Genomic DNA, 63,898 nt, shown 5'->3' on the forward strand with positions numbered 1-63,898 from the left:
TCCTTCGGGGGCCATTTGACTGCGGTGGTTAGTGCTGGGTATGTGTGACCTGCTGTCCAGGAGAAGTGAAGCTCCATCCACAGGAACTCGTGTCTCTGCCTTGGTGGGCTCTGTCGAGAAGCGACTCATCCATACGGCTTTTGTCTTAGAGTCTGGTTACCACACCAGCCTTTCAGAGTCTTCTGTGAAGGGCCAGGCGTGGTGGTGGCGCACACCTTTAATCCCAGGACTTGGGAGGCAGAGGCAGGCGGATCACTGTGAGTTCGAGGCCTGCCTGGTCGACAAAGTGAGGCCAGGACAACCAAGGCTAACACAGAGAGACCCTGTCTCGAAAAAACAAAAAACAAACAACAGCAGAAAAACCAAACCAGAGTCTTCTGTGAGTCCTTCTCAGCCTCTAACATTCCACCCGGGTTAAGCCCTTCCTGGGGTATGTGGCAACTAACAGACCAGGTTAGCAGAGTGGGTGTGATGCTTGATCACAATCCCACATCATGTAGGTGATGTGACAAGTGTCCCAGCATCCCTCAGATCGCTGGGCAGCAGACACACATCCTGTAGTGAAAACATTGTGTTTGCTGCTTTCCTCTGATGAAAGGCTGGGTGACAGAGACCTCGGGTCTTTGGTGTGTAGTAGTCCTAGAAAGGGTCTAGTTACAGAGAAAATGGGTTTTTCCTCCAGATGGTTTTAAGTGCTGAGAGAGACGACCAGGCATCACTGTGTGAGTGCAGAGGACCCTGCAGAGTGGCAGCCCTTACCCTTGCATGTGCACCTGCATGTGTGCACAAGGAAAGCATAGATGTGTGTGTGTAGAAAGTGGTGGTGTCCAGACAAAGCCATTCTTGAGACCCATAGAATAGGCCTGGATTAGAGGTGTCCACTTCCCTGTCATGCTGCGGATACCGTGTGGGGAACAAGAACAGTCATCCTGGGAAGGCTGGCGTGTACTGCTGTGGAAATGATTTAAAGTACACCTAGGACACCCCTCACACCTCCCGTGCCGTGGCCGTCATTCACATAGTGCCGTTTGGTGGTGGTACCTGTCAGCAAAATGTTCAGTTTTTACTAAGTACTGCCTTTTTCTCAGTAACCAACAGCTCCTTGACTTCAGAAGTTGTACCCTGAACTTGGTGGCCCTGTTCTGAGTGCCAGTCACCCCTGCTTCTTGGGAGGACTGCTTGAGACCAAACAGGGTGACGTAACAAGACTGTGTCAAACTTTGTAAGAGTCATCAAAAACCTTTAGCCTGAGTAAGTACATAAACTCAGTTTATCCCTCTGACTTATAAGCACATGAGTGATGTGGCAACTCAGTGGGTGGCTCCCCAGACAAACCCTGCCTCTCCAATTGAAGAAAAGGTCAGGTGCTCCCTCTAAGCCTCTAAGCCTGCCTCCTGCAGTGAGCAGCACGCTGCTGTGGTGGTTGAGCCTGCTGGACAGAGCTGAGTGCACCTTGCCAGCAGAGGAGACCTAAGAGTGGGGGTACAGTAGCCGTGCGGTGTCAGGTGCTCCGTCCAGCCGCTGAGCACTAGCACTGAGTCAGGAGGTGCAGTGGCTGTGCAGCGTGAAGTGCTCCCTCAGCCGCTGAGCGCTGGCACTGAGTCAGGAGGTGCAGTGGCTGTGCAGCGTGAAGTGCTCCGTCCAGCCGCTGAGCGCTGGCACTGAGTCAGGTCTTCCAAGAAGACTGAGGGGAAAGGGTAGGAGTACATGCGTGAGCCAGTTGGGTTTTCCTAAAAGACTGCTACTTGGGGTTTTTCCGTGAGTCGTTTCTAGGGCAGGCGAGGGTACTCTGACCTCTGCAGCCAGCTGTAGAAACAGTGAAACTCTTAAAATGTGTGGTTCATGGCCATCCTTCCAGACATCAGTGATTTTTTTTTTTTTCAGCCCTTGAATCCCAACTTATTTTTACTGCCTTAGCCTCTTCTGCCAACTGTTAAGAGCAAAACCCTGTCTGCACCTTTCTACTAGGGACCTGCCAGAGTTGCCTTTCCCACCAGTTGTGCCTGACCAGGTTTTTCCCCAAACCTCATTAGTAAAAAGCCTCCCTGAGCTAAGTGTGCCGTGTGCCTATAGCTTTGTGGGGCTGCTGGCAAAGGGGGATTGTGTGAGGCCTCGTAGACCCAAATAGGCTTGTCTTCTCAGATGATCTCAGTTTCCAGTCAGCCATCCGTTTTATATTGGGCCTCTTGTTGCTTAGGAACCAGAGTTCATAGTGCTGCTGTCTCTGCCAGTGAGCTACGCAGGGAAGCAACGGGAAGCCAGGCTCATTAGCCTGAACTAACCACTTCCAAACAGCCCCTCTCCAGCTACAGGACCATGGTAGGCCCTGGCCTTGAAGGACAGACGTCTTTACCAAAGCCTAAACGTCCACAGCCTGGGACCTGGCACGTATGCGACTAATTTATACAGCCATAAAAAGTGCTCCAGTTTGTTTTCCCCCCCAATAACTCCGTAGATCACTGGGGACAGAAGAGGAACAGTGGTTTAGACCTCTTTATTGATGCTCCCTGTCTTTGCACTTATATCGTACACGTCATTTAAGGAGCCCACGTTTCATAAATAATGTCTGTTGCATCCCTCTTGGTAGCAGGGCCCAGGTGAGCAGAGATGAGTCCCAGACGTTAACGGCCACATCAGCACATCAGTGTCTAGAGCCGTCTCTGTGCAGAGAAGAGAGCACATCCACTGCATGTTCTCCAGCCGCGCTGGGCTCAGCCCGTGTGGGAGCAGCAAGAGCCTCTCCACAGGTAGCACCAAGTAGGCCCCACCCAGGAGTCTTGAGCCGGACTGGAGGAGTGGCAGCACAGGAGAAGCCAGCTTCCAGCTGAGGGGACTTAGAGTGACAGAAAAACGGGGCCACATTAGCCATATGTCACTTCCGTGGCAGTCTCTACAATGAGGTGAGGCCTTTATCCTGGAGCAGGTGGAGTTGTGCACAGCGGACTAGATCAGTGCTTTCATATTACATGAACAACACATTAAAGCTGTGGAGTTTCTACAACCTAGAGGTGGGAAAGGAAGGATACAAGAACATGCCACTAAAGGTGGAATACATTTCATCAAGTCCGTGTTAAGCCAATCGGCCCCGGTCACCACCACATTGACCCATCTCCTGCCTTCAAGTGCACAATGAGGTGGAAGTCGCCTGGGCCCCCCACAGTATGCACAGCCCCAGAGGATGGTGGTACTCCAGGGACCTCTCCTATACCCGCTGTGTGCAGCTGGGCAACGCTGGCAATTGGAAACAGACAGGACAGCTTCCACGTAGGCATCCGCTGTCAGGGGTGAGGGTGGCTGTGATCAGGTAGCGCCCTCATATGGTGGCCGTGAAGAGCCCTAGGAAGAGGCAAGCGACAGGTGAGCTGATGTGGTGCCTTTACCGCCCATGCCCTGGGCTGTAGACGAACTTGGACCCATCCCACACAAGCCCACTTCAGGGTGCCTTTAATGGCTCCTGGGTTTTAGCGCCCAATGCCCTAGAGAGGTCAGGATGGTCAGAAGGCAGACTGTGCCACCTGCCCCATCTGTTTTTCCAGGGCCTGGTGCATTCTACTACCGCTGTACATGAGCAGTCACACTGTGGCCTTGGTGCTGCAGACTTATTTCATAGCCCCAGCCTGGGCTTGCAACATCCAAAAAGTACCCTAGGACTCTCCAGCTAAGACATCAAGCTAGGAAACAACCCAGACGTGGTGGGACAGGCAGCCAGTTTGACCAACTTCCCAGTTCTGCCATGTGCATGGTGTGTGCGCCCTGCATACAGGGGACAGGACCCAGCCCTGCTATGTTGAAAGCCACCTTCCTAAGTTCCAAATGTCTCTTGGGGTGTTTCTCATTGAGTATACCCAAAAGATAGTCAGTTCCTGAGACAGCTGATAAAAACAAGGCTGACAGTGAGCTATCCACGCTAACACCCCCCCTCATCTAGAAGACTGGGCTCTTGGTGTAGGTGGTAGTCACTTGGGCCAGAAGCCATGCTACCCCTAACCTAACAGCAGTACCCATGTGAGCTGGAGGCAAAGAGTGGGTAGAGATGGACCATTCACAGCTCCGTCCGCAGGAGGGGGAAGGTATCAGGCCTTTACACCTAACCATAAACCAGATGGTGCCATGAAACTAGAAACTAAAACTCTACCTGTCTAAGCGTCTGGCCTTGAAGTCTGCCTGGGTCCACCCTGCCCTCCGGTATGCTTGCTATTTAAATAGTACCTCTGTTTATAGTTCCTGTATTCTTCAAGAGGTCCCTGTTCTGGGCCAAGCTTTCGTTTGCCTGTCTGATAGGGACAAGCTTAGCTCAAGATGCCTTGGAACTTCCTTGATAGTACCAACTGCTCATTGAGACTAAGTTCTAGGAATGAGAAAATAGTGACTGTTGGCTTGTGAAGATCACCGACCTCTGTGAGTAGACAAGTGGTCCCCTGAGGGGAACCGTCACCTCATTCTCAACCAAAATCAACCCCCAGCACTGGCACCAAACCTCTAAGCATAGATTTGGAGCAAAGTTTGGCAGTCTGTCTGGGATACCTGAATTCTTTCTGTAAGGTCTGCCAGGGACTTTGATGGAACTGCCATATCAGAACCAGTGTGACTCAGCCAGACAGTAAGCAGGCAGGAATTGTAGAAAGAATAGCTAAAAATTACCAGGAAGGTCCTCAAGACCCTCCCCCTCCTTGTGGAGGCCATGTTCATAGCCACGTGGAGAACAGTAGCTGCTAACAGCAAGGAGAGCGGCAAGGCTGGAGCTCCACCTGCTTCCGAGGGTTGCCCGGCGGTCCAGACAGGACTGCCCTGAGTGGCCAGTGATGGGCCTAGGAGGAATTGGATGCTTCTGAGTGGTAGGACAGACCATGCCGTACTATCAGGTGATGGCCAAGGGACAGGTATGAGACAGTACAAGCTGGAGAAGGGGAAGATTGCTGTCCTGTCACAGCTCGTAGCAGCTCTCCAGGCTTCCCTGGAACAGACACTCTCCAGGGTCCACTGTTTAAGTTGCCTTTGTGCGAGGCCCCGCACTCCAGGCTCAGTCCCTTTTGGAGAGAACACATCCCCTCACTTTTCGGGGGGGTGCTTATCATAAACACAAGATTGTGAAGGGAGTCTTAGCCTCTGAGGATTCATGGGTAAAGCATGCTTGATGACAACCAGGGGCATGGCTGGAAGAGAGGTGGCTGCGGAGTGCCAGCTCATGGCCATCAAAAATAAGCCCCGTTTTAACAACCACTAAAGTTAGAGCAGCAGTGTGTGGTGCCGCCTGTGCTACCCTCCTGCATGTGAAGCCCAAGAGCTGGCGGCTTGGTGACAAGCCACTGCCAGCTTATGTCCTCCCCAGCCTCTGAGGGCCAGCGTAGCACACGAGCTGGACAAGGCCGAGTTCCATGTGGGTACTCACCAGTGTTGGGGTTGTATATGTCCCCGTCATTCACCAGCACCTTGTTAAAGAGGACGACGCCCCCGTCACTGGGAAAAGGCTTCTGGGTAAGACCAGCTGAAAAGGACACCGGGGCAGGAGGTGGCACCCCTAAGGCAGAAAGAGGCAAGAGCGTGGGCGTGGGCTGGCCTGTCTCCTGGGAGGCTAAGGAACACTGGGGAAGCCACGCCTCCTGCCTAAGGTCCAGAGGCTCTTTGTCAGACCAAGGCTTTGTACAGGGGGGACTGGACACGCACGCTGCATGCGAAAGCTTCAAAGGGGTGATCTAGAGTGTGCTCATGAGTGAAGCTGAGCATGAGGAGGATGAAAGGCGAGATGGGCTGCTGCTGGGTGCGGAAAGAGATCATCGCGGGAGCCGCCTGCGCATCAGGACCACACAGGGCACAGCCCACCCAGTGCTCCCCTCTCAGCCTCCCTAGCGGCTCAGTCCATAGCGGCCAGGACCACGGGGCTGCTGGGTGTGGAAGGGCTGGGCTCCAGGCGTTGGACCCTGCCAGCAGCCCCAGGGGAGGAGGCAGGAAGTGAACAGGAAAGCCCACCAAGGAGAACAGCTGTGAGCAAGGCTCTGAGGAGACGTACCTGGGGTGGCTACAGGAGGCGACCTGGGGTAGCCTGGAAACGAGAGTGGACGTCAAATCCTGAACAGGTATTTTCAGTACTCTTTCTCCCTTCTGCGGTAGCTGTCGGTCCCTGGCTCGGTTCTGTCAGGGTCACTGCTCTCATTCATCACCAGGCATATTGCTCTGATAGCCACATGAACTCTTAACGCCCTTTGGAAGCTACCTTTCTGACCTTTGTCCCCTAAAGGTGGAACTCAGGACCCACATGCCCATGTGTGCATGCACACCCACACGCACATGTACACGTACCAGCAGGCACAGGCTAGGGTGGCCTTGGCCTGCCATCCCGTGCCTTCTGCAGGACTGACCTACCTGGGGCGCCTGCATAACCTTCCGAGCTGGGAACGGGCCCCTGCCCCGTCTGTCCATCCACTCCCTGGGGCAGGCCCCTTCCGGACATGCCCACTCTGCCCGGAGGCCCAGCCTCCCCAGTCTCCATGCTGACCCCACTGGAGCCAGGCAGGAAAGGGAGGCCTGGGCGGCCAGGCCAGGCAGGCAGAGGCGGTGGCTGGAGGGGCCTCTGGGGCAGCACTGGCCGCTGGCCTATCTGTGGTGGTCTGGCAGGGTCTTCTGGCAGTGGGGTCAGTTGGGGTGGCTCAGTGGAGGCCTCCTCTGAGGGTCTGCTGGACTCTAGTGGAGCCTTCCCAGATGGTGCCTGGGTTGCTTCTGAGGGCAGCTCTGCTATCGGTGAGAAAGAAAAAAACAGGGTTAAAATGTCTCTAGGCTTCCAGTGTAAGTCTTCCATGACCTTTGATCAGTGACCTCAATCGATAACCTACAAAAGGCTGTGCCTGTGTAGCTGAGGCCGTGTCCCCAACAGGATGTAAAGAGTACCAGAGCTGCTGGGTGTGGTGGCGCTTGCCTTTGATCCCAGCACTCGGGAGGCAAAGGCAAGCAGTTCGCTGTGAGTTCGAGGCCAGCCTGGTCTACATAGCATGTCTAGGACAGCCAAGGCTTCGGAGGGAAACCCTGTCTCAAAAAACAAACAAGAGTACCAGAGCTTGGAACAGCTTGCCTGGTATCTTCTGAAGGAACTACAGTCAAGCTGCTGCAGATCACCTAGGGAAAGCTGGGAGGACAGCGGGGCTCCTTGGTGTAGATGGTGACACCCCAAAACAGCATGATTCTGGCTTCAGCACCCCATGTCCTTTCAATGCATGCTCACGTCATAGATGAGTCACATTACCACAAGGATCTAATGCCACTGCAGGCTCTGAGGCAAGCTAGCCTCAAGGCCAGGCTGGTGGCCTCGCTGCTGGCGTGTGAAGGGCTGCTGTGAAGACACCTTGGCCACCCCTACAGTTGGCACTGACGCTAAGTGAGCAGCACCCCCGCTTGCCCACACTTCCAGATCACCAGTGGGGGCACTTTGCAAGAGCGGAGGAACCTCCTGCTGCGTGCGTCTTTGCCTGTCTGAGGTGGCCACCACAATGACGCAGCCAAGAACTGCCACTCCCTTCCTTCCTCTTGAGTACATTCCTGGAACCAGCATTCCAGCAAGCCTTCGCTGTGTACTCACAATACATCTGAAAACCTGCCGTAGGCTGATGCCTGGTGTGCCAGGGCTTTAAAATGAGGCACCATCAGCCACTGTATTTTGGCCCACTGTAGAGTTGCTTTCAAGTTCTATAAAATATGTACTGTAGATCAAATATATGCTCCCCTTCCAACCAAGAACAGGTGGCTAGAATACCCCCCAAAATTAATTCTCTGTTCTTTGTGACCAGTTTTCAAGGGAGAACAAGCTCTGCAGAAAACAGTTGTGGTAATCACTGTTTCAGCTCTCTTGGGTAGTCCGATCACAGGTGCGGGCAGTAAGCCGGCGTGATGGTTTGACTGTCCTGCCATTCCTCGGGAGCCTGAGGCAGGAGATCACAAGTTCTGCACCAACCTCCACTATTGAAACCTCCCAGAAAAAAACTAAAAAACTGTCACAAGCATTTTTTTCTTAAAAGCTACAGGGGCATGTGTCCCACGGAAACAAGGAGGAAACCATGAAAAAGCACTGAGGGTCTTAAACAGGACGAAGGTTGAAGGTTGTCCTAGGATAAAAGTGAGGAAGGGAGACATAGATGGAAAGCCTGGACCAGGAAGCAGCAGTTCCAGAAGAAAATCTGGGTATATTTTATAATAAGAGAAATGATGTGCTGAGGGACTGTTGGAAGCACACAGCCCGTTTCCTCACATACATACTCTATTTTCACTTTTCCTACACGTGATGTTCACGGATGGTGTGTTCTGTAGGCGTGAAGGACACTAGGGCCAGAGGTTGATGTCATTGAACTGTCCTTAGTGGCCCCTCGCTATTCACTGAGGCCGGTTCTCAGGTCAGACTTACGGCTCAGTCTCACTGGCTAGCTGGCCCCGGGGAGCGGGAGGATGCCCTGTCTTGAGGCTGAGCCTGTAAGCCACTCCTCCACACCTACCTGCACCTACATGAGTTCCTGGGACTTCTCCCCAACCCCTTATAAATATGGACTTTTTTTTTTTTCCTGAAAGGGCATGAGCCAATCGAGCACTGTGTGTTGTGTGTGTGTGTGTGTGGTGTTGTGTGTGTACGTACACATCACTGACATACATGCAGGTAAACCAACCATTCACACACAAGAACTTTTTTTTAAAGGAAGGTGGAAAGTGACAAGATGTTTGGACTTGACCTCTAACCTCCACACATATGTATAAATCATATACAATTAAACACTGTTACAGCAACGGAGAAGGGGAAGAGGGAATAGAAGGTGCGTGAAATAGTTTCGACAATTCACATACCTAATTAAAAAGCCACTAATTAAAAAGCCACTAGTTTTCTACTGCCATAAAACTAACTGCATCTCCTCTGCTCTCCGGTTCCTGCCTCCATAACTAGTGCCAAGCTCTCACCCAAGCTCCATAAGTTGGTGCCTTTGCTGCACCCACGCCTGCAGTCTAGTCCAAGCACCAGCTCCGCTGTGAAACCTTCCGGGATCTACCCAGTAGGGCTTGGGCAATCTTGTTTCAGAAGCAATTTGGGCCCCTTTTGATTTTTGTCTTCTATCCCACAGCTGGGTGGACATGCACACCTTCACTGGTCCTCACGACTTGGCTTAGGGCCTAGTACGTGACACCAAGACAGAGGCTCTAAAAGTTTGATGTTGCTACCGTCCAGCCAGGTCACTGGGAACCCTAATTCTGCCCTCCAAATATCACTGCCAGTCTGGGGTTTTACTTGGACAGTTTCGGTTACACAGGACCATGGCGACTCTCTTCAATTCAATTCCTTCAACACCAGGCTGACTAAAGAATGTAAAATCTTGTTTGAGTAAAGAAATTTCCAAGGGGAAAAAGGCAGAGCTCAGGGATGAGCAAAGCTGCATGCTGGGAGACTGCCAGCCAGCTCAAAGCAGACAACAGTGAAAAGGCTGGGTCTGATTCAGCTTGGGGCCCACCCAGTGTCACATGTTTTCCACAGATAATTATTACCAAGTCCTAACGAAAGGCCAGGCAGCACTCTGTTCATCCAGACAGAGCGAGCTCCCTGAGTGCACACACATCTCAGTCAGAAAGTGAGGTCTTCCTGCACCTGGGGAAATGAGTGCATAGCTGCCAACAGGCAGCACCAGGAGGGGAGAGGAAGAGGAAGGTCCACTCCCTGGGTGGCTCTGCCCTGCCCTCCAAAGCTCCGATTAAGTTTTATGGGCAGCTCATGCCTATAATCTCTGCACGTGGGAAACTGAGACAGGAGGATTACTATGAATTTGAGGCCAATATGGGGCCATATAGTGAGCTCCACACCAGCCAGGGTTACAGAGCAGGACTATCTCGAAATAAGGGAGGGCTAATTGAAAGGCAGGGTTTGCCTCTACTAAGACAAGGCTTCTGAGGAGGCTGGAGTGCTACGATGGGTGTCTTCAGCTGAGCTGACACCATCTATCCACGGGAGTCTAGGTTTCTGTCTGCTGCCTCGGTACCCTGGGGTGAAGGGGCTGAGCTGGTGGCAAGAGTCATAGGAGGCGTCGGTTAAGTGCCTGGCTGCTGGGGAATGTCTAGTCACAGAAAAGACTACAAGAAGGGAAACCCGCCTGTTACAGTTAGGGTTTGCCTCCCAGGGTCCCAGGTCTCGCTGTGGGGAGCCAGCAAAACCCTCCTTAGTTCCCAGCTCAGACTCTGCAGCGTCCCTCTCCTGTCATCCAGCAGAATTAGACACCTGTCAGCACACGTCATGGATGTCAAGACTGGCGGTAATGTCTGCTGTCCCTGTATCTAGCATTTGCTCAGAACTGAAATTTTAAACAGGACTGAATGGAGGAGATGATGGCCTTCAGTAGTCTTACAGACCTGCTGTGCAAGTCTGATGACCTGAGTTCAGATCTCAGCACCCGCTCTTGCAGAAAGCGAGGTTCAGAGGCACACACACACAGAGGCAGAGACAGCTGGGTCCCTGGAGCTGTTGGCAAGTTGAGGAATTGAGTTCCAGGCTTGGTGAGAGACACTGCCTCAAAAGGGAGAAAGGCTGGAGAGATGCCTTGGTGAAAAGTGTAGGGAGCCCTTGAAGAGACCCAAATCAGTTTCCAGCACCTATGTTAGGTGGCACACAAGCACCTGCAACCGCAGCGCCAGAAGCCTGACGCTTCTAGTGTCTGGGGGCATCTGCGCTCATGTGCACATACCAACTGACATATGATTCTTAAAGATAAATCAGGCGTGGTGGCACGCGCCTTTAATCCCAGCACTCGGGAGGCAGAGGCAGGCCGGTCTACAACAGTCTAGGACAACTAGGGCTGTTACACAGAGAAACTCTGTCTCAAAAAACCTAAAATTAAATAAATAAATAAATAAAAATTAACAATTAAAAAAGTGGAAAGTGACTGAGGAAAACACAAAGCTTGACCTCTGACCTGCATGTGCATGCTGTGGTGTGCACTCTCCCCTCCCTCCCCATCATTTTAATAATTAAAATTTAAATATAAAATGTAAAGTAAGTCCATCAAACTGTGACTCTACAAAAATGCTAAGCGATAAACATGCAATGCTCCCACAAGCAACAGGGCCCGAGGCCTGGGGAAAGCCTCTACCATTACAGCCAGGAGCAAGAGAAGGGTTGGTACTCAGAAACATGGACTCCTGAATTCCAGAGTTACCCCAGTTACTGTCCCTCCTTGCCCGAAGGTGGAGAGGTGACAGCAAGACAGGCCTGGCCATGAGGTGGCAGCTGGTGAGCAAGTGAAAGGCCCCTCAGATCTCACAGGCTACTATCACACGATCTCAACTGTTCTCTTGATAGCATGGGAGGAAGAAAGCCCACTCTGAGCGTGCCACTCTCTTGGGTTTCCTGTTTGTGTTAGATGAAAAGAAATATCCCAAGTTACATCACAGAGGACGGACACTGAAGGGACTCTCAGTGACAGACACCCTGTGGCCACGCCAGTAGAAGAGAAGTCAGACATGAAGACAGTGAAACCCACGGACTAGAACTGAAGGGCAAAACGTGTTCGAGGATCTAATTTCTGCTTGGTCCAAACCAGTGAAAACAGGAATCCCGGAACAGCTGTTTCATGCATGTTACTCTCTGCAGCAACATCAGAATTAAAGCCCTTTGCACTACTCAATCCCACAGCAGCAAGGAGCGGGTGAGGAGGGGAGGGCGGGGCCAGCCTCCCTTGAAGTTTATAAAAGATCAGTTCATGGTTAATCCTAACATTTATATGAAGGAGCTATGAAGGGAGACACATCAGTGACTGACATTGGCTGTGGGTGTGGCTCCATGGCACAGGCTTGCTGGGCACACGCAAGGCTTCAGGTTCTACCCCTGTACAACAAAGAGGCTAAAAATAGTAAAAATCTGGAACACCACAGAGCCCATAAGGGGCCTCACTCACGTGGCTGACCTTGTGTTTAGTGCTGTGGTGTTAAAGTTGGGAGTTTATCTGCCTCACCCGACTCTGGTCGCCCCTTTCCTTGTGTGCCTCTGCTTGCCCAGCCACTGTGAGGTGACTTTTTCTTCCACTTCTAGGACCAATCGGGAAGTGGCTTTTTATTTTGACAAACAGTTCCCAGGGCTCACTTAGCCCCTGCTGAATGGATCCCCAGGTCACCCATGTCTTAGAAACTTACACAGAGCCCACACATGTGCCCATGTGGCAGCTGTTCTAGAATACCTCTGCTCAAATGTGAAATTTGGTTAACATTATTACTGTTTAAATTGTGTATGTGTGTGTGTGTCTACACGTGGTTGTGTTTGTGTGCACGTGTGTGCATATGAATAGAGGGGTCCCTGAAAAAGCCAGAGGTGTAGGAACCCCCTTAGAGCCGAAGTCAAAGCAGGCTATAAGATCCCTGCCCCCCCCACCCCCATGTAGGTTCTGGGAACTGAACTCCATCCTCTGTAAGAGCCAAGCATGCTCTTGATTGCTGAGCCATCGCTCCAGACCCAAAATTCAAAATTTGATGAATAAAAGCTGCTACCTACAGCAACTAGGGTGTAAATAAAACCAGATGCCCCAGGGAAGAGCTGCCTATGCGTTTTGACTGCCTGGCATGCGTAGTCATCTCATTTATGCAAGTTCACAGAATTCTGATAGTCCATTGCTGTACCTTGGACCTAAGCTGCCCCCAAACTCAGTAGGTTTCAAGCTCATGGCCGAAGCCTTTCAGGACACTCCTGGCAGGCCACCAGCCGCAGCCAGACTTTATGGCTCAGCACTTCACCAGTCTGTGCATTTCCACTGCTACAGCTTACCGGCTTACCGTAGGGAACTTGATAAAAATAGGATTCTTAAGTCTGTGGTATAACAGAATTCCAGAGGAGGGATTCCCTGGGGACAAGAGCAGGAGCCACCAACTGAGAACCACACCCACACATCCTCACCGCAGGATGTTGAAAGGCTGTCTGTGCTTGTATCTAGGCAGAGCTGTCTCTTCCTGGAACCATGACAAAAGACGTCTCTGACCACAGCAACATCTCCGTTCCTCAACCCCAGCATCTCCCCTCCGCTGTCATGAGTTAGAGAAGTGCTAGCTCCCGTGAGACTCAGCTCAAGCTCAGGCAGGAGGCGGACCATCCTGCAGCCCAGGCTCGGGCTCTGTGTCCTCAGTGTCTCAGTATCTCAAGTGTCGTCTCCATGGCCCAGCCCTCCCTGACCAGCTAAAACAAACCCTTGCCTCCCATTCTCTGCCTGCCATGTTCCATCTTTCCTCAAGGCACCAAAGTCAGCTCTCCACTAGCACGGTGGTTCTCTGTTTCCTCCAGAGTGCCAGATTCGTGACGGCTGGGACAGGACATAGCTAAGGAGAGATCTGCTAAGTCAACTACTGAATTGGGCGTGGAGGTGCTGTGACCTAGGAACTCAGGAGGTTGAGGTAGGCCGATTATCATGAGCTCAAGGCCAGACTAGGATCCAGGGAAGAGACTGAATGAATGAAGCATGAATTAATGCATGGAAACGTAAGGAGTCAGGAGAGCTGCAGTCAAGAGTAATGAACCCTGCAACCCCAGGGTTAGTGACCCCAGAATCTCAAGACAGAGTCTGGTCTAAATAATAATAGTAATTATTATTATAATTACATAGTTGTTAATCTTTCAGAAATTGTGTATCCATTTATATGTGTGTGTGTGTATTTGTATATGTATATATGTGTATATATGTACACACTTATACACATGTATATGTCCATATATGTGTATGTGTGTATATATGAACATAGTGTTTGCATATAAACCGTACTTAAGCCCCAGGTAAGAGCACATGCCTTGATGGGCTACAGGAAAGACCCCAACTGAGGCCAGCTGGGTAGCTCAGCCCACTCCATGGAGCCTTCCAAGAGCATGACCTGTGAGCAGGGGCATCCCTGGCGTGCAGCTGAGAGGAGAGCATCCCTGGCATGCAGCCGAGAGGAGAGCATCCCTGACATGCAGCCGAGAGGAGAGCATCCCTGACATGCAGCTGAGAGGAGAGCATCCCTGACATGCAGCCGAGAGGAGAGCATCCCTGACATGCAGCCGAGAGGAGAGCATCCCTGACATGCAGCCGAGAGGAGAGCATCCCTGACATGCAGCCAAGAGGAGAGCATCCCTGGCATGCAGCCGGCCTATACTTTAAGCCTGGTCCTCACCCCCTCCCCTGGGCTGCCTTTCACCACTGCAACTCTATGCCTCCCAACACAACAACCAAGTTAACCATTCACAGGCTGGTTTGCTAGGATAGAATAAATACGGCAGAAGTGACTCGGAGCTGACTCTGGTTAGAGACTTCAGCTTTGCTTTCCCTCTGTAAGCTGGCTACCATGTTGTAAGTTAGACCATGGACACACAGGGAGAGGGCAGCGTGGAGGATTGCCAAGACTCCAGGCCTGTGGCCCACATGGACCCAAAGCTTCCTGCTGAGCACAGAACACAGCCAAGTGGGTAAGTGACTCAGGCTGACATTACACAGAGAGCCTAGCCCTGTGCAAGCTCCTGACCCAGGACCACCAACCACCGAGATGAAGGTAGGAGATTACAGAGCAAGAAATAACACCCTCTCACACCAAACTCTTCCCCCAGATGCCTCCTCTTCCTGCATTTTGATTTCCACCCACTTCTCAGTTACCTGTACACATTCTTCTAGAAGTTTCTCTCATCCTCTCACCTCACTACTTACTCTGACATCTTTCTCAACTAGATTCAGTAGTCAATTGCCTATGGTTGGGGCTCAGCCCTACGGCTTCTTCCTTTGAGAAGCCCTCGGGCTGAGGCCAGGGGACAGCCAATTCCTGTGACCTCTTTGTCTGGCTCCCTGACAGGCTTTATTTTATTCATATTTGCCACACGCTAAGCCACCACCTCGTGCAAGGGGCGCACTGAGAGGTCGTGAGTTGAGAGCCAGATCTCTGCACAGCCCACACCCCACTGTACTTTAACACCCCCTCCTTCACTGAGTACAGACTGCACTCTCTCCGTAGACCTGAGGATGCTTTGTGGGGAAGGATGGCACCTGTGATCTCTGCGCCCCTCACAGAGCCTCACACACAGTCAGTGCTCAGCGGATCTTCTGTTGTCTTGGTTGGTTGAGGTGTGACTTCACTCCAAGGTTTCAGGTCCCCTGAGCCTAGGGGCTCTGGAGGTCAGGGGACACTTATTTTTGGCTCCTCTCAGTTACAAGCTCCCAAGCCCACCCAGTCTGCATTCACAGCAAGACCCCAATCTGAAGGGCGGTGCAAGGAAACCACATCGTCTCCAGAGCTACCCTTCTCTAGATCCACATAAAAGAGCCTTAGAATGGACTCAGATTCCCACGTTGTCCGGCACTGCCAATTAACTGGAAATATCTGGCTGCATCTGTTACTGTAATGCAGAGTCCAGACAACATCTCGACCACAAGAGACTATTGCCCTGTGAACGCGGGACTCGTGACTTTAACTCTACATTCCAGAGATACAGGGGCTTGAGAGAGCTGAGGTGGGGGCTGCGTGCTGCAGACAACTAAGCCAGCTCACAGCCCTGCTTGGCCCTGGTGACTCTTTATCTACAAAATGAGCGCCATGCTCCAGGACAGAGTCCAGCGCATATCACATGGCTGCCATGAACTCTCCCCACACCTCAAGAGGTGCCAAGACCTGGCCTTGGCCCTCCAGAGCTCCTCCTCAGTGGGGGCCTAGTCAGAAATTAGCGCAGGCTCTTGGAAGCCAGGAAGGCTCAGCTGTGTAGCACAGCCCTTTGTCACTCAGAGTGAGCGAGGCCTGAGGGGAGGACAAGAGAAGAGAAAGTCAATGAAAGAGGACATTGAGAAATGGCTTTCCTGGACCACACGAGTTTTCAGGGGCCCTGGAAGTCTGCATTCCACTCTGGGAGACACACAAAGCTGAGGGCTGTGTGGCAACACAGTGACTTTTGCATAGGCCCCATCCCATCTCCACCTGCCAGCTATGGAACAGCGCACATTTCCCTCTCTAAACTTTGCCATCCATGTGGGGTATCTGTGTGTGTGTGTGTGTCTGTGTGTGTGTGTGTGGTATGTGTGTGTCTGTGTGTGTTTGGTGTGTGTGGGTGTGTGTCTGTGTGTGTGTGGTGTGTGTGTGTGTGGTGTGTGTGTGTGTGTGTGTATGTACCATGCTGGTACACAGAAGGTGTTCTGTCAGCATGTGCTGGCTAATTTTATGTCAACTTGACACAAGCTGAAGTCATCTGGGAGGAGCAAACTTCAATTAAGAAAATGCCTCTGCAGTTTACAGCAAGCCCACAGCCAATACCAACTAAAACGGAGAGATGCTCAAAGTAGTTTCACTAAAATCAGAAACAAGGCTGTCCACTCTTTCCATGCCTATTCAATGTGGTACTTGAAGTCTCAAATAGATCAATAAGATTATTGATCTTAATAGGTTTATTATAGTCTTAAATAGATCAGTAAGACTATAAGAGCAATAATCAATAAGATGGAGACCAAGGGGATATAAACTGGAAAGAAAAAAGTCAAAGTATTGCTATTCACAGATGATATGATAGTTTTCATAAGTGACCCCAAAAATTCCAGCAGAGAACTCCTACAGCTGATAAACACGTTCAGCAAAGTAGCTAGATCCAAGATTAACTCACACAAATCAGTGGCCCTCCTATATGCAAATGACAAGCAGAATGAGAAACCAGGGCAACACCACCTCTCATAATAGCCTCAAGTAATATGACATATCTTGGGGTAACTCTAACCAAGCCAGTGAAAGACTCATATGATGAAGACTTTGAAGAAAGAAACTGAAGGAGACACAGAATACACAAAGATCTCCTACACTCATGTATTAGTAGGGTTAACATAGTAAAATGGCCATCCTACCAAAAGCAAGTTACAGATTCAATGCAATCCCCATCAAAATTCCTACGCAATTCTTCACAGATCTTGAAAGGCCATAGCAAACACAAAACACCCAGAATAGTTAAAACAATCCTAAACAATAAAAGAACCACGGGAGGTACCACCCATTCCTGATCTCAAGCTATGCTACAAAGCTGCAGTACTAAAAACAGCGTGGCATTGACATAGAAACAGAGACACTGTTCAACTGAATTGAACTGAAGATCCAGACAGGAACTCACACAGCTTTAGACACCTTGTTTTTTATAAAGAGGCCAGAAATACACACTGTAAAAAAAAAAAAAAAAAAAAAACAGCATCTTCAATAAATGGTGCTGTTTAAGCTGCATGGCTACATGTAGAAGAATGCAAATAGATCCAGCGCCATCGCCCTGGAGGACACCAGGCGAGCAAGGCCCTCTAATGACTGAGCAACGCTCATATGAACTCAGAGACTGAAGCAGCAACCACAGGGCCTGCACCAGGTCCTCTGCATTCACACTGTACCTTTCAGTTTACTATTTTGTTAGGAACCCTGAATGTGTGAGTGGGTGGGTCTCTTGGTTCCCGTGCCTTCTCTTGGGGCTCTTATTTTTCTGTTGGTGTGCCTTGTCCAACTTCAATATGACGGTTTTTGCTTTATCATATTGTATTTTATTTTGTTGTTACCTCTTAGGTGCCTGTTTTTTAAGTGAGTGGATCCGGGTGGGAGTGGGGACTGAAAGGAATACAGGGAGGGGAAACTGTATTTAGATTATATGCTCTGAGAAAAATAATCTGCTTAATAGCAAGGGAAGTGATGCCTCCATTAAGATCGAGTTGTGGGCAGACCTGTAACCACTTTTTAAATTAGTTATGGGGGGCAGCCCAGGCCATTGTAGGTGGAGCCATCCCTGGGCTGGTGGTCCTGGGTTCTTAAGAAAGCAAGTCATGAGGAGCAAACCAGTGAGCAGCACCCCTCCATGGCCTCTGCATCTGCTCCTGCCTCCAGATTCTTGCCCTGCTGGAGCTACCGTCCTGACCTCCTTCGATGATGAGCAGTGATATGAAGTGTGAGGCAAACCCTCCCTCCTTGAGTTGCTCCGGTCACAGCCATAGTCAACCTGACTAAGTCACAGACTCTCTCTTGTCCCCAATTAGAAAGGGCCGACCTCTTCCTGGGGCTGTGGAAAAATGAAGATCAGACGAGGGCACCTTTATCCTTCAAGACTTACAGTAAAACTAACACTCATGGAGTATGTTCCTCATAACTCTCAAGAGACTCTCGCTGCCTACGAGCCTCAACACTTGATGTGTGTCTGTGTTGCAGTAAGCACGGCTCCTAGCACTATGGCTGAGCTTCCTAGGTCACCTGCCCCCCAACTGCTTCCGGCCACTGTCCTGTCTGTATCTAGGTACATAATATGGTGTCACCCTATGTGTGCCATGGCTGAACTGAACTTTGGGGGATTGAAATGATGGTGACAAAGATGATAACAGCCCAAAATGTGATGCTGGGATAGAAGGAAGTGGGTTAGCATGAGGGAATTCTCCCAGCACAGGCTAGGGCAACACACACTGCCCCAAGCCCCTAGGCCAGAACTCGGCCCCTTACCCATCCTCAGTATGTAGCACAGATCACCAGCTCTTTGCCGTCTGTCTGTGCTGAATTAGATTTTCCTTTTGCTATGTGTTGCAAACTTTTATAAGGCACAGGTCATGTGCTCGAATGCTGTCATGAAATTATATTATCTTAGAAGTTCCTGGTGTGTGTGTGTGCATGTGCATGTGTCTGCATATGTGTGTGCATGTGTGCATGCAAGTGTGAGCAGTGCATGCATATGGGTGCATGTGAGTGTGTGTGTGTGTGTGTGTGTGTGTGTGTGTGTGCATTTTGTTTTGAGACAGGGTCTCATGTAATCTATGTTGGCCTTGAACTTCTGATCTTCCTGCCTTCTCCTCCCAAGTTCTAAGATTATAACCCTGAGCTGCCACATGTCCCTCGGCCTGGTGCTGGAACTGACCTCAAACTTCATGCCACAGGCAAGCACCTCTACCAGCTAAGCTACATCCCAGCCTGGTCTATATCCCCACCGTTGGCTTACTGCTCCTGATTCATGAACTGTCACTGATCTATGAATCATATTCAGGGAAGCACTAATGTAGCTTCCAAAACCATCCAAACTGCAGCTCAACCACATGCTGCAAACACATACGACAGAATGAGGCCGACAATCCACTTACTTGCTGACGGCTGAAATTTGACCAGATCTTGCAAGTCTGTAGAAATCTGGAAAACATGGCTGTAGAACTGCTGTACGGAGTTCTTGAGGCCAGAGATGTCTCTGGAATGTGACCTGAGCGTCCCGTTCATCTGGCGGACGCAGTTCCACAAGCTGCCCACGTGCTTGCCCAGCCCCTCCTTGATCCTCTGCAGCGCCCCCGAGATGGCATCCAGCCTGCTGCAGGTCTGCTCCAATTGGGCCACCCTGCCCTCGACCGCAGACACCCCACTCTGGACCCCATGAGCACTCTCCTTGCACGTGTCCAGCTCAGCCAGCACTTGGTTCTGCAGCCTCTGCCAGCGCTCCTCCAGCTGGCTGCAGCATGGAGCCGCATCCCCCACTGTCCTCTCCTGCTCCCCTGTCTTAGTAAATCCACTTGCCTCGGCACTGTCACCTGCTCTGCTGTCACTTACTCCATTCTGCAAACAAGCGCCCTTGCATTCTGAGTGATTTAGTTGAGAACGAAGGGCGCTGAGGTCCTCTCGGAGTTCCTGGATGCCGCGGCCTGCTTCTTGGAACTGCCTGTGCATCGTATCGTTGAGGGACTCCAGAAGGCTGAGGCTGACATGGGTGAGGTCCTCACCACTAGGCAGTGCGCCATCAATTCCATGAGGCAAGCTCTGCAGGCAGATGTCCTCGACCACTTGTACTTTGTCTCTCAGGTGGCTCAACTCCATCAGGACCTGTTCGTTCCCTGCCCCTGGCTGCCGTGGCAAGGCTGGGCCCGCAGGTGTCAGCTCTACGTCGGAGCTGTTGTCCACGTGCAGGACAACCCCCAGACGGTCTTCCAGGGAGTGGATTTTCTGATCGAGAAGCTTCCTCAAGTCATCCGCCTCACCACGGATGGCCCCCCGAAGGGTCTCCTCGATGTAAAAGCAGTGCTCTTCCGCGTTCTTCTCCGTCACGTTGATCCTCGCGTCCAGCTCGCTCCATCTCGCGTCGAAGTCTGCATCTGGCTCTGGAACGGAGAGGCGGTCAAACTCGTTGTCCAGCCGCCCGTTCAGCATCCTGGTGGCCTCAGCGACTCTCTCAATTTTTTGGTCCAGTGCCTTGATCTGTTGGCCAAAATCACCACCACCGTTCCGTTGACCGTTGCAGCAACTTGGTTGGGCTGACGGGTCCAGCAGCTGGGCTCGAAGGTCGGCGATGTCTTTTTTCAAGCTCGCCTCTTTTTCCCCAATCAGCTCTATCACCCCCAGGTAGCTGCCCCCGTAGTCGTCGCACTGCTGCTGGAGGCCCACCAGCTTGTACTCACACGTGTTCTTCAGGTCGGCCAGCTTCAGGTCCATGCCTTCCATGAGCTCCTCCCGCAGGGCGTCTATCTTGCTATCCACGTAGGCCTGGTGCAGCTCGTTGGTCGTCATGGTGACCGTGGGGCCCTGGGCAGCCTCCTGCAGCTGCCTGAGCTGCCCTTCGTAGCCCTTCACCTTCCCATCCAGCTCCTCCAGCTTGTCACTCTTGGTCTTCAGTGTGTCTCTGACTTCGGCCAACTCAGACTTGATGTCCTTCATGCCGCCGGATTCCTTGCTGCTGAGGACTCCAGGAGGCTGGCTCAGCTCTGCATCTCCCACGCCGAAGGCTCCGTCAGGGGTTGGCTGCGGGCGCAGGTGGCCAAGCCAGGAGGCTGGCCCCTTGCTGCCATCTTCCTGGACGGTGTGTCTGAGGTTCTCCTTCAGTCCCGCCACGGAGGACTGGAGGTCCAGCACCATCCTGGTGAGCCGGACAACCTTCTCCTCCAGCACCTGGACTTTCGTCTGCTGAGCTTCCTGAGGACCCCGCTTTGGATCCACTACCTGACCTGCTTCTGCTGTGTCCGTTGGCGATGAAGTTTCCTTAGGCTGCGAGACTCGGCTTGGGTCAGTATCTGAAACGAAGAAAGAGTTGGACATGAGTGATCCGTTTCTACAAGGTGCCTGCAGAAGATGCTGAAGCCTTCCATGGCAGCCCCGCCCCCTGACTGCAGGAGGTTCTGTGGGAGAGGATGGGTTTGGGGTCAAGCAGACCTCTGTGCTCTTCTGGCTCTGCTATTTACAATTTGTGCTCAAGTTAAGTAACTTGCATGAGCTACACCGCCCTCCTCTATAAAGAAGATGGACGCCCCTGCCAGGGCTGTTGAGAGTGTGCACATGAAGCGAGGTAATCAGTGATCTCTCTCACACTGATGTCATCACACCCTATTATCTATGTGCCACATGAACACGCCATTCCCAAGGAACTATAGATGTCCCACCAGCTGACTGCTGGCTACAGAGTGCCACAACGCTCTTTAGAGAGATCAGACTTCTGAGCAATGACATCCCATACTTGAGGTTGTCCTCAAAATACCTCCAAAAATGTTCTTTGACTTGGCTTAGTATTCTCTTCCCTTTCTTGTTTTGTTTGTTTGTTTGTTTTGTTTTGTTTTGTTTTTGTTGTTTGAGACAGGGTCTCTCTGTGTAGCCTTGGCTGTCCTGGACTCTCTTTGTAGACCAGGCTGGCCTCAGACTCACAGCGATCCACCTGCCTCTGCCTCTGCTTCTTCCTTTTTTTGTAAGACCCCACTAATATGACAAAATAAAAGGGGAGGGAAAAGGAACACCCCAAAGCATATACAATTGGAATCAAATGTTTTTAGACTAAGTAACAGCAGCATCAAAACCCACAGAAAACTGAGCAATGTCTTAATAATTCTGAGGAAAAATTATGTGCCTACACCCCTAAACGCATGCACGTGCACACACACCACACACACACACAACTACATGTATGCAAAACAAAAGTTCACCTCCTGCATCATCTTTTCATGAATGTACTGGAAGGGGCTGGGGATGCAGCTCAGTGGCAGACTGCTCATCTGTCAAGCACAGAACCCTGAGTTTTAGTTCCAGAATCTCATGAACCATGCTTGGTGGCTCACACCTGCAAACACTGGGTGGTAGACACAGCAGGGCCAGAAGTTCAAGGCTGTTCTTAGCTACATAGCGAGCCTGGGCTGTGTGAGACCTTATCTCAAAGGAATGAAAGAAAGAAAAGACAAGACAGCAATGGGGGGCTGAGTTCAAGCCAGATGAAGGAGCAGACTGAGGAAACAGATTCCAACTAAGAGAGGCAGGTTAAGACCCCAGGGTAATGGGCGGAGCTTGACAGGTTACAGGTGTGTGAGAAGATTCCTGGGGATTTCTTTAAGCAAATGCTGCCACTGTGCCTGGACATGACAGGGCGACATAAAGGTAACAGATGAGTTTGGATTGAAATAGGGATAAAAGTGTTGAAGCCCAAACAAAGGGAAAATACATACAATTCCCAACTTTAAGGAATGCATAGAGCACTGCAGGGCTCAGCTATAAAATTCTACTTAGTTACTCCATTCTACACAGCAAATATTGACCATGCATAAAAATTGTATAACTGGAAAACACTGCTGTCCAGTGGACAAAGGGAGTTACGCCTTCACTCTCCATAATGACAATAGATAAGGAGGTCAATTCCTAGACTCAGTCAGCTACTACTCAAATGAGCTGGAGGTGTGGCTGAAGGATAGAGCACCAGCCTACCACTAACAAGGCCCTGGGTTCAATCCCCAGCACAGGAAGAAAAGCAAAAAGTGTTGACAGTAACTGACCTTTGAGGCAGAAAGTGAAGAAGTTCATTGCTGTCCTCCCACTAGTCCTCATAAAACATTGATTTCTGATATTACACATATGCTTAAACTGTGATAAAGTAAAATTTGCCCCTAAAAAATTCTTTGGGATTCAACAGACCCCTAGTTCACATATCTCACAGATACGTCATCTGCCACTGTGTCTTGCAATGCCTGCCCAACACTTACCTTGTATGAGTTGGGAACTGTGTTCTCCTTATGTCATAATTACCCCAAATGGCTTTCAAGATAAAAAAGAGCAATAAGGGATGGAGAGACGGCTCATTCAATGGTGGTCAGCAGTCCATAGTTAAGAGCTGTATCAAATCATTGCCTTATATATGTTAAGCACATCCAATGTCTGAAAATTTACTATTTTAAAGTAAAATATATATATATAATTTCCTGTGCTTTGCAAACACTAACTGATATGCACTGCTTTGGTAATAAAACTTATTTAACCATTTACTTTACAAAAATATTTTGACACATTACTAGTTTAAAAACTTAAAGCACCTCATGGGAAAATAAAAAAACCAACAACAATTTAACATCGAATTTCACAGAAAAAAGTTGGCCTGCATTTGTTTGAAATTAAAAAGAAGGGGAAATAAAATTGATACAAGGGCAAAACAGTAAGAAAAGAAGTTAGGGACAGAAGTGCATCCACGTTATCCTTAAGAGGGTCAGAGACACATGAGAATTCTGACTTTGGGCTCAGCTTTGCAAACAGCTCATCCGGACAGAAAAGGATCACGTCTATTTATTTTTATTTTACTTAATCACTGATGTATTCATTTGTGGAGACAAGATCTCACCATGTTGCCCAGGCTGGGCTCAGATTCTCAGTGTGGTCCTCCTGCCTCTGCCTGCCAGATGTGCACCACCAACTCCTGCCTGATCTGCATATGTTCAAGACTCTCAGCTCCTTGGAATTCAGCTACATGAATAAAGGAACTAATTGACAAGTGGCTCCAATGACGCAACTTACTTGCAAGGAAGTGTGCCTCACACAACTACTCCTGCCCCTTCAAATAGCGTTTCCACCGCATGAGTATTCAGTCGTCCGTCGTGGACCCTACCATTTGCAGCGCACCGGCAACAAAACAGGCCCACCAATGAGACATTACCTGTGGCTTTCTTTAGGTTGTTTCTTGGCCGAGCAGGTGGGGGCCGGGGGGTCTTCATAGGGTCTTTGGGACTTTCTTGGCAGTCTGCTCCTCTAAAACCAGGACAGCACCTCCATTCCAACTGTGTCACTATCTTGTACCTGGTGACAAATCTGGGTCTGAAGTTTACCCGGTACCTGGAGTCAGAGAGGACAGCGTCTCACCTTAGTGACCACTAGTACGAGCGTCTCCAGACCTCCCCTCCCACACTGGACCTTGTTAGCTATGATGTGCAATGTCCTGCCCAGGTTCTGCTTTAAATACTTTGTTCCTAAAATGGCGGCTCTGTTTTGTGAGGTTCTGGAGGCCTTAGGTGGGGCCTAGCTGGAGCAGGTGAGCTCCTGGAAGCATGGTACCCCTGCTGACTTCTCTTCCTGCCTAACATGTGTACAGCCACCCTCCATCACATGCTCTCCTGTTAGACAGCGAGGATCCACGCAGCCACGAATCAAAACAGGACCTTCGGCCTGTAAGTTGTTTCCACCAAGCACTTGATTTGGTCACTTGCCGCCCCCCTTATTCTTTGTTGTTTTATTTTTGTTTGGTGGGTAGTTGTTTGATTTCAACAGGGTCTTGCTATGTAGGCAAAACTGACACCCAACCCACCATCCTGTCGAGCCAGCCCCCCGAGTGCTGAGATTACGAAGGTGCCATCAGACCTAGTGTTCCTCTCTCTTAGATCTAGGGGGCAATCTGTCCCACAACATCTATTCAATGTGGGCAGATTTCAAAACGAGTTTTCACTTCACCAGCAATTTCCCTCCTGCAACCCACAGCTCTTCGGGGGTGCTCTCTCGGTGCAAACCAGGGCTATTTTGCATTGTGTTTCAGGGAACCTCCCTGAAGTCCTACTCCCCATAAACCCCCACAGCCACCTCCCTCCCTGTGAGGCTTCGGCAGTGGCACTCACACCTCTTTATAAAGGTGGATAGAAAATTAGAAGCTGCTGCCATTTAGATGAATGTCCCATGCGACAAGGGCTTGATCATCCCTCGGTGCAATCTCTTGGAGGTGGGCCTTAGCGGGAGGACGTTAGGTTGTTGGGGGTGTGCCCTTGAAGGGGATATTGAAATCTTAGCCCTGCCCACCCCTCTTTCACAGGTCCCACCATGCTTGGCTGCTTCTTAACTCAGGCCCCAAAGCAACAGGACCAGCCAAGGACTGACGCCGTTCCTGCCTGAAAGCCCCGTTCACAGCTCATGCGTCAGGAGTGACAGTGTAGCTCAGGGGTTGAGCTCTTGCCTAACGTGGATGTGACATTTGAAATAAATAAATGAATGATAAATTACGAAGTGTGTGTGTCCCTTGACACAATAGATCTTTCCAGGTAACCGTAAAATCCTCTGGACCCACTGTTGGACCTGGGACACCTCATGAGCCAGCAGCTCAGGCACACACGCGTGGGCCAAAAGACCCGCTCAGCTAGACCTCTGCTCACAGCCAGACAAAAGCCCAACCACACAGGCCAGCCCTCCTGTGCTCTACCCGACTCCCAGTGTCTGGCCAAGAGCCATCTTCCCTTGATCCCTCCTCACTTTCTCATCGTACCACACTAGCGCTAGCAGCTGGCCTTCTCTACAAGCCAATTTCCAGAGAGAACGGGCTTGTATCACTTCCTCGGGGAACAGCTCCAAGTTAAGTTCCAGCTTTGGAGCTGTGTGCTCACGTTATGTTCCTGGGAAAGTCACAAATTACTGCAGAGAGCAGTCTTGCACCCTCCCAAAGGGCAAAAGCAGATTTACCGGGTCCTCCACAAAGCCCCACACACACACCACCGTGGGATTCCTGGAAAGCTCCAGCTCAGCTGACCCCTTCCCTGGGCAGCCGTTCTCAACTCCAGCGTCAGACACCACCCAAGGAATGTGAACAAATGCGGGCGCCTCAGAGATGTTCCTTTTAAAGGGCCTGAGGTGGGTGTTGAGTGCACACATTTCGAGGTGCTCCTGAGAAAATCTTTCCAGAGACAATGAAGAGGAAGCCCAGTAAGTGAAAGGAAAGCAAGGGCAATCATGAGGCGTGGGTGAGCTCTGAGTCTCTGGCAGCTCTTCAGTGTCGTTGGTGGGGAAGGTGAGATGGCTGCACTCGACACTGAGCCGGACGTGAGCTTCAGCTCGGAGAACCACATGGTGGTGAAGAAGCAACTCTTCTTCTGACATCCACATGTATGCACGCACACACTTGGACACACATGTGTGAATACACACATGCATGCACTCACACACTACCACATATACATTCATACATACACTCAACTATACTCACACACATGCTAACACACATACACACATTGACACATGCACACTTGCACTCACACAGACACTCACACCACATGTATACAGCGCACACACAGGCACACTCACATAAGCATGCATACCATGAAGACACACATTCACACACACGTATATGCACACAGACACACATTCATACACACACATACATACTCACTATAACAGATACACACTTTTACACACTCACACAGATAGACATACATTTGCACGCTCAGACACATTCACATTTTCACACACAGACACATACACTCTCACACACATTCACACATAGACACACACATAATTATACATAGTCACACACACATGTAATTTTTTTCACACATATAATTTTAAACATTAAAAAATAATCACATTGGCCCTACTACTAAATTTTATCCCCTTGTCACAAGCAAGAAAACAGACCTGAGAGGTAAGATGAGTCACTCAAGTTCATTCTCAAGTGTTGCGACAGAAACTTCCGGGTCCTTCGGCACCACACACCCCCTCCCTGCATGCAGCCACAGCCAGCACTCTGGCAGTTTCCGTCAGCTCCGTGCAGCGTCCCACCTGGAGATGCCTCAGCCCTGAAACCTGAGGAAGTGTCTGACCTCCCCACACAGCAGGCTTTAGTCCAGCCTTGGGCTCCCTCCCAGCCCACCACAGAGTCCCTGCACACAGAGGGACAATCACCCTGCACGCTTTGCAGACAAGCAGCGTGTCACGTTGGAGGAATGTGTAACCTCAGAAAAACTCTGCTCCTCGGAGCATTAAATGGAATGTGAAGATGTGTTTACGTATGCCAGTACATGACAGTCTGCAGGAAACCTTCCGCTAAGGCTGCGTCCTTGACCAAAAGCCTGTGGTGGGCTGCCTCCTGCGCTCCCCCACTGGAGCCACCCTTCAGCCCTGAGCCAGGAGCTCATCACTGTGGGGAATGACCCTCTCTCCCAACTGTGAGGAAGGGTGTAGCTGCCGCCAGCTCACCACCACATAGCCAAGTCTCCCGAGTTCCCACCCTGCTCTGACTGCACGATCCACGCCCACCTGGCCGCAACCAGCCATTCGCACATGTCCCAAGGCTAGTGGAGGAAGAGAGAGATCACCCTACTGGCAGCAACAGCTGGAAAAGGTCAGGCAGACACAGGAAAGCTCAGAGGAATTTCTCCCTATATTAAGTGACGTTGGGCCTTGCTAGAGACTCCCCAGGTCTGCGTGGGGGGCCTCCAGGGGCACAACACAGAATCAACCAAGCCCCATAAACCCCAGTTGAGATGGGTTCCCACTGACATCATACCAAGCTAAGGGCTGCAGAGGTTGGGAGGAGCCACTACAATTGCCAGGAGCCCTAATCACACAGGGTACTGCAGAAGAAAAGAAAGAAAGAAAGAAAGAAAAAAGCCTATCACAACGTTTTACAAACTTTCAAGGGTGTGGCTTAGTGATGTGACAGAGCACTTGCTGGCTTGAAGGCCCTTACAAAAGTACTCACGGCCTTTACTTAGTGTACATTTCAGAGCTCCCCACGCAGATATGAAGGGTAACAGGCTCCATTTCCTCCTTCAGGGAACCCGCCCACCTCCTTGGTTTTGTGTCCCCAAGTGCCTGGCCTGTGCTTACAATGGGAGGGGCTCGCTAGCTGCTGACTGAGACACTTAGCTGATGTCCCCAGTGTAGAGCAGCCACACCAAGGAAACAGACAGGGGACACTCAAGGCAGAAGAGTGCAAGGCTGCTGGGCTGACTCAGAGACTCCCAGTCTCTCCCAATCAGGACCATGTCAGTGCCCTGTTTGTGTGGAGAAGCCCTGCCTACATCTGAGGTCAACAACCATCCTTTCAGTTAGAGAGTCTGTAGATGCACACCACCAGCACCCCAGCCCACACGGGGTTCATGTTTGGTGCTGTGCATTTGAGAGTTGGTGCAAACGCATAGTGGCCGGCAGCCACCACCGCAGTGTCTTATTGGCAGTTTCACTACCCGAAAAGTCCCCTGACTACCTAGCCTTCCTCATCCTCCTCCCCTGAGGGCCTCTGGCCTTCGCTTTCTCCCTCATTTCCCCACAATGTCTCATAGCTGTAACCACAGGGTTCTGGACTTCTCGGTCTGGCTTTCTTTGCTATGAGGGGCATTTCTAGTTCCCCCTGGCTTCATAGATTTACATATAATAGGCAGGCAGTCTACCACTGAGCTACGCCCCAGTCTGAGAGCTTTATTTTATTTTTTTTATTTATTTTTATTTTTTTTTATTTTTGGTTTTTTCGAGACAGGGTTTCTCTGTGTTAGCCTTGGCTGTCCTGGACTCACTCTGTAGACCAGGCTGGCCTTGAACTCACAGCGATCTGCCCACCTCTGCCTCCCGAGTGCTGGGATTAAAGGCGTGCGCCACCATGCCCAGCTATTTTAATTTTTTTATTATTATTTTATTTTTATCTACATTGGTGCTCTGCCTCCATATGTGTCTGTGTGAGAGTGTCAGGTCCCCTGGAACTGGAATTACAGAAGTTGTGAACTGCCACGTGAGTGCTGGTATTTGAACCTGGCTCCTTTGGAAGAGCAGCAGCCAGTGCACTTAACTGCTGAGCCATCTCACCGAAAAATGACCCAGAGCTGTGCTGTCTGAGGTGCCCACTAGCCACACAAGCTATTTAAGATTACCTTAAATAAAATTAAACATTTAATTCCAACAGCCACATTTCAAGTATGTAGCAGCACAAATGTTACCACAGAAAAATCTCACTGGACAGAGCTTTCTGTGGAGGATAAATGAGATCACATGAGAAGCTGCAGGGGCTCATCTGCTAGGCCTTGATTTCTGACCCCTTTTAAACCATCCTTTCTGAGACCAAAAGACTGTGAACAGACAGTGTGCACAACACTCCACATAGAGCTCAGACAGACAGCTTCCCCAAGAGGCCATAGGCTGCTGCTGTCAAGGGGCCATCCACATAGAACCAACAGCCAAGGCTACTGGCCTGCATTTGACATTTACCTATATTCTATTTACTAAACCTTGGCACAGACCCAAGTCTCAGCACCCCTGTGGGGACACACTTCAGCCTGAGACTTTTTCCAGAGAGCACACTTTCTAGTAAATTCTTTCCCTTCCGTTCGCCAGCCTGCCACAACCTGCAGCCAACTTTTCTGGCTTAACTTGGTTATGTGTGGTGCTGACAGCTGGTGTGAACCTGGGAGGATGAAGGAAGGAAGCACAAAGGATGACTCGTCCCAGACCCTCCTAGGAAATAAGCATGTGTGCCGGCATGCCACTTTTCCCCTCTGACCTCAACTCAAATTCCCCATGTAGCCGAGCATGACTCAATTCTCCAGCTCCCAGCTCCCAGTGCTAGGATCTCAAAGATTCACCACCAGCACCTCGCCTGCCTGCAAACACTACCACCAGAGCCACGTCCCAGCCAGCAGTTCTTTTTTTTTTTTTCCAAAATAAAATTGCACTTTAAAAACATATGACATAAAATTCAGCATCTTAACATTTACTCGTGTATTTATTAGTCCTGCGGACTCAAACCCAGAGCATCATGTAGCCAGCAAAAGCTCCACCTCAGAGCCCGCCTAGCCCATCATAACCATTGTTCTACGATCTGAGGGCGGTGTCCACCTCCAAGCCCTGTAACCAATGGACCCTCGCCGTTACGTAGCCCTGGTGGTCACTTGCCGGGTTGTAGCTCAGTGGTAGACTGCCTGCCTACTATGTGTTCAGTGGCTCTCGGGGCCTCACACATCGGTTCTCAACACACTTATCTCTCTGACTCCCACCCTGGCGGTTCTTTTCCCTGTTTCAGGGTGTGTCCAGGGTGTGTCCGAATTTCCTTCCCTTTTTACAAACTTGGTCTCCTTTTGACACTGACAAGACAGTAGACTGATTTTTTCTAGGAGCCACTGACATGTTTTTTCTTACTTTTGTGGGTGTTTGTTTTGTTTTGTTTTTGTCTGAGAATGAATAAATAAACAAGTGTTTTCTGTTTATTGACCCTCGGCCAAAAGCAAACACAGTCAGGCAGCGAAGGCCATAAAGTTGGAAGTGATTTCAGTGCTGAAATTTTAGAATTTCAAAACACTTCCCACTTGAATCTCGTGTTCGACTAAAAGTCAAAATGGTCCTCTTTACACCCTGGCCATCTCTAAAGATGGTCTATGTGACATAGGAGATGAACTCTCATCTGGGTCCCTCCCACGGCTCCGTTCCAAGTCAGGGTCCCCCTAACAGCTTAGAGCACAAACTCGAAATCAAAACTTTCATCTTTTTCTGCTACATTGCACGTCTTTAATTGGATCGCTGCATGGAGAACTTAACATGGAAGCAAAGAAATATAAAATATGTCGCTTGGCTCCTTAGGAAAATTCACTTGAACATTAAAAAGCCCGAATGCTTAGGCCACAATATTTTTTAAAATATAAAATATATATAATGAATCTAAATGTCAGGTTAATGAGCCTTGATTAAAGTCAGATTACAAGAAAGTTTTGTGTGTGTTTCAAAGTAACAGACCCTAGATCAAAGCAATTGCGATCAGAGTGAAAAATGTCCTTCTAGAAAGGCCGTCTGGTTCCGGGTACAAGGGTACGGTAGCTGGGGAGAACATGATCACAAGCTTTTCTATTTCCTCTTGAATTAATTTCCTTATGCACTTCGGGGGGGGGGGGGATGGGCGAGTTAGGTTTCCAAACTCAAAATCCTTTTCACCGCTCAGCATTTTGCCCTGGTCCTACAGAATAATGAGCAGTCTCGCCCATAATTTATAATTACCCTGGAAAACAGAAACAATCTTCATTCCTAAAGAAAGGATTAAAGAAAACTTCCGTGCCTCAGTGTTGAGCCATCCCTCAGCCAGCAGCAGCAGATAATGGGGCTTACATCTCTGGATTTGCTCAGACAGGAACTACTACTGAAGATGAGGTTATCGGCACTGGCACCATCCACCCCTGAACTGTCGCTTAGGGCTGCGTTCCAAGGAGGCCACATCCTTAGCTGTGAGAAATACATCCTCGAATCAAAACTCTGGGCGTTGGGAAAGAAAAGGGATTCTGAGACTGAGCCAGTGCACATGCTTTTTTAACTAAGAGCTCCCTGCGAAGAGGCCGTCCCTGTTGCGGGCTGCTCCCCCAATCTATACGGCTACACTTCTCATACCTCTGTCCTGTTTCCTCATTCCCAGCTGTGGAATCACAGAGAAACCAGCTCCAAGTCACTCCCTAATAAACTCACCCTGTGTTCCCACAGCGTGGACCATGAGAACATCTGCTGGCCTGAGCCAGGAGGCTCATCACAGACCAGCTTCCCGTGGTCTGTGTGCCCGGCCTTTCTGCTCAGAGCCACTGAAGAAGTATTTAATTTTTAGTTGTGTGTGTGTGTGTGTGTGTGTGTGTGTGTGTGTGTGTGTGTGTGTGTGTGTGTATGCTAATTCATATATACTACAACGTATATATGTAGGTCGACGGACAATCTGTACAAGCCAATTCTCTCTTTCCATCATGTAGCAGAGTCTGGGCACCGAACTCTTTTTGCCAATCTTGGTGGCAGGTGCCTTTGCCCACTGACTCATCTTGCCGGCCTAGGAACTCTATTTCGATGATCCAGTTTCTTTTTAAAGTGCATGAATTGTTCTACAAAAATCACCATAATTCCAAAGTTATCTTTCACTCAACTCAGATTTTCGTGAGTTTTTGCTGTCTGTCCCACCCATCTCAATGTTCTCACCCCCGTAAGTGCACCCCCCTTCCATGTCCTCAGAACACTCTGGGGTTGGGGATACTACACAAGATTTGGCTGCACCAGCCCACCGCTAATCAATTCCAGGCCTTTCTGTAAAGTCTCTGGACTGTGGCAAGCCTTTCAGCCACACCCGTAGCATGGTGGCAATCACTCAGAGACACAAAAATCTAGACACTGAAGAAGACGTTTCTCTGTGGATGTTAAGAGGTTCTTCTGTTGTGCCAATTTATTCTCACTTTAAAATCATCATCACCATCATCTAGGAAATGAAAACACTTGTGTTTGTCTTCCAAGCTGTGACCACACTGGGAGAAAGGATAAAAATACTAGAGCTAGGAAGTTTGGCACATCCTACAGCCTAGGAGTCCATAAACAACACAGCGGGGTGAAGTGGTCTCATCTCTCTGTGGAAGAATGCTGCCAAAGCCCTGACCTCCACAGCAGGTTCTAAACTGATAACAAGCATTGGGGGGGGGGGGGGGGGGCACTGCTTGGCAAGATGAAAAGAATTTCTGGGGCTGGGGAGACAGCTGACTCAGGGAAGTACTTGACACACACACACACATACATACACACACACACACACACACACACACACACACACACACACACACACGTGACAGACCTGAGCTCAGATCTCCAGCACTCACACAAAAAACTTGCTGTGGTAGTACCTGGTGCTAGGAGACTGGGGCTTGCTGACCAGTCTACCAATCAGGTTCAATGAAGAGCCCTATATTTAAAAGAAAAAAAAAAAAAAAAGGTGGAAAACAATTGAAAAATAATTCCTACTATCCACCTTTGGTGTATATGTATAGCCATGGGTATGTGCATACCTGGGCACACAGTCGCACGCACACATAGACATAGACACACACACACACACACACACACACACACACACACACACACACACACACACGAGCAAAAAGAATAATTGCATAAGCTCTTAGTGGGAGGGAGACCAGAAACGCCCCATGGAAAGATAGGAAGTAAAGAACACTTTCCGCAAGACTGACTGCAGCGTGGCACTAGGTGCAAGGACAGCTATATGTTGTACATCCCTCATGTTACACTCTCCAAAGCCCTCGCGCGCGTGTACTTAAGGGACTAGGTTTTTATTAGACAGTTTTGAAGGCATGGGGACCCGTTTCTAGGTGAACCCAGTGTGGTTCTGCGATCCACCACAGAACCCAGGAGGTCCAGTGAGGCACGGAGCTCTTCAAACCAACATTATCTATTCTATCTGGGAACCAAACGCCAGGTCTTACGAGAAGAGAGCGAACGTCGTGCTTCCATCCAACCCTTCTGGGCACCCAGGCCTTTCCCCGAGCCACCAGCATCCAGTGTGCAGACACTTTACCTGTCTGGAGACCATATGCCCAGGAAACACACAAATTTGTCACCTGAAAATCAGACATCCCACCTCTTCCAACTTCAGCTGCATCAGCACTGAGCTGTGTGAAATCCCTGTACAGCGGATTTGGCATGTAAGTAAACACACTTGCTATAAAACCAAAACTACAGGTTCTTTCCATAATCATGAATTCAGCTGGCCACGTGACAGAGTTAAGGCCCAACTATCAACCGAAAAATAGGGAGGGCAAAGTGGTTTGCAGCCTTTCCTCCATTTCATAGCTGCTTCTGTTTGTCTCATTTGGTCTACTGGGTAGGAGAAGGGCCCTTGTTCGATGCCCGCGGCCCTAGCTTAGGGATCAGACGTAGGCCTGGCAGTTTGTTTAATGGAATGGAGTAGCTTGGCCCCTCCGAGCTCCCTGTGGATTCCCAGTGGCTCATGCCACTCATGCAATCCTAATTTCCCATTTCCAAGGCTGTGGAGGTGAGGTGTGTCCTCAGACCCCATCACGGCTTTTTGTCTAATTCTGCCTCTGCTATGTGTGTAGCACCTCAGCTATTCCTCAGAAAATCAGAAGTCACCTTCTGATCAATGCAAATGGCCCTCTGCTCTGTAGCTCGTGGTAATTCTTCAGCTACGGTATGACTATGTACAAGTGGCACTGTCTTCGCAACGGAAAGAAACGAAATGTTAACGAAAAGTTATCAGCTACTGGTACAAAGCACAACACGAGTAAAGCTCAGAGTAATTATGCTCAATAAAAGAAGCCAGGTTAAAGAAAGACTGTATTCCATGTGGTACTATTTATAGAAATTTCTAGAACATTCCAAACTGAGCTATAATAATAATAATATAAAAAAGCAGATATTGGCAGCTTCCATTGAAGACTTGTTGGCAAGGGTGGATGGAGGGATTCCAAGGATGGCTCCACCCACAGTGGGCTGGCCCCTTCCCCACCAATCACTAAGAAAATGCCTTACAGGTTTGCCTACAAACTGATCGTATGGAGGCAGTTTCTCTGTGGAGTCTCCCTCCTCTCCAATGACTCTAGTTTGTATCCAGTTGACATAAAACTAGCCAGACAGCTACCCCCCTTGCCAGCTCAATGCAGAGGGACTATGAAGCCACAGCCTTCCCCTTTCTTGTTCATCCCAAGACCATACGTTAACATCGATGTCACAATAAAAACACTTTTATAAGCTTGAAAAGGCCCACAGTCTTTATAAATTCAAACACTTTAAAAAGTCAATTCAAGAAAAAAAAATCTAGTCTCTTTTAAAATTCAAACTCTTTTTGAGGCTAGCCTGGTCTACATAGCGAGTTCCAGGACAGCCAACACTACACAGAGAACCTTGTTCCAAAACAAAACAAAACAAAACTCCAAAATCCTGTAAAACTCCAAAATCTTTTTAAAAGTTCAAAATATCTCAATTGTGGGCTCCTCTCCTTTAAAATAAATTTTAAATATATATATATATATATATATATATATGTATATATATATATATATATATGTATATATATATATATATACATATATATATATATATATTTTTTTTTTTTTTTTTTACTTCAAGAGGGAAGGGCCAGCACACAGTCACAATCTGAATAAAGCAAAGCCAAAACCCCTACTGTGTCACTAACCTCAGTGACCAATGTCTGGGATCCTCTTGCGGTCTTGCACCCACCACAGTGCACAGTTTGTCCCCTAGGCTCTGGCAGTCTCCGCTCCATCCTGCTTCCCCTAATGCTCATCCATGGTTCTGGCATCTCTAAATTCCTGGCGTCTCTTACTGCAACTGGGATGCACTTTTCACCAACAGCCTCTCCTGAGCTGTCTCCAGGGACAAGCCTGCCACACGACACCAAGTCTCCACTGCCCTCCATGACACTCTCCTCACTTCCAAATCAGTACTACCTGGGTGACTCTTACACTACCAAGCTCAGCTGCCAGCACAGAGTAATACCTTGGCCTCCTCTGGAGCACAGCTTCTGTGTGCTGACTCTGAGGAAACACTTCCCAGAAGATTTCACCTCACTGATGCTGGTCTCTTCTTAGTCACCGCTAATTTCTCAGCTCCAGCCGACCAGCACAGGCTGGCCCAGCAAAGCAAAGATTTCACTTCACTGGTTCTGGTCTATTATTAACCACAGCTGAGTCTTCAGCTGCAGCTGACCAGACAACGCATAATATTAATTCAAAATAGCGAATGCCTCGAAGGAGTCTTTAAACTTCCCTCTGGCACGTCACAAGCCTGGCCTCCCCCATTGCCCTCAACCCAATACTCAATGGCTTTTTAGCCCAAAGTCCTCCCAAAAACACAATCAAGACTGTCACAGCAATATCCCATAATCTTGGCACCAATTTCTGCCTTAGTCAAGCTTAATATTTCTGTGATGAAACACCACGACCAAAAGCAGGTTGGGAGGAAGGGCTTATTTCACTCACAGTTCCAAACAACAGTTCATCATCCATAGTCCGTCACTGAAGGAAGTCACACAGGAGCCGAGGCAGAGGCCATGAGGGGTCAGGTGGGCGTGAGTGCTACTTACTAGTTTTCTCTGCCAGTTTTCTTAGCGAACACAGGGCCACCTGCCCAGGGATGGCACCACCCACAATGGGCTGGGTTCTCCCCCAATCAACCGGTAATTAAGAAAATGCTCTACAGGCTTACCTGCAGCCTGGCTTTAGAGAGGCTTTTCTCAATTGAGCCTCCGCCTCTCAGATGACTTTGGCTTCTGTCAAACTGGCTTAAGCCTAGACAGCGCAGCACAGCACCTTAATCACAGTGTTGTTTTTGTGGGTATATACACAGCCTGAGACAGTAAAGTCACACAACTTCAGACACATATTTGTATCAAAGCTGGTGTGTTTGTGTGGTTGGTTTAAGACAGGGTCTCTCTATGTAGCTCTGGCTGTTACATAGACCAGGCTGGCCTTGAACTCACAGAAGATCTGCCCGACTCTGCCTTCTGACTGTGGCACCTGCGTCACTGCGGTACCAAGTCAAGGGCAAGGGACTGCGGGTTTAACACACAATAAAACAACGGATCCTTCGTGCTAAGAAAGCAGCAGCAGCAGCAGCCTTTATTCAGCGTCCAAAGAGCCTTTTTATAAGCAGCAAAGCAGGAATGCCACTCGCAAGTGAAAGCCCTCAAGAGGTGATTGCGCACACAAGGGAAGGTCCCAAGGAAGGGAGGGGTGCGTTCTCAGAGCGGTAACCATGTCCAGCTAACCATCATAAGCACAGACACGGAAGGTGCTAAAAACAGGACATGTAACAGCAAGACAGGCAGGCAGCCCTGTTGGGCCTGGTTCCCACACCTGACTTCTGGGATGAAAAGCATGTGCCACCACACACTATAAAGCTGGGTTTTTGTTTTGTTTGTTTTAAGAAAATGAATCATTTCTGCATCAAGTGTTTTAGGATCTCCAGATCTGGCTGGTGCTGCAGCTCTGAGCGAAGATGTGAGGTTAGCACATATGAAGGCCCATGCTCAATCCCAGCACCAAAAAGTAAAAATAAATAAATAAAATCTCTGAGTCTGAGGAAGCAAAGTGCTCTGGCCTTGACTCACAATCTCGAGTCTCAAGTGTGAGGTGAAGGCAGCAGCTGAGTCCTTGCTAAATGAGGAGCCGGCTTCTGTAATACATCAGGCTCCTCTCTGACAACATAGGCAATTGGTTTGCCTATTGGAAACTTAATTGTGGGGTTTTTTTTGTTTTTTGTTTTGTTTTGTTTTAACTTTTAAAGTATAGAATCAGGGGCTGGAGAGATGGATCGGGTTAAGAACATTTTTTTTCCTTGCAGAGGATCCAGGTTCAGTCCTCAGCACCGACACGGTGGCTCACAACAGCTGTAACTCCAGTTCCAGGGGATCTGATGCCCTCTTTTGACTTCCCTGGGCACCAGGCACCCGCGTTGAGCACATACATATATGCACATGAAACATCCATACACAGAGACAGTAAATTAAAATAAAGTAAGTGTAGAAGTACAGTGTAGAATACAGTCAAGACAGGACTTCAAATAATAAAGAAATACATGAAACCCTGTCTTTAAAAAAAAAGCCGGGCGTGGTGGCGCACGCCTTTAATCCCAGCACTCGGGAGGCAGAGGCAGGCGGATCGCTGTGAGTTCAAGGCCAGCCTGGTCTACAAAGTGAGTCCAGGATGGCCAAGGCTACACAGAGAAACCCTGTCTCGAAAAACCAAAAAAAAAAAAAAAAAAAAAAAAGCAGAAAACAGCTGGGCAGTGGTGGTGCACGCCTTTAATCACAGTTCTCAGGAGGCAGAGGCAGTTGGATCTCTGGGAGTTCAAGGCCAGCCTGGTCTACAGAGTGAGTTCCAGGACAGACAAGGCTACACAGAGAAACCCTGTCTCAAAACAAAAACAAACTAACAAAAGCAGAAATTCATCTGGCGAGATGGGTAAAGCAGTCCATCCCCAGGACTATAGAAGATGTTCTAGAAGCTGACCTGCACAAGAATGTCGCGGCACTCACACCCCAACAACAAAAAGACAATACTGAGTGCCAGTCAGGTAACGATTTTGGTGTGCAGAGTTGGTACCCCCCTCGCTGCTCAGTTCAGGGAACAAGCTACCTGTACCAGCCAGGGACTCTGCGGATTGTCTTGAACTTGTTTTCTGCAGGGATGCAATGCAAAAAACACTGTCCCTGTGGTAAGGCCACGCAATGCTGCAGCCGATGCACTGTGATGGGAAAGAGAGCGTGGCCTATGCTGCCTGCTGTGCTGACTCCACATACTGCTTTCAGAAAGTCCCTCCAAGGATGGAAACACCTGACCCACTAACCAAGCCTGGACACTGCCTCCTCTACAGGCTGGATCCAAGAGTCTGGAAGGTTCAGCATTTTAAGAAAAGCTTGCTGCTGCCTCCCTGCCAAAGCCATTCAACCAAACACATGAGAAGACTGGACGAAGAGGTCTCCAATTCCATCACCAGGAGGGAGGGAGGGAGAGAGGGAGGGAGGGAGGGAGGGAGGGAGGGATCTGTGGTCTGACAGGAGCCAGAGGATGGCTTTAATGGAGGCAAGCCTCCCATGAAGCACTGGGTTGCATAACCACCCCACCCTGAGCCCTGAGCTCTGTCACAATCAGCAGCTCCTTCCCTGAGATGCACAGAAAAGCTTCAGTTAGAAGAAAAACAAGCTGCGTCTCCCCAACCAAGGTTGACGGTGGTTTTATGCCTTTGTTGCACTCTCCCTGTCTGGCAGGTGCACGGAAACAACTTCCAGCCTGAAGGAAGGTCCTAGCACATTTTTGTTTGTATGGTTGGCTGGTTGGCTAGTTTTTGTTTGTTTTGTTGTTTTGTTTTGTTTTGAGCCATGGTCTCACTATATAGTCTTGCTGGCCTGGAGCTCACTATGTACAGCAACCTGTCCTCAATCCCACAGAGACCTGCCTGCCTCAGGCCCCTGTGTGCTGGGAGTAAAGGCGTGCATCTCACTGCTGAGCTAATCTCTGCAAAGAGATAACCAGTTAAGCCCACTCAAGTCCAGAGATGGGAGACTGGAAAAACACAGAGAAGCCCCAGCAGATTCTCTTTCATGGAAACGACCAACTTGAGAAGGGTTTGTCCAAACTGGTTTGCTCTTAGCCAAGTGCATAATGAAATATTGTCCTGAAAGGCTGACATGGCAAAGCAAAGATTTTAAGCATATTTCCTCATCTTTTGGTATTCTTAGGTGGAAAAAAATAAGAACTGCTGAGTCCCTCCAAATGACCACCCCAGAGAGTTTGCCTTCCACAGCATTTTTGGTCCGGGAATTAAACTTATCTGAACCCACCCACGACTTCTTAAAATAAGAAAGGGACGGACAAAAGCTAGTGGCAAGTTTAATTTTAATCATTTCGTCATTTTCCTCCAATGTGAACTGCTGTCACATTGAAAACTCCGGTAACCTCCCTTGATCCGTCCCAGTAAAACTGCTCTTTGTAACTATGCCATTGTAAAGACACCATTAGATTGGGTGTTCGATACTAACTTTAATCTGAGAATATTGATTCATAAAAGGACCAAAGCAGTTAACTCTGAGTCCCAGGGGTGGGTGGGTGGAGTGACGTCATGTGACCAGCAGTAAGTCAGGACACTGACAGACCGGAAGCAATCAGCCTATTGGCAGTTCATCAGCCTAAGCTTTAAAAGTCCCCGGGTGGAAGGAGGGCGTGGCTGTTACACTCTTCTACCTACTGCGTTATTCGCACTCAGCAACCATGAGCATATCCTAATTTCCTCCATATGTGGGAGGCTCCTGAAGGATTCTGGGGGTGTGTATCAAGGGGGTATAGCTTACATATGTGTAGCACAGCCCGGATCTAATCCCCAGCACCAAAAAACAAGACAACAGACCAAACAAAATCCAAGCAAAGTAGCAGCGTTTCAGCGGCGGAAGGGCCCGTTCGCATCAGCATCAACGGCATCAACATCCGGCTCTGCTGATCCAGCAGTTTGTCCGCAGCCAACAGCAAACACCTGTGGAGGCCGGAGCCCTTGCTGCGGTGCACTCCATAGTGGCCCTCACCGCGGGCTCTGTGCCCAGCACCTCTGAAGGTTCAAACACTTTTTAAAAGCTGGTCTTCAGCACATCCTTTCTTATCATCTCAGATCACCAGGTTATTTACTCTCTTTAGCTCTCCAACCTTCCTCAAACAAATCAGCAAGACCTTCAGCTACCGAGGCGTAAGGACGCACAAAACCAGGGCGAGCCCACCAGGCTTTTGGACTCACACCCTTGCGACAGTGGGGTTTTTAAGAGTCCTCTCGGCCAGACCGGCTGCCTTCGCTTGGCCTCCTTGCCACAGCTCTGCCTTTTAGGCCTGAAAAGCATGTGCCTTGCGTGCCTGGTGACGCCCCTATGTCTCACAGTGCGGTGATAAGGGTGGTATCTGAGAGCTTCGGCCAACTATCAAACCGCTTATCTTCGCAGCCCATACATGTTGCCACCCCACTGGCAGGATTGAAGCCACGGGGAGCCTGGCCTGGGCAGCCTATCACAGCTTCCTACAGGCCAGCTGCCCACACCCACACCACCTGCCCTTTTCTACTGCCTCAGAATTTTAACTCAAACATCATGTGCTAATGCAGATGGGACAGATCAACAGAAAAAGAAAGGCTCATTAATGGAATAAAACACACTTCAACAAGAAGTGGTGAGAGCAGCATGGAAGAATAGGGAAATAGAAGGATCCACAGGGTCCTGGAAACCTACAAGAAGAATTTTATGACAGGCAGATCTGGGTCCTGGGGTCCTCCTCAAACTAAGGCACCAGCCAAGGAGAATATAGGCAGTAAGCTTCGAACCCCTACCAAGACCTAGCCGATGAACAGGATATTCTCCACCGGTGAGTGGAGAGTGAGATCTGACTCTCACACGAACTCTGGTGCCCCTTTCTGACCACGTCCCCTGGATGGGGAGGCCTGGTGGCACTCAGAGGAAAGATAGCAAGTTACCAAGATGAGACTCGATATTCTAAGAGCATATATAGGGGGAGGAGATCTCCCCCAGTCACAGACATAGGGGAGGGGAGAAGGGGGGAAGCAGGAGGGAGGGAGGAATAGGAGGATACAAGGGAAGGGCTAACAATTTAGATGTAATATGAATAAATTAATTAAAAAAACAAGAAGTGACTATTTTCTTGTTTTTGTCTTTTAAGACCATGGCTACTGTTTAAATTATATTAAATTACATTACATTAAATTATATTAAAAAGGAAAATTAGAAAGGGAAACACAAAAGTTTTAGAGGTTTGTTTTATTGTGAAGCCAGGGATTGAATGCAGGGCCTTACGCAGGAAAGTTATTTTCCTGAGACCCCAGTCTCTGTCCTACCCACTCGGAGCTGGAGGGTGGGAGGCCACCAAAGTCTCCACAGCAGCCATGTGACCTTCAGAGTAAATGGTTGGTCTCTCCAACCACCTGGCAGGTGTTCCTCTGACACCAGCTCAACCCTCTGCAGGTGACTTGTCCCTTTAGTGCTAAGGAGCGAGGCTCCAAACAGCCAGCCGTGTGCAAAATGCCTGTTTAAAAGGTAAAAGGAGCCCTGTATTGGTGGCGCATGCCTTTAATCCCAGCACTCGGGAGGCAGAGGCAATCGGATTGCTGTGAGTTCGAGGCCAACCAGGACAGCCAAGGATACTTAGAGAAACCTTATCTTGAAAACAAAACAAAACAAAACAAAACAAAAAAAGGTGAAAGTAGAGGAAATAGCCCTCTGAACCAGATGGGATTGTGTTCCTGGAGCCATCTATGTGGGGAATTGTCTGGGGTTTGTTTTAGCCTTAAGCATCCTGTATTTGGGAGGGGAAGAAAAAACCAACCAAAACCAAACTATTTTTCCTGGCAAGGACCGGTCCTTAACAGACAACTTTCTTTCCAACTGTATGACCATCTGTTCCCCCTTGGAATCTGAAGATTAGAAGTGTCTTGGAACTTGACCCAGAACCAGCACCTGCTGCAGACTCCTGGTCTGCATTTTCCCTCAGCAGCCACAGCCGCAGGCTCTAAGTGTAGGCGCACTCCACCCAGATCCCTCTCGGGACTTGTCATTTTTAATTTTTTTTTTTTTTTTTTTTTTTAGTTAATAGGGCTGGGGATGCAGTCAGTTGTAGAAGGCTCTGGGATCAGTCCTTAGCAGGGGAGGGGACAGGAGGGGAGCGGAGGGGAGAGCACTAATACAGAAATAAAGAAAAAGCAGATAGAAGGCTGAGTAAAGTCAGACAGACCTGGAGCGCTGCAGACAGAGGCCCAGGGCCTGAGAGAACAAGCAAGCGTCTTCCCCAAGCCTGGCTGGGTCTTTACTCCCGAGGCCACCCTTCTCACAAAGTTCTCCACGGCAGCCAGGAGCCTCAACCCACCAACATCCCGACTGTCACAGGAACAAAGGCTGTTCTCTCTCTTCCTCCTGGCAGCATTCTTGGCTGTGGCCTTACAGAACGGATGGTGACGACGGCGGAGAACAGATACCGCAGCCCCGGTGCTCGGGAGGAGGCCCAGGGAAGAGGCCAGCCTAGGATATAAGGCCAGCCTGGGATACAAAACAAACAACAGCAAAACAAGAAGCAAGGGCCAGAGAGATGGCTCAGTGGTTAATAGCACTTGCTGCTCTCACCAAGGACCCAGGTTCAGTTCCCAGCACCCACCTGGCAGCTCATGACCATCCCTAACTGAAGTTCCAGGGGAATCCAATGCCCTCTTCTGGTACTCTGAGCACTAGGCGTTTGGGTGGTGCACATGCACACTTGTATGCAAAACACCCACACACATAAAAAAATAACTCTTAAACAGAGACTGAGTGTCAGAACACTCAGCAGTCACACGAGTATCTGTGGATTGGTTCTTGGATTCCAGGTTTTAGAAATGCTGTAGGGCTGCTTGGGACCCTCAGTTATGTAATGATGCTTGCCAGCAAGCCTGAAGACCCGAGTTCAACCCCCAGCACTCACACAAAGGTAGACCTGAGAGAATCACTTCCTGCGATGATTCTCTGACCCTGACCCTCAGGAGGTAACAAATGGATTAAGTCTAAGCTTTCAGCCCATGCAACGTAGTGAGGCTTCATCTCAAAAATAGTTAAGTGGGCCGGACAGGGTGGGGCTCACCTGCTGCCCACCCTGGGGAGGCTGAGGCAAGAGGATTGAGAGTTCAAGGCCAAGATAGGAGTAGAGAGAGAGACCCTGTCTCAAAGCACCAAAAATAAGACAACACCAGACACACACACACACACACACACACACACACACACACACACACACACAAGTCTCATGCTAAGAGAAAGAAGCTAGTGTCAGAAGGTTCCATTTGTACCCCTCCTCCTGGGCAGGCAGAGAAGACAGCACGTTCGTTAGAAGGGGATGGGTACAGGAACTGTCTCATCTTCAGTTACACAGCTGTATTCATTTGCCATAGCACATGGATGGGAGCGCTCTGCAAGGTGACTGTTACCATATGTGAATTACACTTTAACTAAAGGGCAAAGGGCAAGGAAACCAGAGGGAAAAGATTCCACATTATACAAGGCTGCCAGAAGGGGAAATGCAGGAGTGGGTGCTGATGACCCAGTCTCCCGACGGCATGGGAGAACAGGGGACTCCCATCCGTAGGAGCCTGAGCCCTGAGTCGGGAGGCAAAGCAAATGCAGACTGCTTGCATCTGAGCTCCTTGGACATCCTGGCCATGGACAGGCCGCCTCCAGATGCCACAAGTGCTAACAGCTGTTGGTCCAGCAGGAGAGTCTGGACTATCTGAAACCACTGCCATCAACATGATTACCTGGAGGTCCAGGCCAGCCTGGTCTATGTAGTCAATCTCAGGCTACATAGCAAACCTTGCTTCAACCCACCCCCAAAAAACACAAACAAACAAACAAAAAAAAAAACCCCACAATTACCACTGAGTATGCTGGTGCATGCCTTTAATCTCAGCCCCTCAGGAAACAGACACAGGCAGATATCTGAGTTTGAGGCTAGTCAGGATTACATAGTAGGACCCTGTCTCTAAATAAATAAATAAAAATAAATAAATAACCCTAGAAACACAAATGTATATGCATGTACATATGTATATATGTATGTGTGTGTGTTCTTGTATGTGCAGGTGTGTGAGGGTGTATTCAGTGTGTTTGCATGGGTATGCATGTGTGTTCATTGTATGTGCACATGTGTGCAGGTGTTTATGGAGGCAGAGATGTCAGGTGTCTGGCTCCCACACTCCACAAGGTCGCTCACTGAACCTGGAGCTCCGTGGTTTCAAGCAGAAGTAGTGACTGCTCCACAGTTCTGGGCTGGCTCGGCACTCACCATTCCAGCTATGTACACGGGTTAGGGAGTCAAGCTCATGTCCACAAGCTTGGACATCCTGGCCATGGACAGGGTGGGTAAAGACCCTTTACCCACCAGGCCATCTCTGCACCACCCCCCTCAAGTTTTATTTTTAATGAAAATTTTATCTCCAAATTGTCATAGTAAGAATCAAGATTTTAGACAGCCTCAACATATAGTTCTTGTATAAAGCGAATGGAATTGACTTGGCTGACAACTCATGGACTGTGAATTCTAAATCTAAATACAGACTCAGGTTGTCAGGTCTGAACCTCTGTGACGCCCGAAGACCTTGTATCAGCCTTTTCCCCATATGTTAAAAAGAGAATGCTTCTGGGGCTGGGGAGATGGCTCAGCAGTTAAGGGCACTGACTGCTCTTCCAAAGGACCTGGGTTCAATTCCCAGCACCCTCATGGCAGCTCACAACTGTCTATAACTCCAAGATCTTACATCCTCACACAGACATACACACAGACAAAACACCAATGCACATAAAATAAAAATAAATAATTAAAAGAGAGGGGGAGGGTTCCCCTGTTTCTGCAAGTTTGTATAGCTATCTTTTTGCCTCCCAGGAGTCTGCCTCCCTGCTTGTAGCTCCCCAAAGCAGCCTGGGTGGGACTCAGTGACCAACTCCTCCCTGCAGCCTGTTCCCTGCCCCCTGAAGTGTCTTAGCCTGCCCTGAGACTGGCCAGCAGCAGGACTGCCCACCACTGTCCATTCTGTGCAGCACCGACAATGTGCACGAAGACAAACAGCTTATTCTTGGTGGAAACAATCCCTACTGTCACGTGTCCCCAACAGCCTTTTATCCTAATCAGCCTCCTAGGATGGGATGTCCACACAAACTCAAAGGACTTCCTGATCACAATTGGATGAATACAGTGTGTTTGCAGAATCCGTACACTAACAAATCATTTCTCTCCTGGTTTTTTGTTTTTGTTTCTGTTTTTTTTAAATGCTGGAATCTTTATAAGCAAAAGGATGGCCGCTTGTCTTCAAGGGCTATATTCTATTCTGAGATCTACCTAGTGAGCCTGACCTGAGAAGAAAAGGGGTGTTCTAAAGCAACCCGAGGGGTTCAGTTTAGAAAGTCACCATGCTGAAGAGGACAGTGGGGACAAAACTCACCTATTTCACAGCACCAACCAGTCAAACTTCTCACTTAATCCTTCATTTAAAACACTGTAGAATCTTTATGTGCCCCAGAACATACAATATGGATCTAATTAGGTTCAGCTGCCTTATGTTAGTAATAAGAGAGAGAGAGAGAGAGAGAGAGAGGAGAGAGAGAGAGAGAGAGAGAGGAGAGAGGAGAGAGAGAGAGAGAGAAGATAGATAGAGAGAGAGATGTGGGTGGGGCTTTGTTCATCCTCTCCTGTAGCCCAGGGAATCACAAACTCCCAAATTTTGCTCATCTTCAAGGTTCACGAATGACACACTCTTAAATAGCCCAGAGTAGCTGGCAGCTGCGCAGCCCTCAAACTTTGTAGAGGGTCTGGAAGAGATTTCCACAAGAGCTAGGGCTCAGCTGTCTAACTCACCCACCCCATTTGGCCCTCGTGCTCCCCAACTTACACCAGAGCGGACGGACAGGGCATCTGGTTCCAGGGGCAGTTGTACTGTGCCTGAATAAAACTCTCGCTTCCTTCCTGCACTGTGCAGCTCACGTTCTTATTCACGATGAAGGCGCACCAGTTTCTGGGGTAGAAAGAGAAGAGCTGGGTAAACTTGGAGACCAATGTGGGGGAGGGGGCGACGAGCTGACCCAACAAGTTGACCTCAGGTCAGCCGCACCAAAGGCAGGAGCTTGCCAAAGCCGGCACGCCAGGGTGCCTCTTGTGTCTTTGGAGCACCAAGGAAGAGCCCTACACCCTGAGGTCTCCAAGACGTGTTGCGGGGGGGGGGGGGGGGGGCGGCGGGAGGAATCGGCGGCAGACTGCATAGTTCTGCCAGACCCTACCCATTGCCCAGTCCGCTTCAGGATGCTTGAGGCGCTTGGTGAGGACCACATGGTCAATCAGGGATGGTAACGCCCCAAAAGCCCGTGGGGTTCTCTCTGTTGCCTACCGTCGCCATTGGCTGGGCAGCTCCGGGGCCCGCAACTGGACTCAAAGGGGTCTGTGGGGACCCAGGACTCTAGGGGCTGGGGGACGAGCAGAAGCAGCGCGCACTTACTTGTTCCTGGCGCTGGGCCGCGCGTGGTACCCAGCCTGCGAGCTCCCGTGGCACAGTCCCGCGCCGCCCAGGGCCAGCAGGGCTAGGAGGGCCGGCGCCCAGCGGCACGGCGCACAGGGTCGGGAGGGGTCGCCTGCCACATGGTGCGCCCCACAAGGATGCAGGCTGCGGGGCCGGGGGACCGGGTAACGGGCTTGGGCGCTCGGAGGCCCCTCTGGCTCCTCGCCCCCACGCCTCTGCACTGGCCGCTCCTCAGTCCCTCAATGACGCACAGGTCCCCCCGGGTGCCGCCCTCTTTATTTCACTTCCCTCTCCGAAACGTGACCCTTCCCTTCACCACTTCTCGGCCCTTCGCCTCTCGGCAGGGGGTTCGGGGGAAAGAGCCAAAGGGTTAGGAACCGGGGTCTCGGTTACAGAATTTCCAATTACTTATTCCTTGGTCTCTTCCCTGGCGGCAGCTGCTCCGCCTTTCACCTTCCAAGCAGCGCGCCCCCAGCCCCTCCGGAAGTGCAGTAAGCGTCGGACAGTCCCCACCTCGATCCCCCGGGCCTCCCTCCGGCAAGGAGCCGGGGTGCGCTCCAACAGTTAGTTCCCCCAGGGGACCTAGGCAGGGGGGCTTGACTTGATTTCTTCCTCAGAGGCCACGCCGCCGTCTCTTCAACAACCTTTAATGACTTGGGAGAAAGTTGAGCGCACACCGGCTCTTCCTGGCGCAGCCAGTGAGCGCCTGAGCTGAAGTGCCGGCTGCAGCTTAACAGTGGGGCGCCACAGCAGCAAACTGGTCATAGGCTGGCTATTAAAGTGTTTTGAAAGGCGACGTCCTGCCCGGACGTTTGTCTTTTGGCCAGTATTCATGGCAGATGGTTCGGTCGGGAAAATGCTGTGCAACCGTGAAGACATGAGTTTGGATACCCAGACACCCGCATAAAAAGTTAGGCAAGGTGTCACAAACCTGATTGCTCCGTATTAATGGAGGTGGGGACTGGAGGATCCCTGGGGGCTGCAGACTCCCTGAGAGACCCTATCTGAGAGGGGGGGAGAGAGAGAGAGGGAGGGAGGAAGGGAGGAAGGGATGGAAGGAGAGAGAGAGAGAGAGAGAGAGAGAGAGAGAGAGAGAGAGAGAGAGAGAGAGAGAGAGAGAGAATGAGAATATCACGAAGCTCTGGCGCGCTTGCAAACACGCACAGGCAAACTTTTTTTGTTGTTTTGTTTTTTTGTTTTGTTTTTGTTTTTCGAGACAGGGTTTCTCTGTGTTGTCTTGGCTGTCCTAGACTCGCTTTGTAGACCAGGCTGGCCTCGAACTCACAGTGATACGCCTGCCTCTGCCTCCCGAGTGCTGGGATTAAAGGCATGCGCCACCAAGCCCAGCCCAGGCAAACATTTTTAAAGGCCATTTATTATACTAGTGTTTAGTGTCTAGTTTCTGAACAATTTAGACACTTCTCATGCCTCCCTTCCCCCCTCCGTCTTCCCTCCCTTCCTCCCTTTCTATCCTTCCCTCCTCTCTCTCCTTTATGTTTTCTGCCTATTCAAAAGTTACAGAAGTCTGCCAATATTTATTTACTTATTTACTTTACATCCTGGCTGTAGCCCCATCCCTCCTCACCTCGCAGTCCCATGCTCCCTCCCTCTCTCCTATACCCCTCCCTTATTCCTCAGAAAAGCAGGCACCCCCCCCACCCACCCCAGCTTCATCAAGTCATATCAGGGCTGAGCATGTCCTCTTCCCCTGTGGCCTGGCAAGGCAGTCCCGCCAGGAGGAAGTAACTGAAAAGCTGGCAAGAAAATCTACGTCAGAGAGAGCTCTCCCTACCCTCTCTACCCTGCCGATTTCATTTTAGCATGAAGTAACCCCACCGAAGACTGTGAGATAAAAGCAGCCACAGCAGGGTGTGCTGTCCACTTGGGAAGCAGGGGGCTCCCCTCAGAGGCTAGCCTAGGCCACATACAGCAGCACAGATGGTATAGAGGGGGTACAGGGAGATTAGATGCTCCTAGGAGCCCTAGTTGGCAGGCTACGCAGGCTCACTGCAGAACCTGTGCGCTAACGGGACACGGTGGTTGGAGGAACAGAGGAACTTGCCTATGTTTTGAGGAAACTAAACGAAGCCACTGGTTGTTTTGTTTCTAATATGCTTTGCTTTGATGGTTTTGTTGGGTCTTTTGATTTGCAAATTGAAGAAAGAAAATTCTCAAAGTAGAAAAGTCGTACCATGTAAGGACATAGTCGGTTGATGAACTTTCAAAGTGGAAGATGATGCAAATATGGACTGAAGTCACCCCAGTCTTCAAAAGACCCACGCTGGGGGAAAAATAACAGAGATAAAAGGCTGTCCTGGGTAACCCAATCTATGCCTTCCCTATGGCTTCTATGCTGACCTGGTCCTGACCTCCGTTTTGTCCACTGAGTGTCATGGAAAGAAACTGAGGATAGAAATGGAGACCGAGTGGAGGGGAAACTAGGAGGCCACCCACAAGTCATGTCCGTCCACGACCAGCAGCCATCAGCTTCCTTTCTTCTAAAATGTTTAAGAAGAATTAAATTTTGTTAATGTATTTAACTGTGTGTGTGTGCATGCCCTGTTTGAATGCAGAGTGCCTGCAGAGGCTGGAAGTGTTGAATCCCTGGAACTAGAGTTACAGGATATTCTTAGCAGCTGAGTGTTGGAAACAACCAAACTGGAGTCCTCATGGTGTAGCCCTGGCCTGGAACTTGCTCTGTAGACGCAGCTGCCCTTCATCTCACAGAGTCCACCTGCCTCTGCCACACAGGCCCTGGGATTAAAGGATTTGACCCTGCCACCCCAACCTGTGCCAACTTCCAGCGCAGGCAATTCTCAAACTTAAAAGTGAGTTGACCTGATGACAGGATCTGCTTTTGCTTTGGGGGAGAAGGGTGGGGGGGGGGGGGTTGTTTTTGAGACATGGTTTCTCTGTGTAGCCTTGGCTGTCACTCTGTAGACCAGGCTGGCCTCGAACTCAGAGATCCGCCTGCCTCTGCCTCCCTGAGTGCTGAAATTAAAGACATGTGCCACCAATGCCCAGCTGCTTTTTCTATTGAATATTAGTCATAGCAGGAAGTGTTGGAAATATAGCTCTGAGGTAGAGTGTTGCCTAGCACATGTAAGGCTCTATGTTCAATGCCCAACACAGAAAAGAAAACACATCAGGAGGCCGTTCAAGACCCTGAGACTAGACTGCTTTGAGAGGGTGGACAGACTGTTCAGCCTCTGTCTCTATGAGCTCCTCATCCATAGATTCAAAAACAACCATACTTTAAAAATCCCTGAAAGGAGAAATTGGGCCTGCATTAAATATTTCTATTGTAATTGCTCCCTAAACAACACAGCACAGCAACACATCGTCCTACGTGATATTTACATTGTAAATCATAAATAGATTACAATGTGGCTCCGGAGTAAATCTGGAGCGGGTTGAAGCTTATGGAAACTTGTACTTGGAGTATATGCAAATGTTATGCAAATGTCATGCAAATGTCATGCCACTTTACATAAGGATCTTAAGCACTCAGATATTTTAGCCGCCACAAGGGTCATGGAAGCAATCCCAAGACCCCCAAGGAACAACTACATTTAACCAGAAAAAATGGTGCATCTCAGTAGATACATTTTACAGGTGATACATCTGAGCACCAGTTGTAGTCTTTTTGTTTGTTTGGTTTGTTTTTTGAGGTTGAGTCTGAATTTGAAGCTCTGGCCATCTTTGAACCCATAGCATCAGCCTCTAGCACTGGAATTTCAGTCATGGTGCCAGACTTGGCTACTCTGGGACTCTCTTCCTGCGCACTGCTGTGTGTATAGTTGGTGAGTGAGCCAGTTTATCCCTCAGGCAGCCTAGGCAGAGGCTCTGTTCACTTGGCACAGGACTTCTCTCCACGGTTATAGAAGACGTGGTGCTCAGCGGCTACTGAGGGACAGTTTCTTTTCTCTTTCAGTCAGACAAGGACATGCCACAAACTCAGGAGCCAAAGGACTGTCCACAAGACACAGAGCTTTGTATAGTATTGGGGCGGGGTTAAGAGCATTAAGAAGCAAATTGGCAGGTCATCTGGTTCCAGCAGAAGCAATAACATACACAGTGGGCAGAATATTGCAAGTTTGCATTGAGGTGCTTGGTTCCAGTGATTCTCAGAGCGCTCAAAACCCAGTCTACCCTAACAGTATGATGGAGTTTCTCTTAAGGTGAAAGTGTCCCACAGCAACCTGCACTTTTGATTGTTGCAAAAATCTAAGATGAATTTTCTCTTGTAATGAGGGCTGAACTTTGGGCCTCATGCATGTGAAGCAAAAAAAAAAAAACTCCACCAATTGCATCCCCAGCCCTAAAAATTCAAGACGAAACAGCTTTGTAGGACCCCTTCCTGCCTGGGAGTCTTACTGGTAGAACGCCTCTATGGCAGGCACGAGGGCCTGGGTTCCACCCCTAGTGCCTCAAATTAAAAAAAAAAAAAAAAAAAAAAAATCATTCCTCAGGCTGGAGAGATGCTTAAGAGCGGTTAAGAGCACTGGCTGCTCTTCTAGAGGTCCTGAGCTCAACTCCCAGCAACCACATGGTGGCTCACAACCATCTGTAATGAGATCTGGTGTACATGCAGGCAGAGCACTATATACATAATAATAAATAAATATATCTTTTTAAAAACATCATTTCTCCATTTACTTGTTGGTCAGGACACAAGGTGCTTGTCCCCATCTCAGAAGAGGGGACAGAAAGATTCCGAGAGCCAGAGGTTATTGAAAGCCAGAGTAAAACAGTGTCTTCTGAACGTGATGGAACCACTACACTCAGGAGCTCCCAGAAGCTGTGCGTGCTGCACGGGTCAAGGCAGTCGGCCCTGCAGCCAGCATGGAGTAGGAAGGGGGGGGGTGAACCCCAGCTCTAGCTGAGAAGCTATGGGTAGGTGATGGTTCTGGGAGAAGGAGGTCAGCTTTCTTTGAGGGTGTGGTCCCTGTAGGTGGAAACTCACACCCAAGAATATATGGGCAGCAACCAATTTGAACCTGGTGGTTTTTAAAAAGAGAGTATGAATTGGTGGATAGGTAAATGGAGTATGTATGTGGAAATATGACCAAAACACACTCTATGGAGTTCTCAAATTAGATATATAGGTAGGTAGATAGATGATAGATAGATAGATAGATAGATAGATAGATAGATAGATGATAGATAGATAGATGATAGATAGATAGATGATAGATGATAGATGATAGACAGACAGATAGACAATAGATACATAGACAACAGATAGACAATGAGCCTCTGCCAGATCGCTGCCATCATGTACACAGGCCAGTAGCGGCCCATCAAGTGGGCTAGTATAACCAAAGAGCTGAGCAGAATGGGTCCACGGGGACAGTGCACACAGATGCACATGGAATTTATGGATGACACCAGCCGCTCTATCATCCAAAATGCCAAAGGTCCCATTAGAGAGGGTGATGTGTTCACCCTGCTGGAGTCAGAGGCTCAGATGTTGTGATAATCTTGCAGCTTGAGTCTTGGCTATCCCTACTCAGCCCATGGGATGACCAGCAGCTGTTAAATAAAGCATTTGTATTTGTCTTTAAAAAATATGAAATAAGGCACTCATCAGGTCATGTTTGGGAACACTTATGTGGAAGCTGAGAGCCTGCCAGACCTCCCCCAGTAAACCGAGACACTCAGTGTCCTGGGAGAAGTAGGTGGATAAGGATTACTACGGCAACCACAAGCTAGTACATCCTCCATCCCATCCCAGTCATCAGAGCCTGGGACATTTAGTAAGATGAGTTAATTTGCATACAGGGTGTGGTTAAGAGTCATAAGCTGTTGGGTTCCCAGATCTGGTTCTTTACTTTTTATTACTTGGCTTTTTTTGTTTTTTGTTTTGGTTTTTTGTTTGTTTGTTTTGTTTTGTTTTGTTTTTTTGCCTGAACATCTTAGCCTCCGTTAAGGTGTCCTTTCTGTTTCTCTGTTCTGCTTGGCTAGAGATGGGAAGAGAAGTCTTTTTTTGTTTGTTTGTTTTGTTTTTTCGAGACAGGGTTTCTCTGTGTAGCCTTGGCCATCCTGGACTCACTTTGTAGACCAGGCTGGCCTCGAACTCACAACGATACGCCTGCCTCTGCCTCCTGAGTGCTGGGATTAAAGGCGTGCACCACCACGCCCGGCGGGGAAGAGAAGTCTTGAATGGCAGAGAAACTTTAAAAGGCGTGGTATGGATGTGTGGCCTCATGTGGCTTACACGGTCACCCCAGGGGAAATTAAAACCATGAGAAGGTGAAAAGAGGAAAAAACATTTGACGTATATGCAACAACGGAGTTAACATTCAAGTATGTCATCCTTGCCTACTTTGCAGAGTGGCCTCAGGAAGACAAAGCTCTCCATCCTCGGTTCTCCTCTGCATGTGGGGGACTCATGACCAGACGCCACAGCATAGTGAGCAGCAAGTCAGGCACTGGAACACGCTTGTGACAAGGCTAAGGACTTTAACGTTTCGTGTGTGTGTGTGTGTGTGTGTGTGTGTGTGTGTGTGTGTGTGTGAACCAACACTGATGTCAGCCATCTTTCCAAACTAGAGGTAGGAAGAGCACACATACACTCTTCATCTGCCCCAGTGGGAGAGGACAGGATGCTCAGTCGGGGAAGTACTTAGTGTGCAAGAGTGAGGCAGGACGTGAGCTCGGATCCCCAGCACCACACAGCAGCGAGTGCCTATCACCCCAGCCCTGGGGGAGCCGAGACAAGAGAATCCTGGCCAGCCAGTCTAGCTGACTCACTGAGCTTCAGGACCACTGAGAGACCCTGCTTCAAGAAATGTATAGACTACTGGGTGTGGGCGCGCACGCCTTTAAACCCAGCACTTAGGAGGCAGAGGCAGGCAAAGCTCTGTGAGTTCAAGTCCAGCCTGGTCTACATAACGAGTACATATGGTTATATAATGAGACTCTGTAGCAAATACATAAGATGGACAGAGATTGAGAATAGACACCTAGGCCAGGTGGTGGTGGCGCACGCCTTTAATCTCAGCACTCAGGAGGCAGAGGCAGGTGGATCTCTGTGAGTTCGAGGCCAGCCTGGTCTACAAAACGAGTCCAGGACAGTCAAGGCTACACAGAGAAACACTGTCTCGAAAAACCAAAAAAATAAAATAAAATAAAATAAAGAGAGAGAGAGAGAGAAAAGACACCTAATATTGACCTCTGGCCACCATGCACACGCGTGCGCGCGCACACACATACATACATACACACACACACACCACACACGGGGGGGGGGGGGGGCGTGCCTCTTGACTTTTTCTCCATTGCTATCCAAGGAAAGCTCAGCTTACTATATTCCATATTTAAAGAAATTTATTTTCCTGGAGGATTTAATGAGCTGTTTGGGAGGATTAATAACTCTTTAAAACAAACTCAAAACACTAGGCTATTCAATAGTAAATATCTTTTTTCTCAAAAAGGAAATCAATTGCTAGTTTCATGGCCTTTACCCCTGTGTTTATTTGGCCTAAGAAAGATGCCTGTATGCCATATGTTACATGTGAGACTCCATTGCTGTTTTTGTTTAGTTTGGTGTTTGGGTGTTTTGAGGCAGGGTTTATGTAGCCCCACGCTGGCCTCAACTCTCAGTATTTCTACTTCTGCCTCCTGGGTTATGGCAGGGTTCCAGCACTGGCAATGCATTGTGGTTTTAAACACATCTTTTCTATCATAAGAAATAAACGACAAAAATAAGCTGTTTAAGTTGTTTGTGAGAGTCCCAGTGGATCATCGTGCTGAGGGCTTGGGCAGTAACGTCATCATACATATGGGCCACAGCAAACATACTGTAGTCACCACTTATTTATGGAACACCCTTGACTGTTCTAGAATAGCAGAATGTTCTAAGAAGGCATAATGTGTTTAGTGACTATGGAATAAATCATTAAATTTTAGCAGAGCCTTGTCACTGTTCAGAATAGTATGTCATACTCATTAGCAAATAAACTCTATTATTTCAGACTGTGCAATACTAAATAGTGTGCTCTGCACTTACCTAAAAGGTTGCCAGCTACCCAGAACTGGCAAATACTGAATACTTGTGCCTAGAAGACACACAGGCTTAGGTTCCTACAAGTCTCCAGGCACAGTGCTTTGTCAATCAATCAATCAATCAATCAATCATCAACTCATACATATGTGACTTTATGCCTGTTTCTTACCAACAACAAAGTATGTACGTTTTGGGTGTGAAAATGAAATATCCTTTAAACAGGCTCAGGTGTTCAACCACTCTGTTTCCAGTTGGTGGCGCTGTTTGGAAACGTTGCAAAAACCGTTGGGAGGCAGGAGTCAGTGGGTCACTGCAGCAGCTCGCTTGCTCTGTTTTCTGCTTCCTGCATCTGGATGCAATCCGCCCTTCCAGCCCACTGCTCCGGCCGCAGTGCTTGCCCAGCCCTGTCTCCCCCTCACCATGAAACCGTGAGCCAAATAAACATGATTTCCATCAAGTTGCTTTGGACAGAGTACTTTATCTCAGCAATGAGAAAATAACTAAGGTAATCTATGTCGTTGGTTCATTAATGATGAGAGCACAGCCAGTAACGTTTCACGTTGTGCATCTAATACACGGACTTATGTCCACAACGAACAGCAGTCTTCTTGTACCTGAGAACATTAGACAACAGTCAGCACCTCACTTGGCAACCATTTTAAACAACAACACCAAACGCAAAATACACACTGAGAAAGAAAAACAATAAAACCAAGCACAATAGAAGATAATTTTACATGCTTTATTTTGTTTCCAAAGTCCAAATTTTATGCAAAAAAAAAAAAAAGCAAGGAAATGCGAAAAAGTGACTCCAAAGTTTGCTGTGGAGAGCACTTACCCGCTCTGTGCGAGAGGCAATGCTTGTTGGACCCAGCTGGAACCCTGGAAGCAGTAATGTGGACTCCCCCTCCCGCGGAGAACCTAGGATGCTGAGAGTGCCATTCATAGCCTACCGATACATTTTGCTGAGTAGTGAAGTCCACAAGCAAAGAATCTGTAAATAATGAAGAGTAATTACACTTCAACGAAAGTGAGAAAACAACAGGAAAACGCAACACAGTTTTGTGACTGAGAAAGGTTTGCTTAGGGGCTAGGAAAAAAACCAAAAAACCCCAAAACACCAGATCTCCCTTCCTTCTACCTTGATTGACATGGTCCCCAACCAGAAGACAGAATAGTAAAAATCCAAAAGGACACACGTTCTTGTGACTGTATGGAGACCAAAGCACTGAGAAAAGTGGACTTGTTAATTAGGAAAGACTGGAGTGGGGGCAAGTGGAACTATTTGCTCTTCTGTTTGGCTTTAAATTCAGCTATAATGTCCAGAATGCAGAAGAACACTGAATGGAACGGTACACATTTAATAAATGTATGTGAGGTTTTTTTTTTTTAATCTTTGTGGTACTATGGGTTGAACTCAGAGCCTTGCTCATGCTAGGCAAACTTTGTTACTGACACCGTGTGTGTGTTGTTGTTGTTTCTCTTTGTTTTTGAGATTTTGCGGGGTTTTTTGGTTTTGGTTTGGTTTTGGTTTTGGTTTTTTGAGACAGAGTTTCTCTGTGTTAGCCTTGGCTGTCCTGGCCTCACTTTGTAGACCAAGCTGGCCTTGAACTCACAGCGATCCACCTGCCTCTGCCTCCTAAGTGCTGGCATTAAAGGCGTGGGCCACCACACCTGGCTAGATAGGATCTTGCTATATAGCCCAAGCTTGTTTGTAAAATATTCGTGGAAGGTTCTTTATTTTTATTTACAATGTATATGTTTGTGTCTGAAGATTATATGCCACATGTATGCGAGTGCCCAAAGAAGCCCGAAAAAGGGTGTCTGATGCCCTGGGGCTGGCGTCACTGTCAGTTGAATGTTGCTAGGTGAGGATGCTGAGCCTACTGGAAGGAGTGAAAAATGCTTGTAACCACTGGGCTCTCTCCAGCTCCCACGGGAATCTTTCAATCTTCCAGATATTAGCACCTGAGTGCTGGTATGAGCCACCATGCAAGCTCTCACAAGTTTTTTGTTTGTTTTTGTTTTTTGTTTTTCAAGGCAGAGTTTCTCTGTGTATACTTGGCTGTCCTGGACTCACTTTGTAGACCAAGCAAGCTGGCTTCAAACTCACAGCAATCCTCCTGCCTCTGCCTCCTGAGTGCTGGGATTAAAGACATGTACCACCACGCCCGGCACTCTCACATTTTATAAACAAGGTTAACAAATTGGAAACACACGGTGTTTGAGTAGGCAGGAAGAGAAGGGTGCAGGGCATCCGGACGGGACTGAGTGGCTTGTGAGCCTGAGGGAGGCATGAATGAATGCCAGCATTAGAAGTCTCCATGAGTGAGGTGTGGCTGGTGGCAAGTGCTTCCCGAGCTCAGTGGTGCTCCGCAGTGCTCCCTACCACTGTGAATGGGCTGCAAGGGCGGGGCGGGGTCGCTGGAAAGGCTTGGAGGAAGCCACTCTGTTTTTCTCCCTTATTGTAAGGCAGATAGGATATCGAGGGACCCGAAGTTGCCCCTGTTACCTATCAGTTAACACTGTTAGTTATTTTCAGTGATTCGTTTGATCTTTAAAAGTGTCTGGGTTTTGAGAATAAATTATATGGTCATTCTAAGAGAACTGAAGTGAACTGAAATTCACATGATGTTTGTTTAACACTTGTCCTTTTAAAAGCTAGAGCATCCTCTCATGCTGGTGCAAACTGTAAGATCAGGAGTCAGGAAGGCGTTGCACTTAACAACTCTGCTGTACTCAGAGTTCTCCTGTGTCCTTACTGTTGGGTTCATTTTGAGAGCTTTTGGTTTTTATATCATTAACAAAAAACCCACAAAAGAGTAGGAGTTAGTGTGGTGGCAGCCACCTGTGATTGCAGCACTCAGAAACCTGAGGCAGGATACGAGGTTCAAGGCCAGCCTGGGCTTCATAGTAAGCCCTTGCCTCAAACAAAGATGTACATGAGATCCACTCAGTTATTTGAGACTGGCTTGTCTATCGGTTCTGTGTGGAGCTGGATATTTGTGTGGGTTTTCCTTGGCTGGTTTGCTCAGATTGAATCATATGACAAATAAATACTCTGAGATGTTTCATTCTACCACAGTCAGGAAACACACGCGGCAGCAGGGCACCGTACTCCTCTGGGTGATCGGGCTGGGTAAGGCGCCACTGGAATCTCAGGACACCGTCGTAAGAAGACCAAGTCAACAAAAGCGTCTGCTCTAGGCACATGAAAGTGTCAGGTTGCTATTGACTGATGGGAAAAGGGAGGTGAGACCATCATTTCATATTCAGGCACCACGGAGAGTCAAAGAAGAAAGCACCCTGGTTTGTTATACACTCTCACATCTCAAAACATAAAAACAGAGTGTTTAACCTCTCAACTATTCCGAGGTCATGCTCGCTAAAGGGCTGTTTGGGGGCACCATGGTGCCAGAGCTCCTGGGAGAAATACAGGGGGTTCAGACATGGTTCAGATGGCTCAATCAAGAAAGAAGTGCTTGGGCTGCACCTGGGGGTTTGAACAGATATGACAGGGCTAGAGCCATGGCTCGGTGATTAAGAACACTTACCGCTCTTGCAGAGGACCAGGGTTTGGTTCCCAGCACCCACATGGTGGCTCCAGTCAACCGCCTCCAGTTCCAGGAGATCCAATACTCTGTTCTGGCCTCTGAAGGCTCCTACATACTTGGTGCATGTCAACTCATGCAAACACACACACACACACATACACACACACATGCACACACACAGACACAGACAGACAGACACGGGTCCATAATTCTTAAACATTCAACTTAACAAATCCTCAGAAAAAGAAGTGAGCCCTGTAAACATCACTGACCATGCATGAAACATAACATGAGCACCCCAAGTTTCCTGTGGTCATTACCCCTAAAGTACATCTAACCTGCCCTCAACACAGATTACTTTTTTCTTTTCCCTTTCATGTATGTATGTATGCATGTATGCATATGTGTGTGGTATGTACATGTGCATGTAGGCATGTTTGCATGTGTGTAAGTACACATGTGGGTGAACCCTAAGATTGATGTTGGAAATCATTCTTGATCATTCTTCCACCTCATTCATTGAAGCAGGGTCCTGAAATTAAAACTAGAGATCACCAACATGGCTAGTATTCTTTTTAAAAACATTGTTATTTATGTGCATACACGTGAGACTGCATGAATGTGTATGCACTGTGTCCAGGTGCCCCTGGGGGCCAGAAACCCTAAAAATTGAGTTACAGGCAGTTATGAGCCACCTGATGTGAACCAAACCCAGGTCCTCTGCAAGTGCAGTAAGTGCTCTTAACCAATGGCCTGTTGTTTCCAATCCATGAAGTCGGTCTCTTTCTGCCTCCGCCTCTCTAAAGCTGTTGTCTCAATGCTTCTATTGCTGTGAAGAGACGCCATGAACACAGCAACTACTGTGGGACTGTAACGGCCCAGGTTACAGAAGGAGGGTCAAGGGAGCTTCGATCCAAGAAACTTCTAACACAGGAAAGCAGGATTGGCTGCCTCTCCACTCCTAACCTGCCACCATAAGCCTGGCGCCCCCACCACTGTCAGGATTCATTCCTCCTTTGACTTTATAAGGTTTATATCCCGGGAGCCTCCAGCCCTGAGTATGCAGGTGAACCATCCTCTGCTTTTCCATAGGAGACAAGGACCTGTCACACACCAAAGGCAGGTTCCCCAGTGTTACCTTTTTTAAAGTAAACTTTTTTCTTTTTTGGTTTTTTTGAGACAGGGTTTCTCTGTGTAGCCTTGGCTGTCCTAGACTCACTTTGTAGACCAGGCTGGCCTCGAACTCACAGTGATCCACCTGCCTCTACCTCCTGAGGGCTGGGATTAAAGGTGTGCGCCACCACACCCAGTTTAAAGTAAACTTTTAATCCCACTAGTGACAAAGGATAAGTGTTTCAGGATATTTGATCATACTTAAACCCTGAGATTGTGTTGTTTACTGGAAAACCCTTTTCTAGTTGTGGTGTGGCTCAGCCCTAGCGTAAACCTTTAATCCAAGAGCTTTCTGCTTGAATACTGTAAACAGGATTAAATAGTCAACCATAGGTCAAAACGGTGGAGCAAGCAACCAGTTGACAGGGTGTGAACATGGGAAAAAAATAGAGCATTAGAGGAAGCCAGGACAGACAGAGAGATGCACAGGAAGTAGAAGGGAGAGGACATTCAGTCAATGGGGAAGGAGTATTCCTTTTTGGGGACATTGGCTGAGGAGGAAGGTCAGCTGGGTAATCTCTCTGCCTTTCTTAGCTATCAGGCTTTCACCCCAGCATCTGGCTTCTGAGTCTTTATATGTAAAATTGAACATTTGAGATTTTGATAAAAATATTTGGCGCCCCAATGCCTGGCATAGCCATATGAACAGAGAAACCATGCCGGCTGAGAACAAAGTGAGAGGCCGTCAGATTTGGTAAGTCATCTGGGAAGTCCTCAAGGTGAGAGTTATGATGGGAAATTATAATAAAAGAAATCAGAACCCCCCCCCCCTGTATAGTGCTACTTTAGATGGCTTGAAAATAGAAGCACAAAATGAAAAGATAAATGATTTAACTGAGATTGACATTATGGTAATTAATTGCTATCATTCTGGTAATTCACATTTTATCCTTAATAACTGTAGTGGGTTTTTGGTGCCAAATATGAAAAGTGGATTGATAAGAGACAAGCCTTAGAAAGACTTACACGTGAAAACAAGAAAAGTATGCAGTCACAGACAGAGGAATTTAGACAAGAAGCTCCCACAACACGGCGTGAGGAAACTGAAGAGGGGCAGCCCAAGGCTGTTGAAAAAAATCAACCTTAGTTTATTGAGTTATTACACCAGCAGACCATAGGCACCCCCAAGGTTATGGAGAAGTTAAATGGAATCCTATACAAATGTAAGATTTGGGGAAATTTAAGGAAGCAAGCATTTCATATATTATGCATTCACCTATGTGAAGCAGATGTTAAGTTCAAGGGGAAGTTCCAAGGCTAGAAAGATTTGGCAGCAGCAATATTGGAACCTGGTCCTAGGTTACAGTGGTGGACACGGTGGAAAGAGGAAGCTAGGGCCCCCGAACAGCGAAATAGGGCTAGAGGTATCAATATTTCCCAGGATCCATTGCTAGGTGAAGGTCAATAGGCTGAGTTACAAAGGCATCTTAAATCTGATAATCACACCTTGGTGCTATGCCATTTAGCAGCTTTAAAAGCTTGGGACAAGGCTGAAGAATCAGAAAAGAGGGCTGAGTCATTGGCTAAATTTAAACAGGGCCCAAAAGACTGACTTCTGCTGTGAATAGAATAGCATCAGATTCAGAAGTCAGACAAATATTAATTGAATCTTTGGCTTTTGAAAATGCTAACTCAGAATGCAAAAGGTGAGGCCTGGGCCTGGTGGGGCTTTTGAAACCCTGAAGGCCCACTCCCCATGACAGACCTCTTCTAACCAGGCCACACCTCTAATCCTTCCCAAACAGTACTACTACTACTGGGTGCTAAGCATTCAAACAAATGAGCCTGTGGGCACAACTGCCATTCAGACCATCATGCCCGCGGAGCTAAAGTCAGCAAAGGACAAGTGAAACAGACTGGCACCCTGGCCTCTCTCCTCTCCTGAGGGAGTCACTGGGACCTGGTTGGCCCTGACAAGCTCTGACTTCCAGGACTTTCCCTCCAGGTCCTAGTGATGGGCCTACAGCCCCTTCCGTGAGAGCAGGGAATGACCCTCAAAGAAGAACTAAACCCATGGCCTCCCCCTAGAGGAGAGAGAGGTGGTCCTGGGCATCCCACTGGGAGCAGTAAGGGATGAGGCAGGCCAGAGAAGCTCTCCAAAGCTGAATTTTAGTTCTGAGACAGTTTACTACAACCCAAGAACTGGTCAGTGGCAAAAGGTTTTGAAGGATTAGGAGTTAGCTAGGTGAATTTGCCAGAATGTATGAGACAGGAGAAAAGAGGTTTTCCTGTTTGGTTCTGCAGCAGCAAGCTCCCCTCTCCCTAGATCAGGTTCCCTTGAATGTCCTCCAGGAAGCAGGGACACCAACACACCCAATACACAGCCTGACACAGGCTGACCTCAAACTCAGATGGCTGTGAGCCTGAGAGACTGCTGTCAAATATCCCAATATTTCAAAGAAAGCTTCTAATTAAGATTTTGATGGGCAATCTCCTAGATGTTAAAATATTGGTGGCAATGCAGATTATAAGGAGGAGGAGGAGGAGGAAGAAGAGGCATAATAATAATAATAATAATAATAATAATAATAATAATAATAATATATATACAACCTGCTAAAAATAGAGTACAAATTTTAAAAGAAAACAAACAAACAACAGCAGCAAAAAGAAACAAAATGAGTGCAGCTGGGCTGTTGGCCTATGCCTTTAGCCCTATAACCGAGGAGGTTGGGCAGAAGAATCTCTGAGTTTAAGGTCAGCCTGGTCTTGGGTTTTGCTGCTGGGATAAACACCATGACAAAATGCAACCAGGGGAGGAAGGGGTTTTTTGATTAATCCAGGGTGGGAGCCTGGAGGCAGCACTGGGGCAGAGACTGTTGAGGAGAGGAACATGGCTCACTGGCTTGTTCCCCGTGGCTTACTCAGCTACTCTCTTATGTAGGCCAGGGCCATCTGCTCCATCCTACTCCAGAGGCGCTGCGCACAGTGAACAGCGGGCCTACAGACACAGCCGGGGCGCTGCGCACAGTGAGCTGGGGCCTACAGACAAAGCCAGGGGCCTGTCTGAGGGAGGAAGTTGCTCAATTGAGGTTCTTCTTCTCAAGTAACTATAATCAGAACACCCTATTCCTATTAAAAAAAAAAGTGTTACCTAAGGTAGAAAATACCTTAATATAGTGACAAAACCGTTACTCAAATTCATGAAAGGCTGACCTTGTATTCAGAGATCTACTTGCTTCTGCCTCCTGAGTGCTGGCTGAAAAAAATTTTTTAAAAAATGCAGTCTTTCTTACTGTGTTTTCCAAGCCGATCTGAATCCAGTGGACTGCTAAGTAGAGGGCTCAGGGTGTATGCTGCAAGGTTAATTTTGGGGTTGGAGGAGTTAAGTCAGCTTGTTGGCTACTACCCCAGAGGGTTAAGCAGTAGTAATTTAAATTTCCTTTCTAAAATTTGAAACGAATGGAAGCCACTATAACAGCTGGGTGTGGGGTGCATACCTTTAATCCCAACACTAGGGAGACAGAGGCAGGAGGATGTCTGTAGTTTGTGGCCAGCCTGGTCTAAAGTGAGTTCTAGGATAGCCAGGGCTACACAGAGAAACCCTGCCTTGAAAAATCAAACCAAACACAACCCACTCACTATAATACAAAAACATTGTGAAATATTGTGCCCATCAGTATTTAAATGTAATTTTTTCTGTCATGTACTTAGGTAAACATGATTTTGTTATTACAGCCAATATAAAAGTGACAGGTGTATTTCTAGTATTTTTGTTATTATAGTATTCTCTCATACAATAGGAGGTATGCTTGAGTTTGTCACTTTTGGTTACGCAGCTTACACATGTGTATCAACGATGCAAAGCCACTGTCCTTTGGTATTGGCATGACAAACAGCATCAGAGATGATGTGCAGTTCCTGCCTTGGTGTAGGAAGTGTAAAGCCTTGACTTCAATAGTACCACTGGACTCAACACATCCACACAAGGGATACGGGACTCTCGGCTTTCTTCAGCAACATTTTTTACACTCCAAAGCACAAGCTAGCCAAACCTAAGGTTTCTGGAAACTGTTACCTTTGGGTAGGTTAAAAGCAGCCTGCTAGCCTGGCGGTCGTCCACACCTTTAATCCCTTTAGAGGCAGAGGTAGGCAGATGTCTGTGAGTTCGAAGCCAGCCTGGTCTACAAAGCAGAGTCCAGGATAGCCAGAACTGTTACACAGAGAAACCCTTTCTTGAAAAACCTAAAGGGGGGAAAAAAGCAGCCTGCTGAAATCTCTTTACATGAACAGGAGGAACAAGAAAAGTCACCATCGGCGCTGGTGGCACACGCCTTTAATCCCAGCATTTGGGAGGCAGAGGCAGGTAGATTGCTGTGAGTTCAAGGCTAGCCTGGTCTACAAAGTGAGCCCAGGACAGCAAGGCTACACAGAGAAACCCTGTCTCAAAAAAAAAAAAAAAAAAAAAAAAAGTAAATATCTGCATTTTGGCATCTGTGGTAACGTACTTCCTCTCATTTTTTTATATTTGCCTTTTGTCCACTGCACTGCAGTGTTGTGCGCACTGCACAAAGCCGTGGGTGAACAGACAGCACCGAATACTCCGGGTTCCGAAAGCTTCCCTGGCACAGAGTACAGAAGGCGGTTTCTGGGTCTTCATTTACAACCTCAGAGTCCCTATCATTTATTTCGCCAGCATGAAGAGAGCATTCAAATTAAGGTGTTTGTTTTTTGAGATAGGGTCTTCCTATGTAGCTCTGACAGGCCTGGAAGTCACTGTGCAGACCAGGCTGTCCTCAAACTCCCAGAGATCTGCCTGCCTCTGAAGCTTAGCGCTAGGATCAAAGCTGCATGCTGCCACAGGCAGCCTCTGCACTGTCTTCCCTGTGGTCAGCGGCACAGACCATGGGAGGGGAGGGCTTTTGTT

At 48.7% G+C, this 63,898-nt stretch overlaps 1 protein-coding gene across 1 annotated transcript; it reads right to left on the reverse strand.

Annotated features, from left to right (window-relative positions):
• Positions 1-1,577: 1,577 nt before the first annotated feature.
• LOC127186347 (EMILIN-2-like) lies at positions 1,578-46,531 on the reverse strand (the record flags this gene model as incomplete). Its single annotated transcript, XM_051142758.1, has 8 exons — positions 1,578-1,684; positions 5,390-5,518; positions 6,008-6,040; positions 6,331-6,729; positions 19,071-20,975; positions 23,861-24,036; positions 45,673-45,795; positions 46,273-46,531. Coding segments are annotated over 8 exons (3,131 nt in total), but the record flags the coding sequence as incomplete, so codon positions are not given.
• Positions 46,532-63,898: the final 17,367 nt, after the last annotated feature.

This window comes from Acomys russatus, unplaced genomic scaffold, assembly GCF_903995435.1.
Source record: "Acomys russatus unplaced genomic scaffold, mAcoRus1.1, whole genome shotgun sequence".
NCBI lineage: Eukaryota > Metazoa > Chordata > Mammalia > Rodentia > Muridae > Acomys > Acomys russatus.